Below are 72,089 nucleotides of genomic sequence, written 5' to 3' on the forward strand. Positions count from 1 at the left end.
GAGAAGGAGAAGCAGGCTCCCTTCTGAGCAAGGAACCCCACTTGGGGTTCAATCCCAGGACCCGGAGATCATAACCTGAGCTGAAGGCAGATGCTTAACCGACCGAGCCACCCAGGTGCCCCTTATTGTTTCTTTTAATGACATTGTATGGCTTATGGGTGTTTGTTTACACATTTTATCTCCCTATTGTGATTGATACCTATTTTTATATACTTTGTATCATAAAAAGAGTACTTACATAGTATGTTCAATGATTAATTTTTAAATAGTGCATCATTAGGTAAGGTTCCAACCATTTCATAATTAAGAAATTTACACTGACCACTCTGATCTTTTCTTGTTCTACTGAACCCCGGTGTTGATTGCCTACAGGCACACCTCAGAGATGTTTACACTGTACTATAGTTTATTAAGTGTGCAATACCATTATGTCTAAAAAAAATGTACATCCCTTAATTAAAATACGTCATTGGTAAAAAGTGCGAACCATCACCTGAGCTTTCAGTCTATCCTAATCTTTTTCTGGTGGAGGATCTTGCTGTGGCAATTTCTTAAAATAAGCCGACAGTGAAGTCCACATTGATGGACTCTTCCTTTCCTGAGTGATTTCTCTGTGGCATGTGAAGGTATTTGGTAGCATTTTACCACAATAGAACTTTTTTCATATTTGGAGTCAATCCTCTCAAACCCTGCCACTGCTTTATCAACTAAGTTCACAGAATGTTCTAAGTCCTTTGTTGTCATTTCAACAATTTCATAGCATTTCCACCAGGAGTAGTTTCCATCTCAAGAAACCACTTTCTTTGCTCATTCATAAGAATCAATTCCTCATCCTTCAAGTTTGATCCTGAGATTGCGTCGATTCAGTCACATCTTCAGGCTTCACATTCAATTCTAGTTCTCTTGCTGATCCTGTCACATGTGCAGTTGTGTCCTCCACTGAAGTCTTAAGCCCCTCACAGTCATCCATGACTCTTTCTGTTGATATTTTCATCTTTCCCCCTGAATCACAAATGTTCTTATCGACATCTAGAATGGTGCATTCTTTCCAGAGAGTTTTCAATTTACTTGCCCAGATCCATCAGAGTTGTACGGCAGCTATAGCCTTATGAAATGTATTTTTTAAATCATAAGAAAGTCTTGATCCATGGGTTGCAGAATGGATGTTGTGCTAACAGGCACGACAATAACATTAATCTCATTGTCCATCTCCATCAGAGTTCTTAGTTGACCAGGAGCATCATCAATGAGCAGTAACATTTTGAAAGGAGTATTTCTTTCTGAGCAGTGGTTCTCAACAATGAGCTTAAAACGTAAACCATGTTGTAAACAGATGTGCTGTCATACAGGCTTCCTTTTTCCATTTATAGAGCACAGGCAGAGTAGATTTAGCATAATTCTTAAAGGCCTTAGGATTTTTGGAATGATAAATGAGCAATGGCTTCAATTTAAAGTCACCCAGATGCATCAGCCTGGCCTCTGAAGCTTTGGAAGCCAGGCATTGACTTTTCCTCTCTAGTTATGAAAGTCCTAGATGACATCTTTTTCCAAAAAGATAGAAAGCTGTTTTATCTATATTGAAAATCTGCTGTTTGGTGGAATAAACTCAGTGTAATAAATTATCTTAGCCAGATCTTCTAGATCACTTGCTGCTGCTTCTACATCAGCACTGGCCGCTCCTCCTTGCACTGGTATGTTATGGAGATGACTTATTGCCTTCAAACTTAGGAACCAACCTCTACTAGCTTCAAACTTTTCATCTGTAGCTTCCTCACCTCTCTCAGCCTCCATAGAATTGAAGAGAGCTAGGGCCTTGCTCCGGATTAGGCTTTGGCTTAAGAAAATGTTGTCTTCTATTCAGACCACTGAAACTTTGTCCATATCAGTGATGTTTGTTTTGCTTTCTCATCACTTGTGCGCTTACTAGAGTAGCATTTTTAATTTCCTTCAAGAACTTTTCCTTGGCATTCACAACTTGGCTAATGATTTGATGCGAAAGACCTAGTTTTTGCCTGGCTTAGCTTTTGACATGCTTTCCTCACTAAACTTAATCATTTCTAGCTTTTGATTTAAAGCGAGAGATGTGTGACTTTTTCTTTCTTTTGAACAGTTAGAGGTAATTGTAGAGTTATTAATTGGCCTAATTTCAATATTATTGTGTCTCAGGGAATAGAGAGGCCTGAGGAGAGGAGAGAGACAGACGGACAGCAGATTGGTGGAGCAGTCACAACACATACCACCTTTATGAATTAAGCTTGCCATCTTATATGGATGTGGTGTGTGGTCGGTCCCCCAAAACAATTACAATAGCAATATTAAAAATTACTGATCACAGATTACCATAACAAATATAATAATGATGAAAAAAGTTTGAAATATTGCTGGAATTAATGTAACACCAAGACATGAAGTGAGAAAATGTTGTTGGAAGAATGGTGCCAATAGACTTGCTTAACACAGGGTTACCCAAACCTTCGGTTTGTAAAAAATAATATCTGCAAAGTACAATAAAGCAAAGTACAATAAGACATGAAAAGCCTATATATCCATCATCCTTTTTAACTACTTCCATTTTTTTAGCTTGAAAAATCTTGAAGAAGTGTCTGAATACTCTCTCTCTCTCTCTCTCTCTCTCTCTATATATATATATATATATATATATACATATATTTATTACCTGTTGAGTCTGGTGGATCCTTAAGACATTGACTGTTCTACTCTGGTCAAGGCCCCTTCCCAGCACCCTCAGTTTACCTCTCCAAAACCAATGATACCACCAAAAACAAACCAAACTAAGCCAAATCCATCCAAATCAAGTCATATTATATGCAAATGAAATTGAACTAAACTCAAACATAACAAGTCTCATAGCCCTGAATTCCTCTGCTTACATTGGTAAACTGTTTATGGACGTTATTCCTATTCTCATATCTCTGAATGTATGAACTTCTGAATACCAATGTGAGAATTTTCTTTGGGAATGCTTTTCTGTATTTTTACAAACAACCCTGGGTGTTTACCCAGAGCAACTCATGGGAGGCTACTTAGGGTGGTTACCTAGGAACCTGGTAAATATATCAGTAGAGATTTCTAGAGACTAACTCTAAACATCGATGTTAAACAGCCTCAGCAATTTAATGTTAGAGAAAATTCTGAAGGAGTTATTTCCTTAGCAAAACTTCTGAGACATTTTTAGAATACTAGACAAATGCCCCCAATCCCTGGTGGGTTTTTTTTTTTTAATTTTTTTATTTTTAAAAAGTAGAAATATAAAAGGTGGAATAGATGGATTAGGTAAAAGTTGAAACTGAACATTTAGGGCATCTCAACTAGCACCAAATCAATTATATCACTTTTTTTTTTTTATCCTTCACCTAAAAACCATCTGGGGCTGTCATATAGACTCAGCCTCTCAGCACTGTCGAGAAGGAATTGTCCAGATTGTCAAGAACACATGCCTTATACCACTTGTACAACACTTGTATAGAGAAGGCAACTTCTACAACAATGGGTAAAATTATATAGTGTTCAGGAAGCCCGTAAGCATGAATAGCTCTAGGATAATGTAAATGTTTATAAAGCACAGTCAGCAGTTAGAGATTTCACACCTTCTTCCACCAAACACCTAATTTATTTTTTTTCTTAAAATTTTTTTTTTTATATTACATTTACAATGTCAGAACATTTTCAGGGGCTAGAATATATTTTGCTCTTTTTTCAGATCTCAGTAATCTTACCTATGTTTCTAGCTGCTTATCTTTCAGCCATCACAGATCTTTAGAAATGAAAAATCATTGGAGATCTTTATTATGTAAGGGACATGAAGAGGTATGGAGGAAATCCACAATGATTTTAGATTATAGAAATTGTATTTTATTAGTAATTAGAGTCTTGTGGTTCTATTTAATGCATGTATTTTAAGTGCTCTCAGAGTTTCATTCATTTGACTAATCACTATAAATGGGCTAACTAAGCATGAAGACTATAGCTTCAGGCTTTATAAAATTTACCAGCTAATCTGATGTGATAGATGAATGAGCATCCATTCATCTTAATTTAAAGGAAAGTTCTCAGAAATGGAAAAGATTCTAGGGGAAAAATAGGACTTTAATTTCCAGGATATTTTTCCCCCTCTCTTATATGATTCAAATATGGACTCAAGTGTTTGTACTCACTCATAAGATCTGTAATCATGTAAGGATGTTCATTAATCTTTATGATGTTAATTCTGTGTCATCTTTTGTTCTCTAGTACATTGTACCTCTACCCAAATATTCTTCAAATTTCTCAGTCACTCTTGCTGACACTGCATTTTTGAGGTCTAATTATTTTCCTGAGTCGTTCTAGATCCTTTGAGGCAATGAGCAGAGTGATATCCTATATGTTAAGGCAATGCCTTCAAGGCGTTAATTATAAAGTGGCCTGTTCTAAAGATGCCTTGAGTTGTGTGTTCGGACAATTTTATTTTGTTCTCATCTTAACGCAACTTGACAAAACCAGAACACTTCATCTGAGAGGAAGACAGTTGCAAAGGTGGATCTTTGACCGAGCTCCTCACACATACTTGGTGGTATTGCTCGGGATAGTAGACGGTCATGTTAATATGTATTTACGAGTCATCAACACACTTTACAGGGGATAAGCCTTGGGAAGTTAGAGCAGATGACTTTCAAATGCCATTGAAATTTTGCCATGTGATGACATATGATTGTTACTATGCAGGTAAGCAAGCTTACAGGCCCACTGAACAGAGAACTAAAGCCATCACAAGCCCAAATCGAAAAAAGAACCAGCAATGATTTTGAGTTCCTTCACATTTAGAATTAGATGATTTATTTACCTCTTTTTATATATTATTTTAAATGCTATTTATTCACTCATGGAAAATGCCATAAACAGCTGGTCCATATTTTCTTTTGGGTGATTTCCTTTAGTAACTGTGGAGAAGAGTTGGTATGAAATTAGAGTCCTTCTTTGTTCTATGGAAAATCCTGTACTCGATGATTATGATGCCCCAAACTTGGATGGACAAACATGTAATCGTGGACTTTGGAGAGATGCTGCTGTGAAAGCCAGCTCGCTTCTTTTCTTCTTCTCATTGCAAAAGCTTGTTTGGAATTTGTTTGTTTGGAACATAGTCAGAGACTTCTGTTTTTCTTTTCTTTCTTTCTTTCTTTCTTTCTTTCTTTCTTTCTTTCTTTCTTTCTTTCTTCTGAAGCTAATTAATGTTGTGATCATCAAACCATTAAACTGAAGGCAAGTATGCTTAAAAATTGCTCCATTTAAAATGTTTGGTCATACGTAAGTGACATAAAAATATATAACATATATTAAAGAGCAAGAATAAGATATTTAGCGATGTTAACTTTCATTTTAAACTAGTGATAGGTGGAACACTTGGCACCCTTCAGAGGTCCTGCAGGCTTTTTAGACCATAGGGAGTTTGGGCTTCTCAGCCTGTCTAAGAAACATAGAGCGCAGTCCGCTGAAGATTGGAAAAAGAGCTTGAGGTCAGAGGTCGACACAGTGAGGGAGTTTGCTCTTTAAGAGGTTATCTGTGGATCTGCAAAGCCAAAGTATAATTGGGTTTTGTGGTGTGATTTTAGTGTGTAATTGTATATGATCTTAGATAGTTTCAAAGACAAGCTTGGAAGATTTTTCTAGCCTATTTGTGATAGCAATTTTAAGGATTGTGTGCAATCTTGGATGGACAATTCAGAATGATCAAAAATAGCATCAGAAGTGATACAGCAAGTACTTGATTTGTTCTAATTATAATCAGCACTTTGATTTTAATGTAACATTTTCTTTCTTTTTAGGACATTGCGTTGGCTATGAAAATAAAGATATTTAGTTTTCATGATGGGTAGCAGCATAGCCAATGTTATATCATCATCATAGTTCTCAGTGTTTCAGAGTTTGAACTTTACCAAGGATTACTGAATCATTACAAGGAAAGAAAAAAGTTAGAGTGCTGCGCTTGAATATCTAGGATTTTTTTGCCACTAAATTTGTCAAGTTTCTGATTCCTGAATATTCTAAACATGGGAAATAAACATTTCCTTATTGTTTTAGTTGTTTAGGGCTGCCTTGATTAAGCTGTCACTGCTGTCAGTTATGTTCTTATAAGCCTGGTTGGATCTATTTCATGTTAGGAAAAAGCTCAGATAAATCCGGGAAAGCTTAATGTTTATCCAATGTGAAAATAATTACTCAAAAGTGTTATTCTTAATCCAGATAATTAGAGTGAGGAAGGCAAGATCAGTGTCATTGTGAATTATGCCCCGGCAATTGACTCTTGGTCCTTGTAAGTTTCAGGTGAAGATGTGAATGGATAAAGGTTAGATTAAACATAATCCAAAGTAGCTGCAACCTTAATCTGTTATGATACAAGGATGATCACTTAAAAAGAGCTGGATTGTGGGATTGTTTCTGGTTGGATAAGATGCCGCTCGACTGGGACTAGTCTGAAAACATGCTTAGCACCATGTCACTGCAGCTGTGAGCACTTGTGCACGACTGCAGCCTGCCACAACTGACAGGCGCTCCTGGGCTCAAGCTGCACGTTGGCGAATCATCCTTCCACAGTATCTGGGCTTCACATTAACATGCCTTCCAATGGTCTGCGTGGAAAAAATATTTCCTGTGACCTTTGTGGCATCTCTTCTTGGTTGTAATAAGCATGGATTGGAAATCTGCTAAAACTCCGCTATAAAGTACGCAGCCATTTATTAACTTATACAATTAGAAGGCGTATTTGTAATTGACCTTATTTTTGCTCTGTTTCAACATAAAAAGTCTATTGTGAGTATGATTCTTTGAAGGTAATTCACAATGTTTGTAGAACTAGTTATCTATCAAGTATTTTGAAAATAAAGTTAGGCTTTTCTAAATATTTCTGGGAGGTTAATTTTTTTTTTTTTTGAAGTACTGGCAATGAGATCCAAAAGCCTTTAAAAGGCATGATGCAAAGTCCAGCCATTTTTTAATTGAAAGGAAAAGAAATAGAATTTGGAGTTTCATCTATTTTTCTCAATAAGTCTCAGAAATTTAATATACTTAATTTCTTGAGTGGCTAAGTTGGTTTGCTGTCATACAGAAAATGGAATAAAAATATTATTATGTGAAATCTTATTGCCTAAATTGAAATGCATTCTATTTTATGACAAATGAATTTTAAATAGTGTTTGAACATTTAATAATTTATGATAGTTGTTTATTCCTCTCCCCAATTAAATTGTGTCGTGCCAGTTATTGTTGCTTAATAGTTAAGAAAATAACTAATGAAATGTAAAAGATAATAATGTAAATTTTTGGGGTGCCTGGGTAGCTCAGTCAGTTAAGCGTCTGCCCTGGCTCAGGTCAAGATCTTGGGGTCCTAGGATTGAGCCTCACATCAGGCTCTCTGCTCAGCGGGGAGTCTGCTTCTCCCTCTCCCCCCGCTTATGCACACATGCTCTCTCTCTTTCTCTCTCTTAAATAAATAAACAAAATCTTAAAAAAAATGTGAATTTTAAAAATACATTTAGCTTGACCTGGTATAAAGTTCTAAATGATTAGATTGAATATTTTAGTAAGGTATTAAAGTATTATATTTTAATAAATATCACTCTGATATATCAATATATTCCAACGTTCATTAAAAGCCAAGCTTTCTTCATCTGATACATGTTGTCCTTTGATAAATATACAACATAATGTGCTATAAATGTACCAGACATGTTTTGTAGTTACATTAATGGTTTTCATATGTGCAAAATTTGTTTTTCAAAGGCAATAAATATTTCTTGGGCATTTACCACCACATCAAATTATTTAATAATTTCTGAAATTATTTCACAAATTATTAAATTTATGCAACTGATGTTTCACCAAGGGCCTCTTATGTGCCAAACACTGGTCAGGGATGGTGACTGTGCACCAAACAAAACAAAGTCTCTGCCCTCTTGAGGCTTACAGCTTTGGGAGCAAAGAGAGAAAGTAAGATAAAAAGTAAATACACAATATGGAAAAGAGTGGTAAATGCAATGATGAAAAAATGGATGGTTTGGGGTTAGAGAATGGGGCATGGTAGATCACTATTTACATGGAAATATTAGGAATGGCTTCATGGAGAAGGACTTGTGAAAAGACCTGAAGAGTATGAGAGACCAGGTCACGTGGTGCTCTTGGCTAAGAGTGCACTAGCTTCCAGATAATTACTCTTTTTTGGTAGATAGAACAATTTGCCAGGCAGATTTTCATCAGGCATTCAAACATAGTTACGATTTCAGAATTTACTGATAAGTTTTGCCAGAGTACCAGATTCTTCTCTATATTTTAAAAAAATTATTCAGATAGAGCAATCTTCAATAGCTTGTGTTTCTAAAACATTTGTAAACACATTTTGTGCTTGATTTTGGAAAAGCAGAGTGTCTTTATCTTCCAGATGATGATGAAAAACATATAGCTACCAGTCGTCAAGAAAATGCATCATATTCTTGTATAAAAGAATAACAGCAAGAAAGAAGAATGTCTCTTGGTGCTTATTCAATTGCGTGTGAGTGCTGCAGGCCACAGGAATTCTGTTGTCATTGTGTGTTCTACCTTCTATAGATATAAGTCTTATACCAAGCATTGCCTTTGAGTGAGATGACTTAACAGGTGTATTGACCAGGGGATGTTGACGTTTTGCTCACCTGACTTGTTGTCACTAGAACTCATATTTTTTCCTAATTTTCAAAACACTCTTTCATTGCATATATATCCCAAAGAGAATTTACACTTTAATTTTTGTGTTATTCGTTTATAGTTCAATGTAAACATATTTTCCAACCGCAGAAAAGAATCTGCTAAGGAAGAATAGAGAATAGCCATGAAGTTTTACCAAGTTCCTAGACAAAAGAGGAAGGTAAGGGATAAATTGAAAGAACACTTACAGAAAGGGGAGATCGATGTTACTAAAAACATATATCTCTTCACAGCTTTAAAACAAGAGCTTCTAGGACAAAATCCAGCCAATGGACTTCCTCAAAGGAAAAAGAAAATAAAGCATAGTTACAAAGTTAAAGTTGGATGAGAATGCAGAGGTCCAGAAGGGAACGTTTGCCCAGGTTCATTACAGCATCAGCAGAGCCAGAAGCACTCCAGTCTAGTGCATCATAGCAGTGAATGGCTTCTGACTGGTGCAGACAGTCCCAAACTTATGAACAGACAGTGTTTAAATGGTCATACGCTTCTATTTTTTTCATAAGAAAAAAAAGTTATAATGAATAATTAGGTTCATAATAGAGCTGAACCATCATAGTCCTGAGCCCCAAATTCTGAGGTCTCTGTGCCATAATCATTCTTGAGCCTGAGTTGCCATAATCCCAGAAAGGATTCCTGTTGAACCCTGCATGGTTTTCCCTGCCTGTAAGTCTTGACTCTTTAACCAAAGTCTTGAGGCTTTTTGAGAAAGGGAACTGCACAGAAATGATGGCTGCTGGAAAGATCCCGAAGCAGGGCCAGCTGGGGAGACCGGGTAACGGCCTCTGGTGTAGTTCTTTGGCGGTGGGAATGGGTGGTAGGTGGGAAGTCTGGGCTCTAGGATAGCCAGCAGCTGCTCTCGCAGATGTTGGGTAGTGAGAATGGGATCACGTGGGCGGAATGACAATACTATTATGGAATACTATTATGCCAATGGCAACTAATCGAATGAACTTAGGGCAGAAATGGCCTGACCCTTGTATTGTCACCATTGTCCCTTTCATTGTCCTTTGGGATAGAGTGGAAGAGTTATCAGTCCGTAGAAATAAATTAAAATGCAATATTGTGATTTTTAATAATTCATTTAGCAATAATTATTTGTTCTCATGAAAGAGTTAAATCCTCCCTCATTTGCAGAAGGAGAGAAGAGTGTCATTGAACCTCATAATTACAGGCAATGGACATTGAGATAAAACAACCACCAGGGTTGAACCTAAACATAGAAAAGTTTGGCTTTAGTAGAAGTCATGTGACTTAGCAGGACTTCTCACAAAGACAAAGGGAAGATACCACATCATCACCTCAATTGATTCAATATATAAACAAAAATTATTAATACATTAGAAATAGAAATCAGGGGCACCTGGGTGGCACAGCGGTTAGGCGTCTGCCTTCGGCTCAGGGCGTGATCCCGGCGTTGTGGGATTGAGCCCCACATGAGGCTCTTCCGCTATGAGCCTGCTTCTTCCTCTCCCACTCCCCCTGCTTGTGTTCTCTCCGTTGCTGGCTGTCTCTATCTCTGTCGAATAAATAAATAAAATCTTAAAAAAAAAAAAAAGAAATAGAAATCAAAGCAACTTAATGAATATAAAAATATCATTTTTTTGTCAGTTCTGAAGTGTATTTTACAATTGTTTATATCTCAGATATGATTAATTAACTCGTTTTACTCGAAGGTGATCTACTATGCTCAGTCCTTTAAACTAAGAAACAAAGGACGAAAGTAGTCATTATTGCTCTTAATCATTTAACTTCTTCTGAAGTTTCTTGACAAGAAAATAACACAAGAACAGATATAAAAGCTGTGACTATCAGGAAGAATAAAAATCCATCATTTTTAAGAGAGTATATGATTGTCTTTCTAGAAAATTCAAGAGGGTCAGCTGATCAACTACTAAAACTAGTAAGGACATTCATTAAGTGGCAGGATATAAAATAAATATGTAATATTAATAACCAATTACAGCTTTATTGCTTGCTTTCTAAGCAAAGAAATGATGCTTCTATTGAAATATAAAAAGATAGTTTTGACCATAGTTTTAAACATTATTTATGTTAAAACACCCAAAGCATAATAAAAGGACAAAAGGTAACTTGAAAAAAAACATTAGCAATATACATGACAGACTGAGAAATAGAATTCTTAAATACAAAGAACTCTTACAAATTGAAGGTAATGGCCTCCATTGGAAAATGGCAAAAATATAAAGAGATAAATCACAAAAACACAACCAACACTAATTTATAAAAAAAGAAAGCTCCCTCTCATTGATATTAAAATTAAAATAAGTATAAAGTACTATTTCTCTTCTGTGTTAGTTATCTATTCCTGTGCAATAGATTACCCCCAAAACTTAGTGGCTTGAACAACAAGTTTATTTTATTTTATTTTATTATTATTTTTTAAAGATTTTGTTTATTTATTTGTCAGAGAGGAGGCAGGCAGAGGGAGAAGCAGGCTCCCCATTGAGCAAGGAGCCTCATGTGGGACTCCATCCCAGGATCTTGGGATCATAACCCCAACCCAAGGCAGACGCTTAACTGGCTGAGCCACCCAGGTGTCCCAACAAACATTTGTTACCTTATGTTTTCTGTGAGTGAAGAAGCCAGGTGTGGCAGTTCCTTTAGCTCAGAATCTCCTACAAGGTTGCAATGGAGGTGTCAGTCGGAGGGACAGGAGTCATCTCAAGACTCAACTAGGAGAATATCTGATCTTAATACCACTCATGTGGCTGTTGGTAGACCTCTGGTTCTTACTGGCTGTTGGCCAGAGATATTAGTTCCTTTGCCTTACACATCTTTTCATGGGACCACTCACAACTGGCAGCTTTCAGCAGAACAAGGAATCTGAGAGAGGGAGAGGGAGGGAGCCCAGTCCTGGGAGGAGGAGGGAGTATGTGGGAGCCCAAGAGGAAGCTATCTTTTTTTTATAATCTAATTTTGGAAGTGATATCTCATTGATTCTTCAATATTCTTTTGAATAGAACTAAACCAGGAATCCAGCCCAGCTCAAAGGGAGGGAATCACACAGAGGTATGAATACCCGAGGGCAGGGATCACTGGGGGCTATTTTAGTCTGAGCATTCACACCTCCCATTAAACAGCAAAGATGAAAAATAAACACTTAAAAAAATCAACTGGTAGAAATCTGGTGGTGAAAGGGTGAGGAGTAATATAGTCTGGTAAGAATAATACATTGATATAAACTTTTGGGTGAATTTTATCAAAAAGAAATAAAGTCTACATACTATTGGACCCATAATTTGTAGAAATTTATCATAAAGACAAAAGAAGAGACACACACAAAGACTTGTATAAAGGAATGTACACCGGAACCTCATTTATAATAACAGAAAGTAGTAAACTAACTTTTACAAATAAAGGAAAGATGAAATGACTTATAGTGAAATCTGGAGGGTAGAATATTTTAGTCACTTGATTATGTTTCCAAAGTATATTTCACTTAGAAAAGGCATTAGCATTAAAAAGCCCTAAAATGTTTTTAAACAAAAAATGTAAATATGATTTTGATTATATTGAAATATTGATTTTAAATACACACACACCCATATATATATATAGAGAGAGAGAGAGAGAGAGAGAAAGATACAGAGATATAAATAAAATTATTACCATTATATATCTTTGGTAAGAAGATTAGAAGACTTAGGAGTGAAACTTTTAAAGACAGTTTTGTTTTATAAGAGTGTCTGTGTGTACAGAAAGGAACTTTCCCAACATTTTCTTTTGCTCCTTAATTTTCTCCTGCCAATGCAAAGTAGAGGGTTATGATTTAATGTAAAGACATGATTAGCTGTGTTGGCAACAGTATGTCCAGTCATTTTAATTGGTGGTATGCCACATGATGGACAGAACCAAAACTATGGTGTACCACAGAACTGGGAGCAGTTTCCATACCTCAAGGCCCAGTATTAGTCTTGGCTAAAATACTATGTGATGGTAACAAATGCTATACTTTAAAAGTAATTTCATGTTGGCGTACATTTAGCATCATTTGATGCTTTTTAGCTAAAGTTACTGTTTTAGTTATGCTTCTAATATAGAATCTAGTATAAATCTGCTTTTAAAACGTTAAATCTCACCACCATCCACAGTTAGTATTATTCAAACCACCATAATGTGTTTGAAATTAGAGTAGATAACCATTTGAAACAAAGAGATCAATCAGGAACATGCTTATTTTTTACTTTCATGGTTTTAGATGTCCACTTAGAGATTTCACCTGTAATTGAATCCAGCCCATTACATCATCCTGTGGAAATAATTTCTTTAACATCAGCCTTTCCTGCTAGACTGTGAGAAACATGAGGGCAGGGACATTATTTGTCCTACTCATCTATTTCCAATACGTCCTACTGGAAGCCTGGGGCTTAACAGGGACATAATATTTCTTTATCAATTGAATGAATGAATGAATGAATGAATGAACAAATGAATGAATAATAAAGCTCTGGGCACTTGCGTTTGTTTGTAGTAACATGTCTAGGACATTTTACCTTGTTTCTGTCTTATTTCTATCCCTTCCAAGACAGGAAATTTCAGAATCCATAATGATGGTCTTTTGTTTTGATAACATTCCTTTTCCCAAAGTCCCCACTCTTCCACCCCCCACCCCCGACCAAATACCAAGAAAGGAAGATAATTGTCTAAATAACAAACTAAAGAATAACAAATTCTGGGGCAGACTTGTTAGTTTTATTTAATCTAGTAACACAAAATAACTGGTATATCTTCCTTGTTCAGTAATTTTGTTAAATGGGTTGGTTTTTTGGTCATTATGTTTCTATGTACGGCAATCTCCCATGGAGTTCAATTTGAATGTGCGTGCGTGTGTGTGTGTGTGTGTGTGTGCGTGCGCGCGCACGCATTTGAATGTGGCAGTCAGAATAGTGACTCCCAAGGATGTCCATAACCTAATTCCTAGAATCTGTGAATATATTACTTCAGATGGCAAAGAAGATTTGCATACAGGATTAAAGATACAGACATTGAGATGGGGAGATTTTCCTGGATGTCTGGTGGGCCAATCTAATCACACAAATCCTTTAAAAGTGGAGAAACTTTCCTGGCTGTGGTTATAGAGAGATGTGACAGTGGAAGAAAGGGTCAAAGAGATGTGTCTTTGCTGTCTTTGGAGATGAAAGAAGGAAGCCTTGAGCCAATGAATGCAGGAGGCCTCTGAAAGTTGGAGATGGTCAAAGAAACCCGTTTTCCCCTAAAGCTTCTGAAAGGAACACAGCCCTGCCAACACCTTGATGCTAGCCCCGTGAGATCTGCGTTGAAATTCTGACCTACTGAACTGTAAGATAATAAATTCTGTTGTTTTAAGTCACTAAATTTGTAGAAATTTGTTACACTAGACAACAAACGCAGTGATATTTTGGGTGAATTCATGTGAATCTGTCTGCCTAGTGCTAAAACAGTTACTTTAGTAAAGATATTTATACAAAAATTGTATCTTTAGATCAGCTTACTGTTTGGCCAAGTAAATTTAAGTACATATGGATTTTTTAAATTGCCCTTTTGATTAAAAGAAAACATAGTCAGGTGGGCCATTTGGAATGTTAGTAGGTAGTGCTCTTTCCTGATACTTTTGGGGGGATTTTATGGTAATCATTACGTGTAGTTAAATTAGGAGTGTGTGTGGCTGCAGACATGTTTTCCTTCCCTATGGAGATGGAGAATGGCAGAAGGGATGTGGGGGTTGGAAGGTGACTTGGTGTTTGTGGTTAGGTTGGTGAAATATTTTGTGGGCTTGTTGATTTTATATATGACTCTTTCAGTCATAATCTCTTGGCAATGTGACAACAGTACCCTTTATCTAGAGTTTTCCAGTATTTGACTTATTAATATCGACATGAGAATAAAGAGATGAAAACAAGAGATTCAGCTAAACGGATTATACAAGATCATGGTTAAAATGGAGTTAGAGGTTAAACTTTAGTTACTTTCACTTTTAAGCTCTATTATGTAACTATGAGGTAAATAAAGTTAAACAGTAATTTTAATACAAATTATTTTTATGAAGTATTTCTATTTAAGAAGTTTTAGAAGATTTCGACTGTTTGAAGCAATGCAAATATCTTTATTTCTTCTTCCACTTGGCAGATGTACTAGCTTCCTATTACTGTTACAAGAGTAACAGTAATGTTACTGTTAACATTACTCTGTGGCTCAATGCAACTCTGTGGCTCAATGCACGAGCATTTATTGTCTTACAGTTCTGGAGGTCGGAAGTCCACAATGAGTCTTAGGTGCTAAAGTCAAGGTACTGGCGGGGCTGGAGTCTCCGGGTGAGGATCTGGTGCATTGCCTCTTCCAGCTCGTAGACACGGCTCAAACTCCTTCTCAGGCACAGCAGGCACATCACTCCAGTCTCTTGCTTGTCATCTCGTCTTTGGACTCTTCCTGCATCCCTTTTACAAGGACCTTTGTGATTACATCGGACCCATCCAGACCCAGCATGATCGCCTGTGTCAAAATCTTTAACTTAATCATATCCACAAAGTCCCTTTTCTGAATTGTAAATTGGTATTCAGAGGTTCCAGGGATTAGGCTATGTTGTGTGTGCGTGTCTGTAGGTGGATTATTCAATCTGCCACAATATAAACTAGAAATCACAAATGCTCTGATACCTCTCAATATTTTCCTTATCCTGGAAGACCAGATTCTCCCTTTACAAAGGAGATTCCTTGTAAAAGTCCCTGGTGGGCATTCCAACCAAGACACTACATGTAATTCATAGAACAATAGCATTGAAATGTTGTCAGAAGCTTGGAAATTATGTAGTCCATAATTTTTTGAATCAATGAGGAAATAGAGTAAAGCTTGTATATTATTTATCTGGAATTAAAATTCAGAGTCTTTATATCTTTAGGAAGACCAAAAGCATGGTGTTAAATGAAGCAAGAAATTGTTTTGATTTATTGGCTAGATAGTAAAAATCATTAATAACTTAGGTAAATAATTCATTGTCATTTGTTGATATATGTAATGGAGATCATTTTTTAAAATTCAAAATATAGACTATGGTTTCAAAATATTAAAAAAAAAGAGTTCTAATTCAAGGCTTTTATTTAACCTATAGTTACTTGAAAAATTATTCCAAATAATTTTTAAGCTAAAACATTTAAAACTTGTTTCTGTATTGGTAAATATAATTTAAATTATATTAGATATAATTTAATTGACCGAACAACAAAAGTAAGTATAGAAGTATTTAGGCATTATATAGGATTGTGGGCTAAGAGTTGAGTACCATTATGCAATGATGCACACAGATACACACCGAGAGACACCTCCCCACCCAGCACACACATATATAGAAACACATATGGATATATATGTGCAAATATATATATTTAACTTTATACTTCTGTTTTGATTATCTTGCAGCTTCACATTTAGCTTTACATAATAACTATGTAATGCTTTGTTATTTCATTGACAATAACGTATTTTCACAGGGTTAAGAAAACTTACCAAGTTAACATGTTATATGTTATTCAAATCATGGCCATAGAAAATGTTCACTTATTAATACACCTGAAACTTCTCTTCTCAGTAATAACAAATGATACTGCCATATTTTGTAATATTTCTAGACAGGACATAATATTTTTTCAATATATTCCTGGTACTAGAAACTACCTTCAGATTTCAAAATGCATAATTTCATGAAACTTCATTTGTTATCTATTGGAACCCACAGAATGAGTTCCAACAACTTAATAAACTTAATAGGTAATTAAATCTTTACTAATAATCAGATTTATAAAGAATGTATATTCCAATATAGTTCTTTAAGAAGAAATCATGGTCTTTTAGTTGTAATCCTTTAAAAGATTTTAAAAGATTTTAAGATATGTTATCTGATATTCTTTTCAGCTTACAAATGAAATGTTCTGATCTTCCTATTAAAAACCACCCACAAATACTACAAAAGTCTACATATCTTATGTGAAAAAAAATGTAATGCAATTTCTCTTAATAGTATTTAGAAGAAAATTGCAAACCTTAGCTTTGCATTTTTGAAAGATTTGTATTATTTTATAATTCATGTGTGCTTTTAAAACAGATTATATTAAAAACTAATTATCAAAATTAAAAAAAAAGTCTAACCAAGGTCTTTTAGTGTTCTACTGATTCCATGCATGTATTATGTTTGGAAAACAGTAGTATTTATGTTTGTATGTGCATGCTTGTGCTTGTATGTGTGTATGCACACACAAATGCCTATGTGTATACATACACAGCCATTCAGATACATATCTGTGATACTAAATTTTATGTGTCAAGTTGACTGAGCCATGAGTGCCCAGATTAAACTTGGTATCTGGGTGTGTCCTTGAGGATGTTTCTAGATGAGATTAGTATTGAATTGGTGGAGTGAGAAAAGCAAATTGCTCTCCCTAACGTGGGTGGGCATCATCCAATCCACTGAGGGTCTGAATAGAATACTAAGGCAGAGGAAGGGAAAATTCGCTTCTGTGCCTTACTGTTGAGCTAAGACATCAGTCTTTTCCTGACCTTTCAGGCTGAGACTCATAGCATTGACCCTCCTGTTCTCAGGACTACACCACCACCTTTCCTACTTACAGACAACACATCATGGGACTTCTCAGCCTCCATAATAGCATAAGCCTATTATTTATAATAAATCTCTTTATATACAGAAATAGAAATACAGATAGTCTGCTCCTCTGGAGCAACCTTTATGGAATTATAGAATTCCTTTATGGACTATGGTGAGATATAAATAATCTGAATCAGGATTTATATTCAGTATAAATACCATCTTATTTTTTTAGTGGGGTCTACCACCGTATTTTTGATGATCCATTGTAGTATGAAGAAAAAGAGAGCAATGTTTGCTATATGACTGAGAAAAGGGAAAGATCAGGTCACAACAGCAAGTGGAGCAAGAAGAGAATACAAAGGAAAAGATCGGTTGCCTTTCTGTACAACAGGGAGGGAGGAAATTAATGAGTTTGGCCTGGTCCTAAATTGGCTTCAGGATTTGAAATTGTCAGAGAAAGTTCTGTAAACAGAATTGTCTCAGTAAGCACTTGTGACCATGACTTGACGTTCTGTGACCTAGGTCACATGTGCTTAGGTTATTTCTTAAATGGTCATGGAAGAAAGAAAGTAATGGTTTGGTTAATTACCACTAAATTTCAATAGTCCCTGAAATACACTGGTAATCTAGTAAATTGGTATACTGGTTAGGAGTGCTTAGCCTTCCTATCCAGGAGCATTAATTTAGTACAGTAGTTGGGACTGCAAATAAATATCCAATGTCTTTTACTATTATCTTACAAAATGAAGTCAAAACTTTTTGTCCTTGGGGTCTTAGAAACATCTCTTTAAATATGGTGTCACTGGAGGTTTTTTTTTTTTTTAAGATTTTATTTTTATTTATTAGAGAGAGAGAGAGAGCACAAGCAGGGGGTGGGGAGGGGCAAAGGTAGAGGGAGAAGCAGACTTCCTGCTGAGCAGAGAGCCTGACACAGTACCTGGAGGTCATGCCCAGAGCCAAAGGCAGGCGCTAAACGACTGAGTCCCCCAGCCGCCCCTCACTGGAGCATTTTAAGTACAGGTCTATTTAAACTACCTATTTTGTTAACTAACCTCTTAATCTCTTTTCTGGATTAATCAGGGCTCTCCCTCCCCTTTGTAAAGAATAATGGTTGCATACATTCTACTCCTATGGAGTGAGCTCTACATCCCCAAATGTGTTTTTGTTCACCGAATATCTTTATGCTGATTGTTATTCTAATACCATTATTTAATTAAAGCATGAAATAAACCAAGAAATTTGAATAAATACATTTGCTTCTGTAAGAGTTAAGTTGAATTCTATGGGATAAATAGGAATAATTGAACACATGTGCTATCTATAATCTTTCCTACAATCCCATGACAGGAGAGGACTAAAAGTTACAATTCCATAATGAAAAAGAAAACATGAAAGGAGACAACAACAAATAAGAAATAACATAGTTGGACATGTGGTAACAAACTTACAAGGTCAGAGAAAGGTAACATTCAAGCTATCGTAAAAGGAAACCAGTAAGAAAGCAATTTGTAGCAGAGAATTGTACAAAAGTTCAAAATTGTGGATAGCAAAGAATTCTGAGAGCAAGGGTGAGGAGGTGGAGTTAAAAACAGAAGGACTGGCTGAACGTCTGTGCAAGGAAGGTTACAACCGTGGATCCTTTTCTTCATCGGTCACGTATCCTTACTGAGCAGGCAGAAGACCGGCGGTTTGCAATACAGAGATATCAAACGAGACCTGTTCTTACTGAGGAATGACAGACACTGCTGTGGGCCAGCTGAAGGGAATATGTAAGTGTACCCACGTGATGATGATACCCCAGCCCCGTCCCACTGCTCTTACAGCATGTTTATACCCTCCAGAAAAGAGACAGAAAATATTTTCTATAGAAACTGACAGCCTTAAAGGAAATGACATACACGTGAAGACTTTCAGGACGCTGCTGGGTAATGTCCGAATGTTCACTTGGTTCTCCTACAATGATGTGCACTATTTCACAAGCCCTTTTCATATTCACAAGGCTGTCGTGTGTGTGTGTGTGTGTGTGTGTGTGTGTGTGTTTTATTCTTAAGGTACTGTTAGGCAAAAATTAGTCACATATAATGGATTAATGCTATTTTCTACACCATTTCTTATAAATGTAACTCACTCCTGGTCTTTTCTTTTTTTTTTTTTTTTTTTTCTGTAAGATTTCCTCAAATCTATTTCTTTACCAGTAGTTCCTTTTACTTTTGAAATTCAATAATTCGTGTGGTTCCCTGGAAGTTATTTTTTGTATAGTGTTCTATTCTGGTTTTACGAATTTTATATCTTCTCACATCTCTCTGAATTGACTGATTACAAGGAGGCATTGAATTTTATTGTCTCTATACCAGTAAAACAAAAATAAACAAACAAATAAACGGAAAACAGAAATCATGTCCATGGAAGCACAAAGACATGCACAGGCACACATACGCACCCCGAACAAGTTAAAAGTTGTGGACAGGCAATATGAATATGAATCACATTTAAAAATTACTGCGGAATTCGATAGCAAACCTACTCAAAGGTATTGGGGGGGCAGGATTAAAAGACCCAATTAGGTTTTACCTTCGGGTTGCTTTGTAAGTGCGTTTCAGTGTACGAGACTTCAAAGAATCAAAACCAGAAATTGTAATATATGCATCATGGGCATGATTGATGTTGGAAAAACTGAATAAAACTCTAATCAGGGGACTTAAAAAATGAAGTAGGGACTGAACATGTAACATCAAGCCTTATGTTAAAAGAACAAGTTTAACGTTTGTACATTTCTTTTTTATTTTGTAATTATTTTCCTCTGTCACAGCATTTTTGTGTTTGACTGACCAGCACCCGGCCTCCAGGGAGCTGGATAGAAAGGTGTCTGCAGTAATCATGAAGGGTTAGGAGGCTCTTCAGAGAGAAGCAAAAGAGCAGCCCTCCCTAATAAGTTTTGGAGAGCCATTTTCCTGTCTTCCATCCCACTTTTAACTGTAGATTAGAAAACCCCTATTTCCAACTGTAAGCGCCTTCGTATTTTAGTCTGAGGGATAGGAGGAAGCTGCCTTTCCTTCTGCTGGACGAAGGGTCTGCCTCCGAACAAATCAGTGTGGCAGGGCATCTAGCAGTGTTCTAGCCCGGCCGCACCTGACAACAGGGAGGCCGAATCCTTCCCAATGCCACTCCGTTCTACGTGCAAAGGATGAGGACAGCGAACCCCCAGCCACTTGGTTCCCTACAGCAGCCTCTCCCGCTTCTTGACAGAGATTTCTTCCAGGGCACATTTGTTCCCCTGTCTAAATCCTAAATTCTTCAAAAGCAAGGACCATATGCTATACAGTCTTCTTCTTCTTTTCTTTCTTTTTCTTTTTTTATTTCTCTCTTTTGGCAAAAACAGTGCTACAAACTTACTAGCTCCTTAATAGATTTGGGCAGAAGAGGTTGCTAATAACTTTGCCTAGAAATTGGAAATAGGATTTTGTTCTTTTAATTACTCAGAACTGGCTTTCTCTTTCTAAAGTTTTGCTCTTGTTAGACTTGCTAAAATCTTCTGTCCTTCAAATTAAGGTTTTGTGTCATTCGGAGATATTTCAAGAACTGAAATGACGTTTGAATAAAGGACAAAAAAGTAAAGCACAGGGCTGTCGCTGCACAAGGCTGTCACTATTTGTCGAGGTGCAGAGAATAGTTGACTTCTCTTTAAGTTGTGATGTGATGTTCTGTTCTTTACAGCCACGTGTAGTGCATGGCTTTATAGCAGAATGTTTCCACTTCTTCTCTCCCACCCTTTTACGATGTTACTGTAATTCATTTAACTTAAACACCTGCTATAATCACCAAACACATTGTTGTTGTTTTTCTGAAAATTGTTCTCTTTTAAATCTATTAGTAACAAAATTAAAATATTTTATTTTACCTTCATTTATTCCTTCCCTAATGCCTTTTCTTCTTTAGGTAGACTGTTTATGATCTTGATCTATCTTACTGTTTTTATACGTGAGGAACTTCTCCTTTTTTTTTTTTTTTTAAGATTTTATTCATTTTATTTGTCAGAGAGAGAGAGCACAAGCAGGGGGAGCAGCAGGCAGCAGGAGAAGCAGATTCCCCGCTGAGCAAGGAGCCCGATGTGGGGCTCCATGTGGGGCTTGATCCCAGGACTCTGGGATCATGGCCTGAGCCAAAGCTAATGCTTAACCAACTGAGCCACCCAGGCACCCCTAAACCCAAGGAACTTCTCTACCATTTCTTGCAGGGCTGGTCTAGTGGCAGTTAATTCCTTAAATTTTTGTCTGTGTGAGAAATTCTTTATTTTTCCTCACTTGTGAATTATTTCACTGGATATAGAATTATAGCAGGGTGATTTTTATCTTTCAATTTTCTAAACATTTTAATTCATTCTCCTCTTACTTGCATGGTTTCTAATGAGAAGTCCTCTGTAAATCTTATCCTTGTTCCTTCCTATGTAAGGTGATTACCCCCTCCCCATAGCTTCTTTCAAGATACATTTTTTTTGTCTTTAGTTTTCCGCAGTTTTTCTGCACTTTTGATATAATACGCCTATATGTAGATTTTTAAATTTTTTTTGGTTTGGTATTTTTGGGCTTTCTAGATCTATGATTTGGTGTCTGCTATTCATTTTGGAAAATTCTTAGCTCTTATTATTTTAAATATTTTTTTCTGCTCTAGTCTCTCTTTATTCTCTTTCTGATATTTTAATTACATATATGCTGTATCTTTGGAATTGTCCCAACTGGATGTTCCATTCTGGTTTTTATTCTCCCAGTTTTCTTTTTCTTTTCTTTTCTTTTTTTTTCTCCTCATTTTCAGTTTGGGAAGTTAACTATTGGCCTATCTGGAAGCTCACCTCAGTTTTGTCCAGCCTCCCGATAAAGGCATCACAGGCGTTCTTCATTTCTGTTTAGTGCTTTTGATTTCTATCATTCTTTTGCATGCAGTAAGACTGAGAGACGACTACAAACAATTCGATGCCAACACATCGTCCAATGTAGAAGAAATGAATACATTCCTAGAAATACAATCTTCCAAGACTGAATCAGGAGGAAATAGAAAATCTGAAATTCCTATGGCACACAATTTATTTTCATATGGACAACCCAGTGGCATTTAGAATATTTACAATGCTCTGCAACCACCAGCTGTCTCTGGTTTCAAACTTTCTTATCACCCCAGAAAAACACCCCATGTCAATTAAGCAATCACTCCCTATTTCCCCTTGCCCTCATTCCCTGATAGCCACTAATCTGCTTTCCTTCTGTATGGATTTGCCTATTCTGGATATCTCATATCAAAGGAACAATAGAATATGTGAACTTTGTACATGGTTTCTTTCACTTATCGTATTATTTTTGAGATTCATCCAAGTTGTCACCTGTATCAGTTCTTCATTCCTTTTTATGACCAAATGATATTACATTTTATGTGTCTATCACAATTTGTCTATCCATTCATCTGTTGATGGGTTTTTGGGGTTTTACCACCTTTTAGCTATTACAAATAGTAATACTATAAACATTCACGTACCAGTTTCTGTGTGGTATGTGTTTTCATTTCTTTTTTTTTTTTTTTTGAAGATTTTATTTATTTATTGGAGAGGGGGAGAGAGAGAGAGAGCACGCGCAAGCAAGCACGAGGAGAGGCAGATGGAGTAGACACCCTGCTGAGCAGGGAGCCCAACACAGGACTCGATCCCAGGACCCTGAGATCATGACCCAAGCCAAAGGCAGATGCTCAACCGACTGAGCCATCCAGGTGCCCGGTGTTTTCATTTCTTTTGGGTTTATATCTAGTAGTGAAATTGCTGGGTCATATAGTAATTCTGTGTTTGACATTTGGAGGAACTGCTCGACTGTTTCTACAGTGTCTGCATCATTTCATATTCTTACCAGCAGTGTGTAAAGGGTTCCTGTTTCACCACATTCTTGCCGACATTTGTTATTTTCCTTATTTTTTTTTTGGTTTGTCTTTGATTAAAGCCATCCTAATGGATGTGAATCTCGTTGTGTTTTTCACTGTGTCTCGTTGTGGTTTCAGTTTGCATTTCCGTAGTGACCAATGACGTTGAGCATCACGTCGTGTGCTTGTTAGTCATTCGTATGTCTCCTTTGGAAAAATGTCTGAGTCTTTTGCCCATTTTTAAATTAGGTTGTTGCTTTTTTTTTCATTGTTGAGTTTATATATTCTGGATATTAAATTCCTAACAGACGTATGATTTGAAAATATTTTTCCCATTCTGTAGGTTGTCTTTAGACATTGTTGATAAAGTCCTTTGATGAACAAAAGTTTTTAATTTTAAGGATGTTCAATGTATCTATTTTTTTTCTTTTATTGCTTGAACTTTTGGTGTCAAATCTATGAAGCCATGCCAAATCCTGAGTCACAAAGATTCTTTCTTATGGTTTCCATGTTCTACTTACTTTACCCATGTGTCCTTGCATGTTGTCTAGTTTTTTAAATTAGAGTTCTTAACATATTAGTTATAGTTATTTAAAATTCCCTGTCGGTTAAATCCATATTAATTTTATACCTGAGTCTGGCTCTGACGTTTTTTTGATCTCTTCTTCTAATTGCTTTTTGGCATGGTTTGTAGCTTTCAGTTGAAAGCCAGATTTGTCTTATTTAGTAATAAGAACTAAGGTCATAAGACATTAGTGTAAGGATTTATATTGACCTGACCAGGAGTTTGGCTGTGTTTAATGGTTGCTATGTCTAATATTTATGTGCCAGAAGTTTCAAATCCCTCTAGTGTCCTTGTTGGTGTCTCCCCCATTGTCTTTGAGTTTCCCTGAGAACTCCTCCTTAGTTAGAGTCTGAGCCTTGCACCTTTTTCAGTTATAATTCACTGATATTACACCTGATTCCTGTTGGTTGTGATAAAGTGTGGTGGAAGGGAAGCATTCTATAATCTTATGGTTTCATTTCAGTTTTTTAGTGGGCCTATGTCTCTAAGTTATAACATTCACAAGTATTTCTTTATTTCCCAGTCCCCACCCCTAGATGAGATAGGAAGACTAAAGGGAGCTGGAGTAAGGAGAAATGCCCTTCCCCAGTTGGGATGAGACTCTGGTCAAGTCTTTAACCCTAGAGAGTAGGCTTCTCTTATAGAGAACAGATATATTGATAGGATCATATGATTTTTCTTCTTTAGCTTCTTGATGTGATAGATTATATCAATTTTTGAGTGATGAACTAGCCTTGCATACTGGCATAAATGTCACTGGCATAGATCATAAAATTGATTATAGTATATAGGTCTTTGTATACATCATTGGGGTAGATTTGCTAATGTTTTGTTGAAGATTTTTGCATCTATGTTCATGAGTTACATTGGTCTCTAGTTTTCTTTGCTCATAATATCTTTTTCTGGGTTTGGTATTTGGGTAATGCTCACTGCATAGAATGAGTCAGAAAGTATTCCCTCTGCTTCTATCTTCTGAAAGAGATTGTAGAGAATTGGTATAAATTCTTCCTTAAGTGTTCAGTAGAATCCACCAGTGAACTCAGCTGGCTCTTGTGCTTTCTATTTTGAAACGTTCTTCAGTTGTTATTCAGTTGGTTATTTTCCTTCCCTCAGGTCAGTTAGGCTCTGATAATACTCCAGCAGGTTAGGATCTAGTTAACTAGTTTTACTTAAGGGCACCTCTTGTTAAGAACAGAGTGTTCGGTCATGTTTCAAGATGGTTCTTTATCCTCTTCCCTTGCCAAAAGCTCGAGGGGATTTTTCTCCTATATTTACTCCGGGAACTGATTGAGCTCCACTAGGTAAATCTCACAATTGTGAGAGCCCCTCCAAAACTGGGTGTCCCTCTACTTTTTAACTCTCATAGTTGTCTATAGTAAGCTTTCAACAATTTCTCAATTACAGTTCAGGCTTTCCCATCCTGACATTGGTTCCTATGCCAGGTTCCACTCTCCAGTCTCTGCTTCAGTAAGCCAAGACTCCTTGTATTCACTGGTCTGTTTCTGCAATTTAAGAGGCCACATTTTTCTCTGTGTCTGCAGATCTAAAAAGATGTTCATTTTTTAGTCTGTTCAATATTTTTACTTGTTAGAATGGAGTGGCAACTTCAGGTTCCTTACACATGGATGTGGAAATTATAAGACTCAGCTGCCTTTTTTTTTAATCTTACTTTTTAATATAATAAAATGTCATACAAGTTAGAATGTTTGGGGATTGTAATGCACTTAATCTTATCAAGTTCATAGATTGGACTTTTAGATATTTAGAGCAGAATTCTTATAGCAACAATAGTAACCCCAAGGTACAAGAGAATATGTTAGATATTTTGAGATAAAATAAGTCAATACAGCCAAATCATCACTTAAGAAAGAGAAAAAATATAATTATGGGCATATTGAAAATGGAAAGTTTATCACCCATCCAATGATTCTAAAAAAATGTTTGAAGTATATTCTTCCGGGGGAAAAAAAGATTTCCGAAAGAAGTACTAAGATGCAAAATGAAATAGCAAGGAAAGAAAGTGGTAAACCTTGGGCAACTTTGAAATACATCGACTGCATAACATAATGATAATGAGTAATATGGAGGAGGATAATGAGAGGCTGCATTCAAACAATGTAAAATGGTATGTAAGAATATAGAGTGTAATTGGTTTTCTAATGTTCTAAGATCCTTGTATTATAAGTATGCATAATAAAAATTGAGGGTAACCACGAGAGAATAAAACAGTATATAATTCCTAAATGAATTGGAGAATGGAATTTGAAAATTAATCCAAAGAAATGTTTTTTAAAAAGCATACAGAAACAGGATATTTAAAAAGCACGCACTAAAATAGTAGAAATAATTCCATAAATACAAATTGACTAAATTAATTAATTAATTGTCAGAGATTAAATTAAAAATCAGGTAGTAGAAGAATACTTATGAGAATTTCATAGATAGACAAAGAAGGTACTGCTCCTTAGGGATCATATGTAGCTCTAGAAAAAAAATAAAGAAATTTCTGAGCGATAAATGTTTAGTTTAGGACAGTGATTATATTAGGGGTACACTGAGTGGTTAAAACATGGTAAACATTAGTTAAATCATCAAGCTTTTCCTATATCTAGCATTTGCTAACATTTTTGGTGAAAACCCAGATTGGATTTTAAACTCCTTTTTGGTGAAAACACAGATTGATTTCAACAGAGATGTTACTGCACTCAGTAATAGCGCATGTGGTAATTTTGACTCTCAGAAAACCATCTACGTGTTGTAGTATTTCAATTATATGTGTTTTAGTTTTTTGGCCACCTGCTGCTTTGATGCTTGATGTAGTATCTTCAAATTATGGCATTGAAAGATGACAGGAGCAAAGAAACCAGTTTTTATAAGCAGTATCTTAGAAGTTGAACCCCATCTTAGATCCTGAAAGATGAGGAATGGCCTCAGCTGTGGGAAAACTGGAATGTAGAAAAACAGTTAAGCCAGTATCTGGTTACAGGAATTTTCTATCTTACTACTGCTCATTTTTAAAGGGTGCCATTTTAGGGGGTGTGAAGAGCAGAAGGAATTCCCTTATTCTCTCAGCTTCCAATACTACAATCTGTACCATTTGTATTAAATGACTCTGTTTACCCAATGGAGCAATAGAGTTTGTTAGATTAGCCTTTGTGAGATAAACGATTAGTTAGAATTCTCCAGTTTAACTAACATGAAATTCCCACTATCCTGCCAATCCTTAGACTTCGTTGGAGTGTTGACAGAATGTTCACTACAATCACTGCAGAGTGACACACAACACCCAATCAATGGTTCTCTTCTTCTCTCTTTTCTTTCTTCTGTAATATATTCTTTCATTTTTTTTTGGTCATTGCCGAATAAATGCCTTTTCTTTTTACTTTTTCCAGTTATATTAAAAAAGGTGATGGAATTATTTACAGAAGACTTTTTCATTGTGGTTTCAGCCATGACATTTGATTTACTTCATTACTCATGCTGCAGACACAAGGAGATATGATTGCAAATACTAAGTATTCACTGCTGCAATACCATAATAAGATACATTTTTAAAATTATGTTTTTCTATGAAAAATGAGTAGATACAGTAAAATTAGAATTACAGTAAAATTCGCTTACAGTAAAATTAGAATTTATGGAAAATAAAATACAGACCTAATCTCACCATCCAAATATAACCACTGATAATTCCAATGGTATTTCCTTCCGAAATTCTTTAATTTGCAAATAGATCTAAAGACAAATAGATAAATGCCTATATACAGAAATATTTACACATTTTATTTCTACCTATCCATGTGTCTAATTCTGCACATATTCCACACCTGCTTTGTAATTATCATTTTTAAAAAAATTTATTTATTTGACAGAAAGAACACAAGCAAGGGGAGTGGCAGGCAGAGGGAGAGGAAGAAGCAGGCTCCCTGCTGAGCAGGGACCCTGACTCAGGGCTCGATCCCAGAACCCTGGGATCATGATCTGAGCAGAGGGCAGATGTTTAACTGACTGAGCCATCCAGGCACCCCTGTAATCGTCATTTTCTACTGAATATTTTGGACATTTTGATAAAATCTTTGGCCAATTTATTGCTTAAATCATGTAGACTGGTTCTGCTGTTGGGTCTAAAAAATGTAGGCATAAGCTGCTTCGAGAGTGCACATAGAGTAGAATTTAAAATTTTTATGTAAGATTAAAAACAAAAAATATTTACACCTATCCTTAATTTTATTTTTGGTCTTAGGAATTGGAATATAAAATTATAAGTCAATGCAGAATATTTACTAATTCTCTTGAAATTTGAAGATAAGCTTGTTTTTCTTTAAAGAAACTTATTATAATTGCTTTGAAATTTTAAGTTGTATATAAATCTGAAAGGGAGAAATTTATGTTTCAATTTTGGAATAAGATGCCTTTATCTTAATAATCTGATCCACAGGAAAGTATCTTCTAGTGTTGGTGGTGACATAACTTGGCTTTTGAGCTAGTCTTTATTTGTGATTTTTAGAGATCTTTTTGTCTATTAGATTTGGTATTTTTAGGAACATTTACAATATTTCAGAAAAACCGATTTAGTTAGTCATGTGTACCTCATGTTAACATTTTTGATGTTTTTATTGTTTAAGACAGGATTGTTGTAACCCTTTTATGACATGTAAACGTTCATGTATATAATAATGCTACAATAATTTAAGTTAGAAATACTGCACATTTTTTAGGACTCTGACTCTTTAACATTACATGTAGAAAATAAATGAAATGATATTATAAGCCTATTTCCCTGAATAGGTGAGGCTACAATGGATTGTCAAATTGAATCTAACCTCATTTTAAGGGTTATAGTTAATACTCAAGTCAAAGCTTAGTGGGATTTGAAGAATTTCATATTCAAGTTTCCAACATTTCCTTTTACAAAATAAGGATCTTGGTAAGTCAACTGTGGAACAAAGAAATCCAGCAAGACAGACGTATAGTATGAACTCTTTGGGAGATGACTGAAAAATAATTTTGACCTTTTTGACCCTTAATTTCTTGAAAAATTTGGAATAACAAAATTTTCTCTTTTCTAACTTAATAGCTTTGAAGGTTATAAGTTAAAAATATGCTATTTTCAAGTATATTGGGTAATATTCTTGCACGGTATTTTCATGCGTGTAAAGTTAGGAATAGATAAATTACAACTTTTGACGAAGACAAAAAGTAAAGATGTTAGCTCAACAGGTCACTTAAAAATGAGCTGTTCAGACAGTTGTTTGAGTCGTATGGCTTTGTGAAAAATCTTTCTTCAAATTTGGAAGGGAGAAGGTACACAAAAAATAAGTACTTTTTGGTGAATCACACTCAATAATAGAATTCTGAAGCACAATAACACGATACCATACTAAATAAAAAACACTACCCTAAAGATATTTTGTAGAGTTTATATATTTAAGTATATCAATTTAACCGTTTGGGCCACTAAATGACCCTGATGTGATGATATTTCAAATATTCATTATGTTATATGCCATTGGAAAGATACTACTAAAATGAATAAAGTGTAGGGTTTTCTTGCTCATATTCAGCAGTAACTTAAATTTTGCCTCATGAGCCCGGTAGAGGATGCACAGGAAACAGTTTCCACCCTGGAACAGTGTCCGTAAAAGAACAACATCATGAAGCAGAATTGATGTGCAAGTAACTGGTACAGCGATGTCGGGGAGGCAGTAAAGGGACATAATTACTGTTCCTATACTGCGTGGAACAGAAAACCCCACTCTGGGTGAGTGTCCCTTTATCTGCCAGGTAAGCTACTCTCAAAGAGGGAAAGAAGTTCCTCTGACAAGCTTTGTTCTTTCTCAAACTGCAAATAAAATTACTCTGAAGTTCAAATATATATATATATATATATATATATATATATATATATATATATATATATATATATATATATATATATAATTTGCCTCCTGTCTTCCACTGAATGAGATTGTGTCCTAGTGGAGAACAGATGTAATTTAGAAGCAAACACTCCTGAGTTCAAACCACTGTTCTCCTAATTAATACAATCTATGATCTTGGGCAAAAAATTTGCCTCATCTTCAGTTTTCTCAACAATTATTTCATGCTTCTTTCCCCTGTAAAGATTAAATTAGATAATTTATGAAAATACAATAGATAATCCTAACAGATATTTACTCAATAGGTAAGCTCCCATAGGTATTTCATATCAAGACTGGTATTACATTACTCCTGAGTTTCTGCTCATGTAGCTGAGGCAAAGGAAGAATTATTTGTTCTTGTGGTTTTTTGGATCAGATCAGACACATGTTTTCCCAGAGTTTGGAAGGATTTTCCTTCAGTGGTCTAGAATTCAGTGTCCTATCTATGTTCAATATTTCTAAGTAGATTGCATTGTTCTGGTACCACTGTCTTACTGACTCATAGAGCTAAGGGTTTACTCATGAGGATTCTAAACAGAGCAAGCCGTGCGTTTTATCAGCAAGCTATTCCCTTGATATGTGTTCCTATGTAATGCATGGTTTATGCTTAAAGTATCCCTAGTAGAAATGTTTGCCTAATAGTAAAAATAAGGGTCCATGTTTATGCTGTTTTGAGTTAGATAATTTGATCTGCAATCCACTCATATAAGTATAATTAGTATACTGAGTATTATTACCCCCATTTACTAGATAATTCAACAAAGTCATGGGTTAACTAAAATGTTTACACAAACTGTAATTGGGGGAACCAGGATTCAAATGTAAATTTTCCACTCCAAATACTGTGTTGTTTCCATTACGCTTCACTTACTCATTATGCTATCACTTCTTGAGTGATCAAACAACTATTTATTAAGAACGAGCTATGCAATCAGTAATATACTATGCTTGGAAACACAGAGGTGAACAAAGCAGATCAATTCCCACAGTCATAGAAGTTAGAGTCTTGTAACTCAAGGTAATAGAGGTATATTAGTTGCCTGAGAAACAAAGGTTGTTTTACCAGGCCTCAAATCCATAGCAATTCTTCAGGAAAAACAGAATTGCTAGAACCTCCAGCTTCATGTTTACATCGATTTATGTCGAAATAGCCATATCTAATGTATTCTTGAGGCATGCTATGTTTTCCTTTCTACGATGACATTGAGAGGTCCCCTTCCCCACTGTTATAGTGGTGGTATGATCCATATTTTGTTCAAGACCTTCCGTAGTAAGAGATTTGAATCTTGTCTTTCTATCTATCATGTCTGTCTGTGGGCAACACATACTTTCCAACCATTTCCAAGACAGTATGCTTTGATCAAGAGCTTATGAATGTGATTTCCCCTTCCAGTGTGGTCACATAAGTGCCTGATGGGTCCAAATGTCCTTGCAAATAACAACCTAGACACTCTGAACAAAATACAAAAAACAAAAATATAACCAGGAGACCCCAGAGAGTGAATGAAAATAGGCAGCTTCTGTTAAAGGCCTGGAAAGAACAAAAAGGCTGAGTAAAAGAGAATTCACCTTTTATGCCAGGGTTTGAGCTAGGACTGCAGTCTTCTGTCTCAAACTTGGACTTGTGATGGCTCTTCTGGTTCTCAAGCTTTCAGACTTGGACAGGAGCTATACTATTTGCTTTCCTGGGTCTCCAGCTTGCCAACCACAGATCTTAGGATTTCTTAGCCTCCATAACATTGTGAGCCAAGTCTTCATATTAAATGTTTATGTGTGTGTGTGTGTGTGTGTGTGTGTGTGTGTGTGTGTATTTATATATGGATAACTATCTACAACTGTATCTGTATAACTATATCTTGGGGCGCCTAGATGGCACAGTCGTTAAGCGTCTGCCTTCGGCTCAGGGTGTGATCCCGGCGTTCTGGGATTGAGCCCCGCATCAGGCTCCTCCGCTGGGAGCCTGCTTCTTCTTCTCCCACTCCCCCTGCTTGTGTTCCTTCTCTCACTGGCTGTCTCTCTCTCTGTCAAATAAATAAATAAAATCTTAAAAAAAAACTATATCTTTACCTAATCTCTTTTTGTCTCTCTCTCTCCTATTGGTTCCGGTGAAGCCACACTAATGGAAGTTTGATCTTGTGTCAAGAGAAGTGCATGCACCTGAATTGATACAGTTGATAAGGTGTCACTTCAGAAATTTGTTTTCATAATATAATTAGTTTCATCTTATTGGAGACTTTTTAATATTCAACTAAATATCACAAATGACTATTCTCTCATGCTTGCAAACCCAGTTTGTTTATATACCATCAAGATTGCATGGAGCCTAACTGTCCAATTTCGTCCTAATTTTCTTTGCAAAGGGGATATGTGGTAAATAAATTTTTGGCAAATAGGGACATGTTTTATTAGTATGAAGGAGAGGTGGCAATATTCCTTATGTTTACATCCTTGTGATAAAATAAGATAAAAAAATAAGATAAAATATTTTACCTAAGATAAAAACTATTTCCTCAAATTGTTAACTTTCATTATATTAATAATTTACTGTGAATTCTTAAAATTCATAATATGAGTTTTCTGAAGTCATCTCAGCATTTTAAGGCTCCATGACAGTCAGCAATTTACGTTCAGAACAATTTACCTAGGTAGTCCTTCATTTCTTATTTAGGCGGCTAAATGTGTCTTTTTTTCTTTGCCTGTACAAAAGTTGGCTTTTTCATATGTAAAAGGAAAAAAAAAAGATGGCATTCGGTAACAAAAACATCTTAGCATGTGTTCAAGCATCTTCACTAAAATATCACTTCTATGACAAAAATTTAACTCACTCTTAAGATGATAAAATCAGAGAACATGTGAACTTGCTCAACAGCTACCATCTCTTGTCTGTGAAGTAACAACGTGAAACATTTTGTATTTCAGTTTGTTAGAGAAATGAAGATTAAATTCTAGAACTGAGGGAGTACATCAAAAGTATATTTTCTTTTTCTTAAAAAGATTTATTTATTTATTTGACAGAGAGAGAGACAGCCAGTGAGAGAGGGAACACAAGCAGGGGGAGTGGGAGAGGAAGAAGCAGACTCCCAGCAGAGGAGCCAATGCAGGGCTCGATCCCAGGACTCTGGGATCACGCCCTGAGCCGAACGCAGGCACTTAATGACTGAAAAACCCAGGTGCTCCTCAAAAGTATATTTTCTTAGTATTCTTTTTTTTAAAGATTTTATTTATTTATTTGAGAGAGAGAGAAAGAGCACAAGCGTGAGCAGGGGGAGGGGCAGAGGCAGAAGCAGACTCCCCGCTGAGCAGGGAGCTGGATGCAGGCATAGATCCCAGAATCCTGGAATCATGACCCAAGCGGAAGGCAGACGCTTAACTCACTCAGCCACTCAGGTGCCCCAATTTTCTTAGTATTCTTAAAACTTAGTGCTAGAAATCTTTGTATCTAAAAAATTAAAAAATGAATGTTTATGTATTCTCATGTATGTAAGAAAAAACCTGCACCTAATCTCTAAAAAATAACAGTATTTATTACTCACAGTACTTAGTTTTAAAAAAGATTTTCTTATGTTATCTGAGTTGATACCCACAACAATTCAATTAGGTAGATAACACAGATGCAATTATGAAGACATTGATCCTCAGAGAAATGATAAATAATAATAAATGACTTATTATAAAATTGAGTCTAGAATCAGAACCTAAAGATATTATTGTTCCTGAATTTGGTTTGTCCTTACCCAAAAACATTTTTGGAGAGGGGGGAAGAGCTTATGAAAATTTAAAAAAATTATTTGCACACTGAGACTAATAATAAAACTTGAATTGATTTTGTAATACTCTTCATTAACTAATTCAATGACTAATACTCCCAATGAAATTAGATAGGTGTGATCTTTGTCATCAAACTTTCAAAAGAGCGAATTCATTAGTAATTAAACCATGACATGAAATTAATTTTAAATACCTATGTCTTGCCTAGAAGAACTACCTCACCAATAGTAATTTTTGTTGTTGTTGTTTTAAGTTTTGAAAATGTAACAGTAGGAATTTAAATAAAATGCTTTTGTGTGTCATAAATCCTTTCAGTGATAGAGTAAACTTGGCTTCTTATCCAGTTTTGCAACGGACAATTTTCTTTGTGGTGATCAAGTGACTCGTTAGAACGTCATTTCCATCCAATAGGAGATTTTTCTTTCTGTCTCCCAAATATTGTTTGGGTCTAGTTTATGGATTAGTCTTTGCAGCCTCCATTTGCAGAACGGTTTAGTCAATGATCTAGCCTGAAAACATGTCCTGAAATTTTACAAAATAGTATTTTAAGTTTCACTTTAATATTCACAATATTTAGACCACTGATCTGTAAGCAAGAGAGAGTGTTATTTGATAGTTTGTACCATAGTTCCAACAGAGCTGTAGCTGACAAGACCTTCAGGGAATCACTTAAACTCTCTGCCTCTATCTTTTTTATAAAATGACAATAACTACCTCATTAGCTTATTTTAAGGATTAAATGTTCTCTTCTAAGGAAAGCACTTGGACCAAAACCTGCTCACAGTAAGTGCGAAGTATTACTGTAAGTTGCTGTTGTTGAGACATTCATAGCCTGACATTTAGTTTCTCGCCTCTTCCTCTGACCCTCCTGACCCACTATCCACAAAACAGCAACACCTTAGTTAACTGAGAGAGCAGTGAAAGACCATACAAATAAACCAAAACTTTCAGTAAATAGTGCATTAACTTCTTTTTCTCCCCCACTGGAATTACAGTGGAATATACCTTTTCTATAAAGATTTAAGCACCTAAAAATAACTTAGGAGGTATCCAGCAAATTTATCTAACTTAAACTTTTCCTCCCAACGCTTCACATTTGTATAAAGTAATTTATTTATAACTATTTTTGAAAGTATTACAAATATTTATCCTAATTAATATATAAGATGAGCAATATAAGATACAGAAATATTTCTGAAAAGCAATGGAAAACTGGAAAGGGTTTGAATGGTCACTTTCAGAGAGAAATTGCTAAAACCATAAATGCAAGTTTCTTTCTGTATCTCCTAGGGGACAGAATAAACCTAGGTGGAGGTTCAGTGTTATTTTCTTAGTTGAAATCTATAATTTCTATACAGATTAAAATGTAGAATACCAACACTTTTGGAAATGAAAGACGTATTAGTTGAAAGACTTGACACTTTTAAAAAATTTTTTATTTAAATTCAATTAATTAACATATAACGTATTCTTAGTTTCAGAGGTAGACGTCAGTGATTCATCAGTCCTGTATAATATCCAGTGCTCTTTACATCAGGCGGCCTCCTTACTGTCCATCACCCAGTTACCCAATTCCCCTACCCCTCTCCCCTCCCAACCCTCAGTTTGTTTCCTATAGTTAGAATCTCTTATGATTGGTCTCCTTCTCTGATTTCATCTTATTTTTTCCTCTCCTCCCCTATGATCATCTGTTTTGTTTCTTAAATTCCACATATGAGTGAGATCATATGATAATTGTCTTTCTTTGATTGCCTTATTTCACTTAGCATAATACCCTCTACCTCCATCCATGTCGTTGTAAATGGCAAGATTTCATTTTTTGTGATGGCTGTATAATATTCCATTGTGTGTGTGTGTATATATGTGTGTGTGTGTGTGTGTGTGTGTGTGTGTGTGTGTATCATATCTTCTTTATCCATTCATCAGTTGATGGACATCTGGGCTCTTTCCATAGTTTGGATACTGTGGACATTGCTGCTATAAACATTGGAGTGCAGGGGCCCCTTTGGATCATTATATTTGTATCTTTGGGGTAAATAGTTAGTAGTGCAATTGCTGGGTTATAGGGTAGCTATTTTCAACTTTTTGAGGAACCTCCATACTGTTTTCCAGAGTGGCTGTACCAGCTTGCATTCCCACCAACAGTGTAAGTAGGTTTCCCTTTCTCTGCTTCCTTGTTACTCTCTGTAGTTTCCTGACTTGTTAATTTTAGCCATTCTGACTATCTCATTGTGGTTTTGATTTGTATTTCCCTGATGCTGAATGATGTTGAGAATTTTTTCATGTGTCTTTTGGGCATTTGTATGTCTTCTTTGGAGAAACATCTGTTCATGTCCTCTAGACTTGACACTTTAATTCTACAAATGCTTTTAAGACTTTTCAGACAGTATTGGTTTTCCATAGTGTGGTTATAGTGACTGTGTTCACTGTGGTATTGAATCCTAATAGATATGAGGGCCAGCCACCCTAAGCTGTATTTTCTTTGCTCCTCATTTTCCACATCACCCTAAGAGTTAGTGTTATTTTGCATATAGGCTAATCTAATTTACAGGATGACATAAGTTCTAGTCTATTTTAGGCAATTGCTTAGTTTGAATAAGCCTGTCATCATTTTCAAGTCACAATTTCTTTATTGGTGAAATGGGGTAACTGTGACTTGTCACTCTCAGGATTATGGTAAGAATGAAATTATGTGGTATGTGTGATATACTTGGGAAGCAGTGCTGTTATTTCAACTGTCTTGTTAACTATAGAATTATTTAAATGAAGAATTTATAGAGATAGTACTCATTCTTTTTCCATTTGACCACATTGTAACTGCCTCATTATAAAAATAATAAAGGTATTTCTAGAGAAATAAAATTTAGTATTTAAGTAATGATAACTACTCTATAGGACATTCTCCAACACAATGAATATACATTCAGACCTTCCTCACACCCAACCAGGTTTCCTAAAAGGGTTTAAGGGTCAGGGAGCAACTCTGCTATGCCAGTTTCTGCTGCCATCTCCTGCTGCTCTACCACAGGTGTTCTGTGCTCCAATTATCCCCAAACAAGCTGCTCTCCTTCTTACTTCCTATCTTTAACATATTGTTTGCTTTGCCTAAAACATTCCATTTTCCCTCTGCTCCTAGTGAACTTCTATTCATCCTTCAAAACTCAGTCCATAGTTACTTCATCCATCAAGTTATTTCTGACTTTCCCAGGTAGTTAAGCACTTCTTTTCCATATATATCATAAGTCTATCATAGCTGGTAGTTGTTGAGAGGTTAAGAGAGTGAAGGCTCTGGTTAAAACCCTAGGGCTCTACCACTTACTAGATATACGAACATGAACAAGTAAATACTCATCTGTCAACTGGGGCTAATAATGCACTTTGTTAACTGGGCTATTTAATGGATTAAATAAGTAAAACTCTTAGAACAATGTCACAGTGTCTGGCACTTATTATTCACTCAGTTAATGTTGGATTTTATAATTATTCATTTTTTTAAATGTCTGAACATTGTGTCTAAGACAAAGTAGGTTTCTAATAACAATTTGAATGAATAAATAAGTAATTATAATGTCTGCCCATATGAAAAAATCCACAGGTAACCCTTAATATATCATTGTCATACTTGTGAAAAATGGTAAACTATATATTAAGATGTAAAATTATTAAATGCATGAAAAACAATATTTTTGTGAGAATCAGAGAGACACATTAAATAAGAAGAAAACAATTCCACCTAAACTCATACATTTTTTATTTGGGCAATAAACAAGACAACAAAGTGGAATGGAAAATGACATTTATTTAGGCTTCTAAAGGATTTGGCAATTCACAACAAAACCATAAAAAACCAACAAACAAAAATAACTAAGTTATGACTTGCGTTGTTTTTAAGTCAATATTTGGTCATGGAAACAGATATTTTCCTTCAATTATATTTATAATTATAATGTACTTCTCCATCCTAAATCTTGAGTGTTTTTCTAGCATATTCCAAAACATTTGTGAAGTTTATATGGGAAAATATGCAGGTGACAAAAATATTTGAAAACAGATGAGTGGGTGACTTATACTGCTAGATCTTATCACAATTTAAAATAGAGTAGCCAAAACATATAAAATCCCTAACATTGATAAATTGGTATTTCCAAGCACTAAGGTAACATGGATTATTAAATGAATGATCCTAGATGATTTAGCTAACTACATAGTTAGAAAATTAAAGATGGCTCCTACTATATTCTAAAATAAATTGGAGGCAAATAAAGACTAAAATGTAAAGGAAGAAATAAAAGAACTAGAAGAAAAATAGAGATGAGTTTGTATCTGATCATAGAGTGAAGAAGGTTTTTCTTGGTATAAAAGTGAAAGGAAAAAACCCCAATTCCTAAAATTAATCGTTTGAAACATGAAAATTAAAAACAACTTTAATGATAATATACCCAGTAGTCAAGGCCACTGACTTTGAGATAGGCACAACCAGATTTAAAAAACAGCTTTGCCATTTATTAGGTATGATCTTGGGCAAGGTATTTAATTTCCTTAACTCTCAATTTTCTGATCTGTAAAATAATCACAATAATAATAATAGTAATAACAACAATAACATTAACTTACACGGTAACTACCACATAATGGTTTTTGTAAGGAATAAATAAAATAATATTTATGAAGCACTTAGCCTAAACAATGAAAGCAAATGGAAAAAAAAGGGAGATAGTTAGATGGCATACAAAGATTTAACAGCATTAATATTAAAAGATTTCTTACACATTTACATGAAAAAGATGAATCAAGAAAAGACCATGAACATGTAATTCACACAATAAACAATAGATAACAGAACCAGAGCTAGAGATTGAGGTTACCTCTGATTGTTAGGAATAGGAGTGATTTTTTTTTGTTTTGTTTTACAATTTAAAAGAAATAGTTTTTTGTTGTTGTTTTGTTTTAGATTCAAAAAAAAAAAGGAGCTAGGAAATTATTTATTTAATTTACAGAAAGAGAAATGTCTCAAATGAGTATGTTGACAAGTTTCCCAGGGTCTGCTCTTTCTTTACTATCTAAATTAAAGGTTTGATCCCCTGTCTTGCATGCCTTCAGGAAATCAAATACTTGACAGTATGTCTGAAGATTCCTAGAATGTTCGTACATGTCCTGGTTTTTGTTTATTGTCTTTTATCCTGAGACACTTTCCTGAAATATCTCTCAGCACCTTGTAAGTGCTTGTCCTTGTCCTGCTTCAATCACCCTGAGAAGACAAAGCGATACAAAGGGGAGAAGGGAAGAAGATTGAAATAATTAATTGCTGAGTCTTTGATGAAGATATGAGCACACTATTCTCATTAGTGTATTAAAAACAGTCCCCCACATGAAGTACACATATATGATGATAAAAAAATTTCATTTCTTAGAATGTGCTATATTAAGGTATTTGTCATCAATGTGATTTACCTTTCTGAATCTGAGTTTAGGGACATATTTTAAAGGAAGACATGATGAGATTAGTCTGCAATAATCCAGACTACTATTTCAGATAGATTGTTGTCCCTTATTTGTCTGTGCTTCTGCCTTTTTCCTCTTCTTCTTTTTCTTCTTCTTCTTCTTCTTCTTTTTTTTTTTATTGCTGTCATCCCATGACCTTTAGCTGGGAGACATATATAAAGATTGCATGCTAATCTTTCAACTGATTCCTTTCACTGTTATTGGTAAGTTTTATACATACGGTTCTTATTGTCCTTGTAGAAGGGAGAGGTAAAATCAATTTCCTCTTTAACATATTGATAAACAACTCCAGATATAAGAGGTAGGGAGGAGAAACTAGATTTACCTCTGTGTGACCTACATAGGAATGCTGGAAAAAATTAATTCCAGAATATTATGTCAACATTCCTTGAAGTTGTGGATATGATTTACATAGTAGGTCTTCTCCAGCCACCCAGCTACTTTCATCTTGATACTGTAAATTGCTTTCATTTTCCCCCTCCGATCTGTGTGCTTGAGGGATTGTTGTGATAAATTATGGAGGAACAGAACTGAAAATGGTGTGTAGATTGTCTAAGAAATTGAGTGCAGTCAGCCTTAAAAGTGGTGGATGATGTGCGAAAGCAGCTAGCTCACCCTGGCCATGTCCCATATGTCGTCAATGAACAGCTGCTTTTAACTTTGCCTTTTGCCCAGAGCATGAGAGCTGCTGGATTTATTGAATTAATAACCACTCCATTATGTGTGTTTTGTTTTCCTGTGACCGTGAAATCTGGCTATAAAGTTAGGAAAGTGTAAGACAGGTCTCCTTAACAAACAAGGCGGTATCTATATTTTTTTTTTTGGTCATTATTTAATACTTAATCTTTTGGGTAGAAAATAATAGGGAAATCCTTTCAAATCTGGAATAGAATGTTCCTAGCAATATTGGGTTAAAAAGGCATTTTATGGGTTACATAGATAGATAGAAACTGGCTTTCACTATGATTTGTAGTCCGAAGCACAGCTACTGACTGCAATGTGTTCGTGATTGAATAGGGTTTTTTTTTTTTAACCTGTATTTTCTTTTTTTTTTTTTTTGAAGACAGAACATTATATGTATTTTCTCCTAGATGAACATCTGAATAGTTTCTGCAGGAAATGAGGGCAAAATAGAACACTATCTTCCTTTTACAACCTAGGTCATTTCCTGAGAAGTTTTGAATTCAGCACGAAAGGCAGGATTTTAGCAGGGGAGGAATGCAGCACATGTGGAAAAGGTTGTCCTGGCGACCTTTGCTTCTTTTGACCAAGAAGGTGCGAGATAAGTCTTCTATCAAAAAGTTTCAGTCAGGGCCATTTTGATTAATGGTGGGTTTTTTTTTTTTTTCCTTTCTTCCTTTCTTCTCCTTCTCCTTTTTGCGTGTGTATGTGTGCTTTTTTTTTTTTTTTTTTTTTTAGATCAGGCCAACTCACTATTGTTCATGTTCTCTCCCTTCCAGAACAATTTTATAAAAAAATACAGAAGGTAAATGCACACTCTTTGTCAGCTGTGCTTCAGCTCCTGGTTACTTCCCTGTTCTCACTAGCAAGTATCAGAAATAGTTGCCTTTTGAAGACCTACAAAATCATAGCCTTGAAATTTTTTTCTTAAAAGGAAAAGTAATAAAGATAGCCAAGTTTATTGCTAGAAACAGCCTAAAAGATTACCTGTTTTAAGCCTTCATTTTAATATGGGGAAACTGAGGCTCAGAAAAGAATTTTTGATTTGCTTAAACCTATACAAATGATTATAACACATTTGCACTGATTCCTAATTCAGGGTTTTTCTAACACAAGACTAAGGAGAAGGGCCTGTATTTTTTTTAAGAAATTGAATCTTCTCTTTGTTTATAATACAATTATCTCAAACTACTAAACAATAAAGTAAGACTTCTCTGCGTACTCTTTTAAAATCATATATTTTTTTAAAAGCTGGGACACAAAACTCTGGTGTATTAAAAGTGAGTGGTTATAACAATGCTTTGCAAAAACTATGACCCTGAAATGCCTTCTGAATCAGTTGAGTAAAGTTAAATTTTGTTTAGCATACTATCTTTTACTTTATTATCTTTCTAACCTGGGTAATGTGAAATAATTACTTAGGTCTACTGAGAGCCAGGCACTGCACTGAGTGCTGCCAGCCTTCTAAACAACCCTCAGTAACAGGTATTACAGTGCCCATGTTACAAACTAGAAAAATGAGAATTATATTTTAGCAATTCAAAGTCCTAAAAGTAAGTGATTGCACTGGGATTCATAATCTGGTCTATTTTGATTCAAAGTTCAAGCTGTTTCCATTTTATCAGATTACTTGCATTTATGTAAAACAAGTATTAAATAAATTAATACTCACATTCAAAATAAACAGTAAAACAGTGAATCTGTTGCATTTGCCTTTAAGATATTACTCGAAGAAAAACTGAGTCTCCTTCCATGGTACCCACCCTTCACCAAACCGGCTCACAGACACTCAGATAGACAGACTCACTCAGTCACCCAAGTTAGTATGTAAAATCAACTGCTGAGTGCCTGAAAATTGCCTATATTATTGGTAAAAATTCAGGAATGGGTAGTGCTTTTATTTCATAATTTTATTGTAATTTCTGGGGCAACTTAAATGGATGAAAATATTGCTGAAATAGATTTTTAAATCTACTAATGTATATGATAAATCATAAAAAGTAGATTTAATGTCACAAGTATTTCCTGGCTTCCAGAATCAAAATACTTATTGGTGATTACCCATGCAAAAATATGAGAAAACACAGATTTGGGAATTTGTTCTGTTAATATGAAGATTGTTCGTTAAATTAGAATGGCATTTTGGGTCATTGTTTCTAAGTTTAACATGAAAATGAAATAAATTATTTACAGTGGGGCAGGGGCTTATATGGGGAAACCTAGAAGTTATTTGTGGATAGACTGATTATATGTTTGCCTATGGCAGTGCTAGTTAAATTTGTTCAGGAACTCACAGATCTCCTCTCACTCTCAGTGGTCCTGGTTTGGCTGCTATTATGTGGTCACCCGAGGAAGAAAGCACCATGGCCCCACATGCCTTGAGGAAAGGTGAACAGAATAAGTTCTAAGATGTTTTCACTCTTTCAGAGGAAATTTTGAAAAGCATACTTTGTTTTCCATGTATATTAATATTTGCAATTATTAATAATCTTGAAGTCCTTCATATAATACTTCCTTATATTCCAAAGAACCTGCTGTTTATTCAAATAATTTTACTCTTATTGCTTACAAGTGGCCTGGTAAAAACAGCAATAATGGAAACATTGCCATCAATGAAACTAAATGTGGTCTTGTCTCCAACTCTTATCTAAGAGAACAAAAAGAAAGGATCTAACTCATTGGCCCATGTATCAGAGAGTTATTTTCTCACCAACCTCTTGTAAGACAAATCCTTCTCCTGACCCCTTGCAGCAAAAACCAATACTTCCCCAAACAAAACCCCTGCCTCTAAACCATTATGCCCGTTTTACATTAAAAATATCTTGGACTATGCTGCATTTTAAAAATTCAGTTGATTCGTTTTAGAAAAAATATACATATTTTTTACTCTGTGGTTAAGATGAAGCCTTAAGTTTCGATTCATCTTCATCTAAACTTATCCCTATATAGATGAGAACTGCTGACCGCGAGTGACCTTGCTGTTGGGGGTGACACTATAATCTCATGCGCATTTTGATATCCGACATCTAAGGACAGTTTCTGAGGAGCCATTCCTTGTAGATGCAACCCTGGGATTTTTTTACTGAGACTGTGGTGGTGGTTAGTAAGGAAATCTTGGATTGATAGGGTAACAAATGAAAAGAGAGCAGCTCCCTGCTTCCTAGTGCAGAGCCTAATACTTGCTATTCCTGGGGATAGGAGGTGATGTGTTTGTTAGAACAGAGAGCAAAGACCAGTGTACCAAAAACTCACGGACCAGCCGATCTGCCTATTAGAGAAATGTAAGAAAAAGTTTACTTTCTGTGCAAGCCCTCTGACCTTTGACCTTTGCTAAGCTACCCATAAACACCTACATGGGTGTCACTGCCTTTAGAAACCCCTATCCTACCTCTCAGTAAGCTTTAAGTTATTTTATTTATTTAATTAACTTTGTAAGTGAATCAATTAAATGGGCTCACTTAGGCAATTGGGCTTGTCCGTAACTCTGGGATTTTATTTTGATTTTAGGTATGGCGTCAGATTAAATGGGATCCTCGCTGAAGCTCTCGAGCTGCTTCTGTGGACGTCCACAAAACTGGACGAAGACCTGCTTTACAAGCAACATATGGACGAGAGGAGGAGGCAGTGTTCCCCCGAAGAAGCTCCATTCTGGAAGAGCAAATATTCAGCTTTCAGCTGGTAGAGTTTGGGTTGTGCTCTAAATAAACGGGGCGCTGTCACAGTGTAGACACAATGGGAAGGTTCTCTGTTCCTAAATCAACAGACTTGCTGCCGTGTTCTGCAGCGAATTTCCTGGGTGGTCTTTAAGAATTGCCCCGGGAGGCAGGCACTGTCCTAGTCTAATCCGGATGTTACAGAGGTATGTAAAATGGCATGTCTTGCAAGTTTAGTTTATGTGTTGTCTAGTCCTTCACGAGGAAAGAGACATTCCTTTAAGTGTTTTTGGAACCTCTGTGGAATGAATGGGCTAGAAAAGCTTCACTAACGTTGGTTTTCTTACTAAAAGCGCTGAAATGAGACCTGGCACTTCCGTTGAAATATGAAAATAGTACACAGCGATTGACGACCTTTTAGAATTAAAGTTCAGGTTTTAAATTTGGATGTTGAATCTGTGCCTGACTTTTGTTCTACCATGAAGTTTTGTTTGTTTTTGCATCCCACAATCATGCTTGTCAGTTGAAAATTAATTTTAATGTTTGATTTTTTTTAATGAGGGAGACGATAAAGGAGCATTTGGTGCACAATATGGTATCGCCCATCACCGCCGGCCATCCGTGCAGCAATGCACTAGATACATAAAATCATGAGATTAATATTAACCTTTCCTGTTGCTGGGAAGAAATACTATGAGGAGATACCTCTGAGACAGAGAGTTTTGGAGCCAAACGAGATCCCCTCCCAGTCGGAACCCCCAGTAAGGGGACGGACAGCACCTAGAAATACATACACTGATGCGCCACTCCAGCACCTGTCTTGCTAATGACCCCGAAGGAAACTGCTGCTGTTAGCCCAGTAAATCAACGTGGCATCTCCCTTAAGAGGTAACTGGAAGGGAAGCTGTCCAAACCATGCATTCCATTCCTTACTGGGCCACCTGGAATTTAAAGCGAAAACACTGGCTCTTACTTCAAATGCATAAAGAGCCTACCTCCCCGGCATGACCTTTCGCTCATTTTAGAGAATTAAATAGAGCTTACCAAAGGGTAACCTTCTCTCTTTTTCATGCACCTGCACACATCCCAAACCAAGAGTGCCGAAACTAAATGATCCTTGAGAGCTGGGAAACAGTGATGACCTTTTGTGAGTAAGTCTTCCTGGAAAACATCTGGGAGGAAAGGTCTCGATAATATTAGAATCAGTGTCAAAAGAGCTGATAATTTGAGAAAACATTTAAAGATTCAGGATTTATTTCAAATGGAATCTCAAACTCCCGGGAAAGGCAGAACTTGCTGAAATTAAATGAACAACGAAATGTATTCTTGCCTTGAGCCATATGGCTGGGGTGGAAAAACCCATGCAAAGTAATTATGTGAGGGTTACAAAGAGGAATATTCTAATCATCTCTCCCCATCCAGTTATTTTCGGTAAGAAATCCTGTCAGAGTGTGCCGCTTCCAATTATTCAAATAAGAAATCCAGTGTAAATGGTTTTACTCCTCTCTAGTCAAATGAACGTGGTGTGGATGTCCCGTGGATACAGACACTCAGTTATCTTTCTTGTTGACACGCATAAGAAAATGCCGGCTGGGCACACATGATTTATTCTTTATATCTGGAGCTGTGCTGTAATCATTCACCCCTTTTCAAGTCTAGTTTGGCAACTTTATCTCGCTTGCAGTTTGCATTTTTTGAAAGTGAAAATATATTCTGCAGCTTTCGATGTGTTGATTGGTAGGAAGGTAAAGACAGCCGCACACAGTCTCTGGAGATGGGCTCAGGGGCTAAATGAAGACCTCTAGTGCTTTCTTGTTAGCCAAGATAGATCTGCATCCCGACGAACCCAACTAGTCAATAGCAGAGGCTCTCAACGCATGTTCTCAGAAGCCACAAATCAGTTTTCCCTGGGACTTAGTTATCGGCATATTGTGCCGTAGGCCATGCCCTGCTGCTGCTTGCCCGACTGTAATTTTTCCCCCAGTGAAGTTTTTAAAGTCACAGGCTGAGACTGTAACCGTGCTCTCCTGGCAACAAGGCTGTCACAAGCCTGCCAGATATCAATTGCCCATCAAATAAATTGCTGCTTTAATGTACTCGGCCTCTCACTATTAAGGAGGTTCAATGCTAGCAGGATTTCCCACTGTTATGTTTTCCTCCTCCAGAATTTATTTCCAAATGTCTCCTTACCTAGGACCAGCATTTATATGATACTGATGGATGTGCAGGAATTGGCCCACCACGTTTTTAAGTCCCCATTATTTTTGCCTGAAGTATTGCAATAGCCCCTTACTGGTCTCAGCATAACCAGTCCCTTGTCTACCGAACCCACCCATACCTTGCTTCCAGAGGCATCTTCCTAAAACACAAATCTAGTCACATTTCTCCTCTTTTTAGAATTTCTCATTGGCTTGCCACAATCTCAGTGGGGCCCCTGGAAGATCCCCTTGTGTCAGAGCTCAAGAGACCCTAAGAAAATACTGTGTCATTAGGGAGAATTGCTTCCCTTGGATACCAGACTGTCCCCTGAAAGTAGTCCAGCATCTCTCCTTTGTAAAACTGTAGTTCAAATTTAGGGCCCAAAGCTATGTTTGAAGTACCTGTGTTATTGGCTTACGGTGCTGCTTTTAAAAGGATTAGAGGGTTATTTTTGTGAGGCGGAGCCCCAACCCCGGCCATCCCTGATGTGCTCTGGACAGATCAACTCCTGAACACAAATTGTCCCTCTCAGCGAATACGCTGCTCTCCCCTGATAGCTGGGCCGCCTCCTCTCAAAGATTCCCATTACACACAGTGCCCTCTACGAAGAGGCTGCTGTTACTACACATCCTGGACTCGGCTGGGGTGAATTCTCATCCCTCCTGCTCTGACGTTCTCGGGTTCTCAGGTTCTCAGGGCAACACGTTTCTACTCCTCTGCCGGTAGGAGCCATTATCCACCACCCTAAACTATAGCGTGAAAGCAGGACACCAGATTTTGAGAGCAATATCAATGCACGTGGGGATCTCGTCTGGAACTGCCCACTCCCCTCCCCCACTCCCTCCTCCTCCCCAGGACACACCGGCAGTAGGCCATAGCGAGCTACTCATAGCTCCCCAAGTGCCCACCTCTTGGAGCCTAGGACTTTGCCTACTATATGCGGTGGTTGCCTTTGTCCGGATTCTTCTTCATCCGCCTGCCGAACTCTTACTCATTCCCTAAGTCTCAACTCAAACATCACCTCTTCTCTGACATTTACAAAGTTTAAAGGAAAAAATATTCTTTTCTTTCCTTTTTTTTTTTTTTTTTTTTTTTTAATGAGAGAGGCTTGAGCCTGTTTGGGAAAGAAGGCAGCAGAGTGGGAGAGATTGATCGGCTGGGATAATTGATGGAGCCCAGTTCAGAAGGAGATGATAAAGGTAAGATCAAAAGAGCAGGAGGAAAGCATTGTGTGTCTGCTCTCACACACCCCCATGGGTTATAACCATTTGTTTGCTTACAGCTCTCCTGATCAACGGGGTGGCGGCCCAGGCCACCATCCTCTCTTGCTCGGATCACTGTAATCACCCCTGAAGTGGCCTCCTTACTTGTCCTCTCGGTCCACTCTAGAATAAGCTCCACACAACGGCCAATGAATCTTAAAATGCAGTCAGATCCTGCTACTCTGCTCAAAATCTCTCCATGCCATTCCATGTAGACACCAGTGGGCCACAAGTCTCCGCATGATGGACTCTGTTCCATCCTCTTTAAGGACCCTATCGCCCTCTCATACAACGTTCACATTACTTATTTATGTTGTTCATTCAAACCCCCCACTCTAACTTACATGTGAGCTCCATAAAGAAAGTTTATGTTTACTTTTCTGCTGTGTTACTGGTAACTAGAACACCTAGTAAGTCTTCAATAAATACGTATTGCATGAATGAGTGAATTTTCCCATGGATATCCATGCATAAGAACAGTGTAGAAGTTGAAAAACTCATAGGATTTGTGTCCTCCATGATTTTGGCAAAAAATCTTGGCTATAGCTACCGAAAGTCCCTCTCAATACAATTTCTTGAGGACTAACTAAACTTAGTACCTTCGAAGTGCTCCATAAGGACACTACAGCGTGTGAGAGAATAAGACATCAAGGTTTTTATCCTCGCATGTCTCACATATCTGTTTTCCTGAATAGTCTTATACAACGTCACAAAAAAAAAAAATTAAAAAAAGTTATTCACTAAGAGAAAATAAGCAAAGTAAATGAAATTTGTAATTTCTGTTTGGATAACCAAAATAAATGGAGACAACTTCGTATCTCTTTGCATGTTTATGTTTCAATTACCACTATATCTACAAACTCCCATTATAATTTTTATTCAGAAAGTTGTCCCCAGTTGGTGTTCAAATTGTTTTTTCTTTGTAAGCTATGTTTTACAGAAACATGTCATCCTAGCTGAAGGAATCATTTCTATTTTAAACTCTAGAAAAGTGTGTTTCTTAACTGAGCCCATAACCAGTATTAGATTTTTATCTCTCACGACACAAATGTGCCAACAGAACATTTTCGTGCCAAAAGACGGTTATACCTTCTATGCTGCGAAGAGCAGAGTGATGGCTGTTTGGGCTTTGAACAACATCTCAGTGAAGTCACGTCACACATTTCTCAACGCCATTACGCAAACAGAGGAAGAATGAAAGCCAGAGCCCGTAAAAGTAATTCTTGGATGGCTTGAGGAGTGTATAAAATGTGCTCTATAATTTTCAGCCTCCTGCAGTGCAAGTGATTAGCTAAAGAAACACTTTGAACCTGTTAGTTGTACATCTTTTAAACCATTTTAAATTATGGAAAAGATAGTCCTCAAGAAATTAATTAAAGTTTTGGACAATAATGCAATCAGGGATATCTGTGTTTGCAGTCTTTTCTCTCTGCTTGCCTACATCTTTCTCTGTCAAGTACATCAAACAGCTAATTAGCCCCATTTTAAGAGCTTCACTGCTCACATCACTTAAAAGGATCTCCAGGCTGCCTTCTTAGAGACTTCACACTTTCTTTGCATTGGTTTCCCGAATACCTCCTAGACTTTGAAAGAATCTATTCTCTACATATCAGAAAAACTTTAAAAGTAGATGGGCTTTCTTTCCCACAAATGAGCTTTCTTTGTTTTCTCACTCATGATCAGCATTTTATAAATAATCTTGTAAAGGTTGATAAACCTATTTCACCTGGTATTTGCTTATTTTAAATACCCTTGGGTTTGCGGAAGACATCTGAAAAACATTAGAATGACTGCTTTTTATTAAGACATGTGGTAGCAGAAAAAAAAATTATGAGACTAAAGTGTTGCTTTCATTTAGCATAAAGCGTTACCATGACAAAAGTTCGGTGTTTCGAATACCCATTTTAGAAATAACTACGGGTCACATGATCTACAGATATCACATGTTAGCACATGTTAAAAGTTATAACCATAACTAGAGACAGAATTTCTGACTCACAGCTTCCATTAATCTGAACTATCACATGTCATCTCAAGTTGACTATAAAAATAACTCAAGACGCCAGCGTGCTTCAATTAACAGCTGAAATATTGTGATATTTTAACACAGGTGATATAAAGACTCAGAGCCACAAATAGATACATGGCTATGAGTTATAGCTATTTCCTTGCAGGTTTATTGTTGTGGGCAGATGTAGAGAATGCGTTCTGTCTGCAAAAGCCAATCAAGCAGGGCAGGGTATGGGTGGGTGAAGAGGTGGGTAGAAGTGGATTCCACTTATATGGTTTCTTGATCATTTAAATATGTGTATGAATACGACCTGGGGTGGGAGAGGTGACAGGCAGGCCAAGAATACCCGAGAATATTTGAGATAGGGACCGTGCAGTATCTTGAGTAGAGCAAGGTGCCCAGAGGGGCCAAATAGATAGTTTTGAAATAACAGCAGTAATATTAGACACCCATCGTGGCCTTGGTATGGTTGAAGCATGATATTAAATGTAAATACATGAAGTCATTGTATCTTCCCAACAACCTTTTGAGGTCGGTTCTATTCTTAAATATTATCACCGACTTACCGACGGAGTACCTGGGCTTTAGTGAGTTTAAGTAACTTGCTCAAGGTCATGCATGCACTAAATGGTGGATTTTGGATTTGACCCCAGGCACATGGGCTCCAGAATGCTGCAGTCCCACAATCTTGAGAACAGAAAGAAAGGCAGATGGAGAGAGGGTGATGGAGATGGAAATGGGAGGTGAAGGAGGAAGGGAGAGAAGAAAGGAGGACCAAATAGGAAGACCAAATAAAGGCTAGAAAAGAAGCTATTTGTTTAGTGACACCTAATATTACAACTTTAATGGAAGGTCAGAATGTTTAAGGAGTAAAGGAAGGAATGGTGGGAAAAAGATTTCCCTGAGGAGTGTGATATTTGACCTATGCTTTTGAAGTGAATCAAGCTGGATTTAAGACTTTTTTGCCTTAAAATTTCATTAAAACTGAACCCCTAACTAGTATTAATGCTTACTAAAGTATATTTTCATACCAAGCAGAAAATGATTTCAACAAAAATAAATATTATGGTTTCAAAGGAGAGGGAATGAAAGCCAGGTTGATACGTGAACTATCCAAATAAAGTGAAGAAAAATAAAAACACATGAACACTTAAATTTTTGCTCATATTTTACTAGTGGCATGCTCAGAAGGCCCTATATTTCAAAAGTATGCTATCAAGACTTCAAGGCTGGCGTCATGCAGGTATGCTTAACAATAAGCAAGACGTAGTCTTTAATGCTTATCAATAACATGAAACCAAACATATTTGTAGTGGCAACTGCTGAAGCTGGGCCCATTTTTCTTTGTGTTCTCTTTGGCAGACACATTTGTGAGAAATGAGTTTCCACTTTATCAGGCTTCAGTGCCCTGAATCAGTGGTGTCTGGGCCTTAGAAGGGCTGAAAAACCATAGCCATGGAAATGATTGAGGAGCAATGCTGGCTAGAAGTTACATAAATTGTCATCCAATATGTACATCTCCCTACACAGTTGCAGAAATTGTCCCCCAGAAGCTAGGATCATTCATACGTTCAACCAGCCCACACTCACTGAGCGCCTACCATGTGCCAGGCACTGTTCTAGACATTGAGTTGGAATGTTTGCTTAAGGTCACATAGCTAACACACGATGGGCAGGAAAAGCAAGCTCTTTCGTCACTCCATCTCGTGCACTGCTAAATCATTCAGTTACCCACTTTCAAGGTTGTTTTCTCAACTTGGTTTTGAAAAGGTGTTTGATTATCTGGCTTGTCATGATTGTCCAATTTCTAGATGGTTGCTTCTTGCTATTTATTTTCTGTGTAGGACCAGCCTAGAGGCATTTTGTTATTGGAAGAGCAGTTCAGGGCTAAAAATTTGGATTTTGCCCTCCGTGTCTTATCATCCTGTTTAGTACTAAATATAGCTTAAGATTCGTATCAATACAACTCCTGCAGATATAGGTCCTAATTGCAGCAACCAGACACAGTCACTGATAGCAGATGGTTTTTGCTGCCTCTGTATGCATTTAATATTACATGCTTAGTTTTTCAAGGAGTTTTCTCTCTCTGAAAGAAGTTACCCAATCATATATGATGTGATCTTTGTTATAACATTCCAATTTTAAGATAAGTTGATTCAAAGCTTCCCCTCAACGTGATATGCTTCTATATTTTACTGGTTATTGGAGGGATCAGTATTGAATCCAGGTATGTCTGACTTCAGTGCTTTCCTCCCCCACCTTAATTGCTGAGATATATTATTATTTTTTGCATTATTATTGGACCACCTAACTCTTCTCCTTGTCTACTTGACCAGTAACAAAAATGTCTATCCTGTTCCTCAGGGTTAGCCTGTGTATATTTTGGACCCCAGATCTTTCATTTCTTCCTGGCCTGGGGCTGTATCTTCTATTACCAATGCAAAACAACTACTGCCAATGCATTTTAAGTATTAGTAGCTTTTTAGATAGCTGTATTATTATATGGTTGACTAATATTTGTTAGCTAATAGAGTAGATTAACTAAATATTTCATAATTGTTCCTGAAACATGTGGCATGCATCAACGTGTCCGTATCTATATCTATCTATATTTTTTGCCCAACTTTTTGGTGTCTAATATCTTCTTGCTATTTTTAAGGGAATTAATCATACTGATGAGGATCTTTTTGAAACATGTTTATCTAGTTTATGTTATTGTCTACTAGTAAAAATATTGAGTGGCACTTTGTCAGCAGCACATTGAGACAAATCATATTTAATTTCTGTGTACAGATATCAACTCACTTGCTAGTAGGTTTTTAGTAGTTATTCAGCCAGTTATTTTTCCTCCGAGCCAGGCATATTTTTTCCTCCTTTACAAAGGAGATTTACGAGATGTGGGTACTAATTCCCTCTAGTGAGGGAAATTTTGCAGGCTCCATTTTAGCTTGGAAAAGAAGCAGCGCAGAGTTGACCATATTGTGATCCATGCTGATCCTTTGGTTTAGTTAACTGGTTACTGACTGATTCCTGTGACCAAGCCTCCACCTTAAATCTTCGTTTCACTTGGTTCCTATTTTGTTCTTCTATATTTGAGTCTGTGCCTTGAACCTGCTTTAACCTTGAACTCAGATGATTGTATAGTTCCTCTGGAATAGTCCCTTGTCCTTGCAGCTCCTCTCTGAGGCTAGGATTATGTTCCTGAATTCCCAACCAGGAAAAGTGGCCACATGTATTCCCATAGCTCTTGAATTTGAGCCACCTGCTTGCCTTCTTTGGCTTTATTAGTGGAAATTTCACAAAACATCATCATTGTGGTTTTATTTACCTAGTTTTATAGTTATGGTTTCAACCTCCAAAGATCAGGGGCAGTCTATGTACTATATTTTTTTGTGATAAATAGTGGTTGCTTAGGGGTGCCTGGGTGGCACAGCGGTTAAGCGTCTGCCTTCGGCTCAGGGCGTGATCCCGGCGTTATGGGATCGAGCCCCACATCAGGCTCCTCCGCTATGAGCCTGCTTCTTCCTCTCCCACTCCCCCTGCTTGTGTTCCCTCTCTCGCTGGCTGTCTCTCTGTCAAATAAATAAATAAAATCTTTAAAAAAAGAAAAGATAGAGATTTTATAATTCCAAGGACAAATTCATCATATACTGCAAATATTACAGCAGAGGGGATTGACATCATGATAAGTTTGCCTCAAATCTATTCTTTTAGTTAATGATACCTTTCATGATGGAAATTTGAAACCCTAAAGTAACATACTAAGTTATTCACTTGGTTTGTAACTGAAATTCTTTATTCTAAATTTGGAATGAGGGTTATTATTTTATTTCCAACATTGATGAGGCTCCCTGAATAGCTGAAATAATTCTGAAAGAAGCACATACCCAGAATAATAATAGTAATGTGATCAGATGTCAAACAGTCTTTCTTTGGTACTACTAAATCCTTAAAGTAAAAATTTACGTAATCATTTCATTTCCAGTGTAGCTGAAACACATTTATATTCAAGTTATTATGAGTTGTAGACTGCTCTGGAGATTTGCGTGAGGAGGTTCTTGGTGACAAGAATATGTAAGAAGACATTTTCATCTGCCAGTCCAATCATGCCACATCAGAAATGTGAAAGAATTTACAACCTACAAGCGTAACTATTGAGTTTATTAGCCAAATACTTAAAACAAATGCACCTCTAGTTGGATATCAATAATTATCATAAGCTTGGAATATTTGTATACTGATAGCTGCCAGAATATAAGATAAAATCAATTCTAATTGTATAATCAATACATCATACATCAATGCTTTCATTCTGGATAAAACATATTTGGTGAAAAATAATAAGCTGCTTTTGGTAAAATAATTAGACTTCCATTTGAAAGTATTAATTTTTCCTTAGTATTTCTTCCACTTTGAAGTATATTTTTAAAAATAATATGCCCCAGTTATCTGTCTATTTCAGATTATAGAGTGGCTCTTTTTCTTTCTTTTTAAAAATAAGGACAAAGTTTTCCATTGTACGGATGCACAATGATTTATTTAACCAGCTTCTTTTATATCTATCTATCTATCTATCTATCTATCTATCTATCTATCTATTTTAAGATTTTATTTATTTATTGGACAGAGAGAGACACAGTGAGAGAAGGAACACCAGCAGGGGGAGTGGGAAAGGGAGAAGCAGGCTTTCCACTGAGCAGGGAGTCTGACGCCGGGCTTGATGCAGGGCTCGATGCGGGGCTTGATGCAGGGCTCGATGCGGGGCTCGATCCCAGCACCCTGAGATCATGCCCTGAGCTGAAGGCAGACGCTTAATGACTGAGCCACCCAGGCGCCCCTAACCAGGTTCCTATATTAACTGTACTTAAGGTGTTTCTAATCATTACTCATTAGAAGTAATGCTTTAGTGAATAACTTATACGTATATTGTTTTCTCATGTGCAAGTGTATCTGTCCATACATTTACATAAGTGAGATAGCTGAATCAAAGGGTAAATGTGATTGCTAGCTTGGTGAATATTTCCCAGTTGACCTCTATGAGATTGACTTGGTTTGTTTTCTTCCATTTCACATTCCTTCTAGGAATGTATAAGCTATGTTTGAGACTCTCACCAAAAATGTACTTTTAATCTGAATTTATGTTACTATTAATGAGGATGAACCCCCATTCATATATTTCAGAGCATTTGTATTTCTTTTTTTTTTTTTAAGGTTTTATTTTTAAGTAATCTCTACACCCAAAGCCAGGCTCAAACTTACAACCCTGAGATCAAGCGTTAAATGCTCCACCGACTGAGCCAAATCCCCTTTTATGTCTTGTCACACTTACTGTCAGATTTTGAATTTACCCTTCTGAAATTTCAAATTAGTGATTCTATGGCTAATTCTCTAGTTCTCTATTTGGGCTTTCACTTCTAAAAAACTGGATTTCATGTTGATTTTTTGTTATAGATTTTATTTATTTATTTATTTATTTTTTGAGAGAGAGAGAGGGAGAGAGGGAAAGAGAAAGAGAGGTTGAGTGGGGGGAGGGGCGGAGCGAGTGAGTGAAGAAGCCTCGCCACTGAGCAGGGAGCCTGACCTGGGGCTCAATCCCAGGACCCTGGGATCATGACCTGAGCCAAAGGCAGCCGCTCAATCAACTGAATCACCCAGGCACACGTACTTAATGCTTTTCAAATGAAGGTCATGTCTACTAAGTTGGTTTTACAAACTACTAATGGTTTATGACCTCAGTTTGAAAAATGCTGCCCTAAAGCATATCCTAAAGAATGTTAGTAGTTATAACATTTTTTTTGAAAAGTTCAATTCTAAACTCAATTTGAAAACTTTGTGGCTTTAATCAAATTAAACAGGTTTCTCTAGTAAAAGACTTCTCAGGGTTTAGTATCCTAGTTAAGAATTTCCAAGAAGAGAGTTGATACGAAACACAGCATTTTCTAATTCTGAGACTGTGAAACAGACAGAACACCTTTGACCCTTCCTTTCTTCCTGCCTTCCTTCTTTCCTGTCTTCCTATTTTGTTTCTTCTTTCCTACCTTTCTCTATTTCCAGGGAGTAGTTTGCAGGAAATAGACTGCATATATTTTTGTATCCCCCCCGCCCCCTCCCAAAAAATCCCAGGTTACTCTTGACAATAACATCTTACTGTTTGTATTTCTTATTTGCCCAAAATCACATATTTCCATGTGTGAACTTTGAATTTGTCAAACAAAATTACTCTAACTTTCTGGAAACATCAACTCTTTCATTATTTTTTCTCATCAAACACTTATTTTCTATTCCCAATGGTAGGATCATCATAAATTGCACATTCTGCATGTGTTCCCATTATAAAGTCACATCTACAACGTAAATAAAGATTCACTGTTATAACCTGTGAGTCTATTTAGATGCCAGATATATTTACTGAGTCCATTTGATAGTATTCTATAGACCAGAGAAAGTTACATTGTTTTAAATCAATAAGTAATTACTATTTAGTTGAACAGAAACAGAAAATAAAGAAAGATCAGAACTAACATTTATTGAGTACCTACTATATACCAAAGTTCTTTTCCTTACAAATGTTACATCAGTTAATTCGGCTACATTAAAAAAAAATAATCCTACTGTAAAGCCTGGTGATTGAAAATAGCCATGGTTTATTACATCCCACAGTTCTACAGTTGGTTGGGCTTAGCTGGACAATTCTGTTGGCTTTGCAGACAGTCATTCATGTGACGGCAGCCATTTGGCCGTGGGTAGAGCATCAAAGATGGCCCCTAGCATATCTGAGCCCTTGATGTTGCCCCTTGTCTGGGTCCCTTTCTGCATGTGGTCTCATGATTGAAGACCTCTGAGGCCAAGGCTTGAGAATTCTCAATTCTGCCACATTCCGTGGTTCAAAGCAAGTCACAGACGGGCCCAGATAGAAGGCCCTTACCTCTTAATGAGAGTAGCTGGAAAACATTGTGTCTGTGTTTTCCCATACACCACAGTAATTTCAAATAAATCTTTATAAGAATGCTATAAGATGGGTAAAAAGATGAAGAACTTTTTAAAAGCAGAAACCTCAAAGGGATTTGGAGTAAAAATAATCTATTCCTGAGGAAAAAGAAGTGGTGGCTTAAAAAATACGTAATACGGAGTAAACAGCTGACCATATTCTATGCAAGGCTTTGCTCTTCAACTTTAAAAGAAAAATTGTTTAAGGAGAACAAGTTATGATTCATTTCTTTTGTGGGAGTAAGTGCAATTTAGTAGAAAAAGCAGAAGGTACAGAATTATAGAGTCTGGGTTTGTACACGGCTCCTCCAACGACCAGTTATGTGGTCTAAGGCTAGCAGAACATAAAGTTTCTTCAGAAGGATGTAGGTAAAAATTAAGAAATTATTTTGGAATAGCATTAGCATTCAACAAATAACCATTGTCCCTGTCTCTTGCTCTATCACTTTGGACTTTGTTAATATCTATTTAAACAAAACACCCAGACTTCACATTTCTTTCTCCCTAACCTTTTCTACTGGCTTAAAGTATAAATTAAATAAAGAGGGATATAGGATACATTTTATATTTTTTCCTTTGGTTTAAAATGTGATGGTAGAGAGAATGGAAAGAGAAAAATATTTTTTTACTTTTATTTTCAAAATGAGCAGCAAAGCACCATTTAAAAAGCAACACCTTAGGGGCGCCTGGGTGGCACAGCGGTTAAGCATCTGCCTTCGGCTCAGGGCGTGATCCCGGCGTTATGGGATCGAGCCCCACATCAGGCTCCTCCGCTATGAGCCTGCTTCTTCCTCTCCCACTCCCCCCTGCTTGTGTTCCCTCTCTCTCTGGCTGTCTCTATCTCTGTCAAATAAATAAATAAAATCTTAAAAAAAATAAATAAATAAAAAGCAACACCTTAAAAATCATTTTTCAGTGTATGTATATATGTGTTAGCAGATGGTGATCATACTATCAAATTATAAATGTTTTGGATAGAGATATTAAAGTTTTAAACTTCAAAACATAATTTAGTTTGGCAGGTAACAATGAGCACTTCAGTACCTCTAGAGGAAGGCTAGGCCATATATCAAACTTCGGTCACTTTATCACACCAAAGGGACTCCAATTGGGAGATACGGAGAGAAGGATATGGGGGCTTAAAGTCAATTTGGTATTTTTTAACCAAAAAATAAAATGAAATATAAGACACCCAACTGTGGTAAGGGGAGGAGAAAGGCTTCAGGTAGACCTCAAGGTGCCTGTAAGGCAGAAAAGTTAAGTCTCTTCCCCAGACTACTTTCCAAGGAGTTGATTCAGGATTTGTGTAAAGGAATCTTGTTAAGTATGATGGGCTTGTCTTCCTAAATGTTTCCGTCTATCTTCTTTTGTTTGTTTGTTTACCTCTATCCTCTGCTGGACATTGGCTCTGTAGGAAAAAAATGATTGTTTTTCCAGTGGGGGAAGGTGTATACTACAAATGAAAATAAGACCACAGGTTTGTGTTGGGGATTCTAATAAATATTTCAGTCAATGTCAGGGAAAGAATCATCTTCCTGAATGATAGCAAAGAGGATTGGTGACAGTGGGGAGGGCAGAGGCAGTGACCGGTCATTCTTGCAGGGTCCTCTTGGTAGCGTCACTTCGGTGACTGCCGAATGCTGGGCCTGAAAGGGTGCCAGGTCACTAGGAGGCAGAGAGGAAGTAACAATGCCCAGGAGCCTGTCAGGAGCTACAGGAAGGCTCGTGAGACCGCCAGGAAGTCTTATGGAGGCCAGGCCTAGAAGAAAAAACTGCTCTGGACACCTTAATTTGTGACTGCTCCTATCCCCCCTGCCTCAAAATCAAGGTGGATGAGATAGGCCAGGATTACACTTAACTTTGTTATGTCTCAGAACATCTCTCATAAAATATTTGTAACTGTCCCAAACTCAGAGGAGTGCTAGCATATTAAACATTACTAGGGGTTCAAAAGTGACCTCATTCCAGGTAAGGCAATGAAGGTGATCTGAGCTTTAAAGATGTGGCTAAGAGCTATAGGATCTGTTCCATAGCTGCTTCCCGGCAAGACCCACAAACACAAAATGTTATAACCTTGCTTTCAGTTTTTACTCTTGGCCGTTACAGACCTATGGCTTGCATTATATTTAGATAAATAATACTGATGCCCTTTTGTTAAATTTTTTTTTAATTTCTGCTTTTTCAGACCTCTTTTGGAATAGATCTATACACAGCGTGCCCAGTAATATTGAGAGTCCTACCTTCCATGATTCTGTGCCATCGCATGATGAAACGCTCTATTTATATTAAAATGAAGGTATTCCTAGGGGAGACATAGAGCAGAATGGAACAACAAACAGCTTTAGAGACTGAATATGTGAAGTGGCAGTGATTGCGAAATGGTAGCTTTTGGTACGGGGAGGCCAAGAGGACGGTAGGAAGACACAGTGCGAGCCACTGTGACTCGAACTTGGCAGCTCTCATAGCTTTAAGTACTCACAGTATGGAAGCTGATCAAATGTTTTTTTGTCTTGCACATCTTGACTTGGTATGTCGTTGTAATACAGTGTTGGCTGAAGGTCATGGAATATTTTTTTCCTTCTGTTAACCAAATGAAGTATTTTATCAGATAATCATATTTCTTCTTGTAATTGAACTAATGGCAATATTGTGGTTGCAATGATCTGTTTACTCCAGATAGTGAGAGAGTAAGCCATGAAAATCACATTAACTTAAGATGAAATGACACCCAGACAAGGAAAGAAAGAAGAGAGGGAAAATATGAATTAAAGGGCTAACGTTCTCTCTTAAAAAACGGGTTTTCATGGTGATGGACTAGACATGTCTAGAGGAAGTGAGCAAAGGATTTCCTTGGAATTGCTGAAACTATGCAACCCTGTGTGCACAGATTGAGAGCAGTCAATGAATGGTGTTAAGAAGGACCTGGATTTTCCCTCTTGTTTTGTCATTCTTTGGGTATATATAATCTTGTGAAAGTGATTTTACCTCTTTTGAATGTAAGTTTATTATCTGTTAAATTCCATATTTGATTAAGTGATCTTTAAGTTTCCTTCCAGAACTAAAACTTGTTATTCTTGATAGAATTCAAATTGAGCAAAAATTCAAAATATTATTTATTAGAAGAACTCAATCATTGTCCAGGTACTTTATTAAGATTACCTGGAAGCTAAAGCATCATTGTATAAGCTAAGACAAGTGTCCAGGCTAGTATTTCATGGCCTCAGTTGTCTATGTATTAAATAGACTTTCTGAAAATTTTAGAACAGACTATGGGTTCTCCATCAGTTAATCTTTGAGTGCAGAAGAATTTGTCTTTAATTCAGGTATAGTTCCTTCCCTGGCCTCCCCTCTGCCCTCCCCCCCCTTTTGAAAAGATTTTATTTCTTCATTTGAGAAAGAGAGAGACAGAGACAGCACAAGCAGTGGGAAAGGCAGAGGGAAAAGTAGACTCCCTGCTGAGCTGGGAGCCCAATATGGGGCTGGATCCCAGGACATGGAGATCACTACCTGAACCTAAGGCAGACACTTAACCATCTGAACCAACCAGGTGCTCCCCCTCACCTTTTTTTTTTCCATAAGAGATGGAAAATCCTCTCTATCAGATCAACTGTTGGTTAAAATGAATAGGTCCATATTTAATGGTGAGCACAGATTATCTGAATTCTGAGTGCTTGCCAAAAAGTTAACTTCAAACCCAATATCTATCAAAAGATCTGCAGACAGAAATAATATATAAAAGAATTGCTTAAAAGATGAAATCTGCCCATCATCCCAGACACTTTAAAATCTCCCCTTGGATTTGGTCAGATCAAAAGATGGCTGCCTACCTGGAAGGTATTGTATTGACCTTATAGAACTGCCTTTGCTAAGAGTTTGTTTTAGAGCGATGCCAGCAGCACTATGAAACTTGTCTTTGTGTCACTCTAAAAGCACAATTGAGGATGTAAGCCAGTATATTACATGCTACTGGTTTTATGAGGACCATGGGGAAAAATTTCTGTCGGATATTAGTAACAGCAATAATTTTGCTTCTCCTAACAACTGTTCTGATTTTATCTTATATACCTTGTAAACCATGTAACTGATCAGGATTCTGTTTTCCCACTGACCGAGAGAGCTTAGGGCCAGATTTGCAGCCCACCAGTAGCAAGTCTTTATGGTACGAGGTTTTTTAAGGGTCTCCTTCCTGGCTCCATTTTATAATCCTACTAATATTTTTCTTCCATTTCTATCTTCTACTTTTAATTCAAGTTATCCCTTTGTTTTGTTTTTCCTTTTAATCTGAAAAAAAATTTCTACAACTAGATGAGATATGTGTATTTCTATCTATCTATCTATCTATCTATCTATCTATCTATCTATCATCTATCATCTATCTATCATCATCTATCTATCTATCTATCTATCTATCTATCTATCTATCTATCTATCTATCATCTATCATCATCTTTGCTTATATATTGTTTTTTACTCTCTTCCTTATTTCAAAAAGACCTAAAAGAGTTTAACAAAATATATGCAATCATATTTAAATATGATCAAGTAAATCAGAAAAAAAGGGTGAAAATTGTGGTGTACTTACTTATGCAACAATTGGATCAGAATGCAACTTTAATTGGATTCTCTATAGAGTCAGGGTGAGTAACTCTCCCATGCAGGACTACTGTCAATTACACATGGATGAACTCATTATCTGCTTTCTCATTATAATCCTTGAGCAGCTTCTAGGTATCATCAGAAATGGGGAAATCACCTCCTACTGTTTTCTTCTGGTCTTACTAGTATATCCATATCTCTACCCCCTTCCTAAGCAACATATGGTAATAGGAATCTCCCAGCCCTCTTTTGAAACATTTCCAACTTTTTTAATAAGGTGTCGTTTATTAGGAATTTCTACTTCTGGAAATGTTTATCCTACTTTCAGAGTGATTTCTTCTTCTTAAAGTAGAAGTGATATTATCAAAGTGACATTTTTGGAGGCCACATAGAACAGTGATTCCTTCCACTTCCTTGCTGTGTGGCTTTAGAAAATTGTTTACCTTCTCTGTGCCCAAGTTCCTCATCTGTAAAATAAAGATATAGCTCCTATTTACAAGTTTGATGTGAGGATTAAATGAGTTAATAGATACAAACTACTTTGATATAATCATCATTAGTAAAAGCTCCTCAAAAGTCAGGTACAGGGGGCGCCTGGATGGCACAGCGGTTAAGCGTCTGCCTTCGGCTCAGGGCGTGATCCTGGCGTTATGGGATCGAGCCCCACATCAGGCTCTTCTGCTATGAGCCTGCTTCTTCCTCTTCTACTCCCCTTGCTTGTGTTCCCTCTCTCGCTGGCTGTCTCTATCTCTGTCAAATAAATAAATAAAATCTTAAAAAAAAAAAAAGTCAGGTACAACCTTAGAGATGTTTTATCAATCAATTTTGCAATAAAGCCACATTATAGGAAGGAATTAACTTTTGTGATTAATTCTAGGGATGTCTGACATTATAAGAATAAAAGCATGGTCAGACACTGTATGTGAAAACTTCATTTATGAATGTATTTATTCCATAACAATCCTTTTCCAGAAAAGGGCAGGTCTTAACAAATGAAAGGGGAAAAAAGTAAAAGGAGACACCTGTTCGATCCTGAAAAACTTGTGTTAGAATCTCAGCCTCACCATTGTTATTCACATAATTCGTCAATTATTTAACATTTCAGTTTCCTCAGATGTAAAATAAAGGTACTGCCCACTTTTCGAGGTATGGATGCAAAAGCTAGTTGTCAGTTGTTTAAGACAGTCTCAAGACAATGGCCCAAGAGAGAGGGAAGACCGGGCCGCAAGTTCTCTTCAGGTCTGGGCTCTGGGACACCAGCAAACTGAAGACAAAGAATACTCCTTGAGAGGCTCTGCTTCTGTTTTCTGGAGTGGAACTTGGCTCCGTTCTCTGAGAGGTCTAACGTTTTAGATAAGAAGCATATGTGTTAGCAGCTGAGTGGCTCTTTGATTGCTTCCTCCTCATAGAAAGTTGGGGACCTAGAGGTTTCTTGTTATTTTTTCCTTTATCCCATATAATCAAAACTCAGAGTATTTTTTGGTACCATTATATTAAAATTTTGTGGATTTTCCATGGATCTGATGGGGCTCCACCAAAAGTTCTAAATGTTACATCCATAATTCTTTTTGAGAGAGGCCTGACTCTACTTTGAACTCTGTGTGAGGCTGCCCTGTGATAATGTCCTTAAGATGCTTATCACTGAAAAGGTCTACCAGGTACCATCTGAGATTTTACAGAAGTTATAAAAAGACAAACAGCCACGCCCCGTGGAGTCTGGCCATAGGCCCCAAACCTATGCATGATCTTGCAAGCCTGACTGCAGGTAATTACAAAGACTGTACTGGCAGCCCCCACAGGATAAAGCTGCCTCCCAACACTGGACTTGGGACACATCAAGCACACTGCAGCCTCTGAAAGGAGTTCAGTCATGGAAGGACCCAGGACCCTGGTGGCTCACACTCTTCCCTATGTCTCTATCTTAGCCTACATGCCTCTATTTGGAGGAGGCCACTTTATCAGGGGCTTCAGCTCATCCCTTCCGCAGGTGTCTCTGCTGAGACCTTCTTTTTAGGTGGAGAGAAGTTTCTTGAAAACAATGTTCTCCATTGTAATTTAGTACTCAGTACTTTTCCACTTCCACCCTCAGTTTCATAAATAGCAAGGTTTACCTGGGCTCCCTGGACACCTCCCTGATCCACCCGACCCTCAGCCAGCACCACTCCATGGGAAAGACTGGGAATACTGGAAAACTGGAATACTGAGGTTGCTGGTTCTTTTATTTTATTTTTTTAGAGATATTTTAAAAATTTATTTATTTGATGGAGAGAGCACAGGTAGGCAGAGTGGCAGGCAGAGGGAAAGGGAGAAGCAGACTCCTCACTGAGCAGGGAGCCCAATGTGGGGCTCAATACCAGGACCCTGGGATCATGACCTGAGCCGAAGGCAGATGCTTAACTGACTGAGCACCCAGGCGCCCCATAGACTACCGAGGTTGCTGGTACTTTATTCTGTTTAGTTAGCGTCTTGTTTACCAGCCATAGTAAGTGACAGAAGTCTCGACTGTTCTTTAGTTTTGGCTTGTTGTCTTAACTGATATTCAGGCAGCTCAGCTTGCAACACACCCTTGGTCTGATATTTGACCCCAAGCATTATTTTACTTTGAGAATTTTTACCAGCTGGAGAGGCAGGGTCCGAAAGATTTATTTTCAAGCACCACAGGTCCCGGGCCTTCTATATTTTCCCTAAATTCTTTTTGCACACTGAACAATTTTTCCTTTAGCTCACCTCTCTCTTCCTGCATCTTACCCAACTCAAGCTAAGACAAGCCAGTTGCCACTTTCAAGATTATGCGTAAAGATGTCCTGGCTCGTGAAATGAATGAACCAGAAACTTACAATATTGATTGTCTTCCAAATTACTACAGGTGACAATTTTTCAATTGTTCTGTACTATATGACACAAGTCACTCTTTCTCTAGTATCCAATAGTCCCTTACCCATTTTCCCACCTCCACACATTTTTTTTTCCGTCTTTCCAACTCCTACTGCTGCTCACGAGCCAGTGCCACATGTTTAAGGATCTATTAGGGTAACACCCCACCTTCTTTCTCTTTGTTTTTGTTTTTTGGGGTTTTTTTGGTCTTTTTTAAAAGTTTTTATTTAAATTCCAGTTAGTTAACATACAGTACACCCCACTTTCAGTAAACATTTCTATATCGGTTTACTATTGTTGTGTAATAAATTGTACCAAAATTTACTAGCTTAAATAATAGAGATGTATTATTTCTCATGAATCTGTGGGTTACTGGGTCGTTTCTCTCTAGTTTCTCTCGCAATTACCCATGTGATTACATTTAGTTGCAGGCTGCTTGTGCAGAAAGGTTCAAGATGGCTTCACTCAGGTTTGGCAGTTGGTTCTATCACATAAGATGCCTCCATTCTTCTCCATATGGCTGTTCATCCTCTAGTAAGCTGGAATGACTTGTTTCCATGGCAGTTTCAGGTCAATTTCCAAGAAAAAGAAGGTAAATGTTTCAAGGCCTCTTGAGGTTTAAGCTCTGGAACTCAGACAATGTTATTTCTGCGGCAGTCTGTTGAGAAGTGTTGAGAAGCCCAACCCAGATTCAAGCATCAGGAAAATGAACTCTACCTCTTGTCAGGAGAAGCTGCAAAGGGCTCGTGGTCATATTTATTGTGCCATAATAGTATCACTCACTGAAATGAGAGGATTGTGTCCTGACCAGCGTGTGTCTTTAAAAACTTGCTCCCCCCCCCTGGGGATAGTTATTCCACAAAACATTTCTGCAAGCTGTTTCTCTGGGCACAGCTCTCAAAATCTTGCTTCTACCACTACATGTTGAACCTCAGCTCTCATGTTTCCCTGGGGCTCCTTTTATGTTGCCCTTCTCTAGGCAGTCTCTTCTCGTGATGGCCTGCCTGCTCTGTGTCATTGAGTGTTATGGGCTAAACGGGTTCCTTCTAAAAAGATATATGGAAGTGTTAATACTCAGTACCTCGGAATGTGACCTAATTTGAAAGAGGGTCTTTATAGAGGCAATTAGGTTGACATTAAGGTGAGCCCTAATCTAAATATGGCAGTGTCCTTAAAATGAGAAATTTGGATATAGATACACACAGAGGGAACATGATGTGAAAATAGACAGGAAGAGCAGCATGTGAAACTCAAGGATTGGAGGAATGCATCTACAGGCTACAGAAAGCCAAAGATGGCCAGAAAACCACCAGAGACTAGAAAGAGGGAAAGAAGAATGTCCTTACTGTTTTCAGAGGGGAACATGACCCTGCCAACACCTTGTTATCAGACTTCTCGTCTCCAGAACAGTAAGAGTACATTTCTGTTTTTTAAGCCACCCAGTTTGTAGCACTTTGCTATGGCAGTCCTAGCAAACTATCACAGACAATTTCTTCATGGAATTCTGAATCTTCAACTGCATGCAGTGCTGTCCGCACACCAATTAGTTCCCAAGTCAGTTCAGTTTCCTGAATGGCCACTCTACCTATTACCACCTATGTCTCTGGTTTGTCATAGTTGAGTAACTGCCTGATGCTTCAAGACTATGACCAGGTAACTCACATTTTATATTTTTAGTTCTTAGTGTCTAAATCTCAGAAGAAGACAAAGCTTTAATTGTAACAGTATAACTTTCATATTATTAGAAATGGTAGTCATTTTCAGCAGGGACCTGAAGAAAGACCTATTAGGAAATATCTATATTTTAGTACACAATGATAAGAGCAATTCCACATAAAGGGGTGACATAGAATTTTGTTTTAAAATGTGGAATATAAGAAACAGCACAGAGGATCATAGGGGAAGGGAGGGAAAACTGAATGAGAAGTCATCAGAGAGGGAGAAAAACCATGAGAGACTCTTAACTATGGGAAACAAACTGAGGGTTGCTTGAGGGGAGATGAGGGGGTGGATGAGGTAAGTGGGCAATGGGCATTAAAGAGGGTACGTGATGTGATGAGCACTGGGTGTTATATGCAACTGATAAATTATTGAACACTATACATGAAACAAATGATGTACTGCATGTTGGGTAATTGAATTTATATATTTAAAAGAAGTACTAAAAAGAACAACCAAAATCTAGCAAAATCAGAGAACAAATTTGACATGACTAGAAACTAATATAAAAAAAGACTAAATAACAAGGAAAATCTCATTTGGTTTCCAAAAGCTTTCCTTGCATATTACTTAATTTTGGTAGGGATTTCCCCCTCAGTTCATGCTATCAAAGAGAAACAGCCTATTGGTATCAATTCATAGAATATTTTGTGCCTCTACAAACATTAGAATGAATAAACTAAGAGGATTCACTGAGGTGAGAGTACCCGGGTAAAATTAATCGCTTCTGTCATAGTATAAATAGAAAAGGACTCCATTATAAGCAGTGAGACTTCCGAATGAGGAAGAAGTCATTTTATTAGAGCCGAGAACATATGATGGAAAAGTTAGCATGGCTTATCCTGGCCTAGATTAAGCCCAAAGCAAACCTTCCAACTGTTGTTGAATTACAAGTTAAAAAATCTTTAGAAAGTTTTCTTTAAGTACATATCTTACAAAATTTGAGTTTTTATGAAAAAGTTACAAGCTGAGAAACTACTTTCCCATAATCTTATGAAGCACAAATATTAAATTTAACATTTAAAGAACCATGATAATATTTTAATGGAGATATGTTGAAAAGAGACTTGTTTTGTTTATATTTTTAGGCATCTGGCACTAATGTACATGTAGTTAATGTTTGTACGTATTAATATTAGTGTGTTATTTATGAGTATTCCTTCCAAAATGCTTTGATAGTATCGTACTAGGTCTACAACTCTATTTGTATACAAATTTAGCAAATAAATTGTGGGCATGTTATTTGTTTATTATTACATATGTTCATATCTACAAATCCACTTTAAATCTTGTTTCTTAGGGAGCCTTATATTCCCATTGCTTCGTATTTGATATTAACTCAAAAATAATTTGAATAATTTACTTTTTTTCAGATAAATGACTACGTTCTTCCTTTCTCACTTTCCATCACCTACGCCTCCCACACCACATACACACATACACAGACACACAGACACACAGACACACACACCCTTTATTTTATTTTACATAGAAATATAATCGACCATTACATTACATGCTGGGCTTCCCAGAGCTTTGTCATCAGATTATGACCTTATTACCTCACACTTAATTAACTAATTAATTACCTTGCTCATTTGGAGGGTAAAAAGTCAGACAGAGATTGTGAAACATTTATTATTCTTGTGGTTATCTAAAGTACCTTCAAATGAGGACATTAGATTACTTGTCGCTCTGTGCTCATCATCTTCCATTTAATCTGCAATACTTGAAATCACCGTACTCAACCGAGCATCTTTAAATTGGCACATAACTAAATGAAACGCGTAACTATTAGTTTGGAACAAAAGAATTTCAATAACAAACAATAGTCCCCTTTGCCTTGTCATAGAGTAATCCCATTCCCTGTAACTCACGTCCCCCCAGTGACCTTGAATTGGGGTGGAAAGAGGAGTGAGAGGAGCCCTTTGAAACTGCCACCCCAAGAGGATGGGAAGAGCTGAGCTGTTCTTTCAGTCTCTCCCTCCCTTTCTCCAGACGTTTAGTAAAATCTCCTAGCGGCTCAGAACAAGTAGTCTTCATTACTTACACTGTCCTTCTAGATCTGAAAAGAATTTCCTACAACTTGCTTTCAGGAATTTTGAAATGATATTGAATGAGTATTCCGTAATTTGAAAGTGATTGAAAAAAATGAAAGTGAGATATCGGAGGGAGAAGGAGAGAGGAAGCGGTAGATAGCTAGCTGATGGGTAGGCAGATGTTTTAGCTGTAAGGCTACAGGTAGTAGAGCATCATAAAAATAAGACTTGTCTTAGAAAGTTAATACGGCAAATGCCATTATGACAAAAAGTGTCCAGGAAAAGCTTCCTGTTCCATCAAGTTTTACCCTCAGCCATTCTGTTTTTGTTTTGGGTTTATTTTTCCCCTCTACAGAGAAGTGAACACAATTCTCCTGGTAGCCCTGGACCCTGTATGGTTAAACCCTGGACCCAAGCAAATGTCAATTGCTAGCTCCTTTCCCACTAACTCACTTGTGACCTCTGGGAGCTCTCTTAACCTCATCTGTAAAATGGGGCTAATAACATTGACCTGATTTATTGGCTGCTGGAGGGTTGGCAGTGAATGTTTGAAAAGCACTTTAAAAATACCAATGAAAAAATGAAAAAAAATAGGAAAGGTCATTCAGGTGACAGCAGAAATGTGCACAGTATTTGAGGCGAAGCAGGTTAAACAAATACGCAGCCAGAGACCAGACTCTGGAGTAAGGGGTGTTTCCCCATGGTGGGCAATTCAGGCTCTTTCTCTTCAGGGGCAACAGCTTGTTTAGGAAGCATTAGGTAAGATGACACCATCAGGAAGAGGGTGTTTGAGTCCCAGGGAATGGTAATTTCATTAGTGATGCCTCCAAGCAAAAAATTAACACCGTAAACATTTTTGAAAATGCAAATGCAAAGACAACTAAAGTGAAAAGGAAAAAAGCTCAGAGACAAAAACAGTTTTTCCCACCTAAGTGCAAAAATACTCAAGGGTTAAGAGCCGCTGGGAAGTCCAAAGGTTGAATATCAGTACGGGATCATCAAGAAGGAGACAATGCAAGGAAAAATACAGCTGGTACAAGAGCTCTTCCTCAAGTAAGGGACGTCTAATTAAGGTTCACGTTTTTATCCAGGGCAGAGATTAGCAGGTAAACAGAAATACTTCCATAAGCATCTCCTTGTCAAAATAACTATAGTTTCAACCACCTATTATGTGTCAGACATATGCTAAATACTTTAACAATTTCCGTTAACCCTCTCAATAATGCTAGAGGGTTGGTGGTATTATCTCAGTTTATCCGGGAGAGAGCTAAGGTTTAAATATCTTAACTTCCTCCGGATCACAAATCTAAGAAGAGACACAACAGGGATTTATACCAGTCTATCTGATTCTAAGTCCACCTTCTGCAATTATAAATATGGATGTATATCCCAGCTGATCATCCAGAAACAAGGCAGGCATTCAGACAGAATCAAGGCCCATACCAGCCTTAATTGTGTAGGACTAGGTATCTCGGTAACGCGTTTGTAAGACTTTTGCTTGTAACGGACAGTATATGTATATCATTTGCCTATAAAGTTACTTACCAAAGTGTGATATACATACACGAAAAGGCGTAACTCATAAATGCACAGCACCCTGAATTTTCACAAGCTGCATGCCCATGTAGCCAACACCCAGATCAAGAAACAAAACATTACCAGCATCCAGAAACCTCCTTATTCCCACCTCCCCCCCCCCCCCCCCCCGCAGGCGCTATACCCCCAAAGGCAATCCCTGTCATCCCTTTGAACGCTATAGGATGGTTTGACTACTCTTGAATTTAATATAAATGAGGTCATAATGTATGTATTCTTTCATATCAGATTTCTTACCCTCACTTTTCACAAGTTTCAGCCAATTCATTGTACGTAATTGTTGTTACTCATTCTCATTGCTGATAGTATCTCTTACTGTAACTATAGGACAGCATATTTATCCATTCTGCTATTGATGGACATTTGGATAGTTTCCAGATTGGGTCTATTATGAATAGTGTTACTATGAATATCTTAACTCGTGTATTTTGGTAAACACATATATGCATCCCCATTGGGTATATTTCTAAAGCAGAATTTGTGTACCATAAGGTGAGCATATGTTTAAAACTAATTGTATAGTTTTACAACGTGTTTGTACCAATTTATACTCCCACCTGCAATGCATGAGAGCTCCATTTCCTCCACATTCCACCAACATTTGGTATTCTCCTCCTTTTTTTCATATTGGTTTTGATTGCACGTTTTTACTGTTATTACTCTCTGTATCTGGGGAGGATATTTTTAAAAGATCTTTGTAGTAAAGATGACTTAATTATCTTATGTAGCAGAATCCCAATGTAACAAAACATTTTGCCCATAATTTTAGTAAGTATGAACTCCATGACTAATCATAGTGGGCCTAAAAGTCCCCATTGGAAGTGATAGAGAATTTTCTTTTCCGGATTTCCTTTTCTTAAAAAAAAAAAAAATAATAATATGCACGCCAATGATCTCTCTTTAAGAGCCACTTCACCTCTGACCTGAGTCTTAATGAATTTATAAACTCTCTATTTATTCTTTTCTCATAACACAGAAGGCAAGATACCACACAGAAATAATTCTGTTTATGGCAGCATTATCAGGAGAGAGGAAAATGGATAACCCATAGACTGCCTCTGAAAGTAACGCATTTCCTAATTGTCCAAAGGGTTTTTACTCTTTCTCAGTTCTGTGTCTCATGTAGTTTGGTGTGTCTGAAGAAATAATGTGAAATTTGATCTTGTAACAGATTCCTGATGAAGTAAAAGAGAGAACGTGTGACATGTGGGTAGTCTCCGTTCAGAGGATAAACATGAGTGGGCCACAGAGAGGAGTGATGTGTAAGGAGCCTTCAGATGTGAGTCAGAGACTCAAGCTCCGTTCTTGGCTCCACCATGACTTTATAACTTTACCCGGTACCTTCCCCTCTCAGGATCTGACCTTCCTTGGCTGTAGTTATATAGTGTCTAAGGCATGTTTCTGAAGGTAAGCAAATGCTAATCCAGATTCCTGTACTCCACCCCACGGTAGTGAATTCGATTTTCTGGAATGGGGCTCTACAATTAGCTGTTTAAAAGAATTACACCAATGATTCTGCCCATTGAAGTTTGAGAAGCACTGCTCTATGATGATAGCTTCCAGGGCAGCATTTTTCAAACTTGCCTTAGTATAAAAATGGCCAGGACTGTTCATGAAGGATACAGATGCCCAAGCTTCTACTGTGACACTAGACATAGTAGGTCTGGAATGAGTCCTATATGTCCGAACAAGCTCCCTCAAAAAGACAAATGATCAACTAGATTTGGGGAGCACTCTTCTCTTTCTATAGGCTTGTAGTTTCTCAACTGCTTTCTCCAAAGTCCCTGGAGTTCTTTTAAGAACCTTATGGCTGGAAAAGCGTAGGATGAGGTAAAGGGGTGAAGGAAAAGTTTATGGACGCTGGGTTAATAGTAAAACCCTTTCAAATGTTTAAAGCCCTCTGATTTTATCCAGAGTTTATCCATTTCCTTGTAATTTATGCATTATATTGTATTATATATATTAGGTGTCCACTCTAATTTTTATTTAAAAAAGAGTTCTCCAGCTAAATTGTTTGAAAACCACTGCCTATTTTAAAGATTTCTATTTTTAAAAATTTAACAGTTGTGTCGACTTTCTCTTGATATATCTATCTCCACAGAATATATGCGTGTGTATTAAAAAATGTATTCATACGCAGAAAAGTACACATATCATAAGTGCACAAATTAGTGAATTTTTACTATCCAGAACACATTCGAACCAAGAAACTGAACTTGACCAACATCTCAAAAGCCCCAGTCATATCCTTCCCAGCCACTGTCCTTACTCAAAAACTGATCACTATCCTGACTTCAAATACCATAGATCAGTTTTATTTGTTTTTGAGCTTAACATAGCAGAATCATTCAACATAAACTCTCTTGTACCTGGCTTTTTTTTGCTAGGCACCACATTTGAAATTGACCTATATTATTCTGCTGCGTAAAGTACCTTCTCATTGCTTCATAGTATTCTACTGTGTGATTATACCACAGGTAATTTATCTATGCTGTCAACGATGGTCGTTTGGATAAGTTCTAGATTCTAGACAGTGCAAACAGTGCTGCTATAAACATTCTTTAACAGACCTTGTGGTGAACTTACGCTTGCATTTCTGTTGGTATATTCGTAGAAAGGGAATTATAGCATCCCAGAGTGTAGCGGATATGGTCAGTTTTTAAAGATGCTGCCTAATGGTTTTCCCTCGTGGGTATACCAGTTTTTATTTCTGCAGCAGTGTACAGAATTACAGTCACTCCACACCCTTACCACCACTTGATAATCTCTGTGTTTTAGCTTTTGTCAGTAGGTGGCTGGGTGGAGGGTTATATAGTTTTATCTCATTATTGTTTAACTTCATATCTTTGTTAACTTTTTCTCACGTTTATTGACCATTTGGATATATCTTTTGTGACGTGTTTATTTAGATCTTTGGCCCATTTTAATTTTTTTAAAAAATGTATTCCTTCTCTAACACTCTCCCTTACGTGGATTCAAGTTTCTGGCCTATGTTATATTCCTTTTCTCTGAAGGAGAAATTCTTTTAACATTTCTTGCAAGGCAGGTCTTCTGGTGACAAGTTTCCTAAATTTCTGCTTGTTTAAGAAAGTCTTTATTTCTCCTCTACTTTCGAAAGAAAATTTCACTGAATACATAATTCCAGGTTGGTGGGACTTTTTTTCAATCAGCATTTTAAATATTTTGTGCACTTTCTTGGTGCTGGCATGTTTCTAAAAAGATGTCCAATGTAATTCTTATCCTTTTTCCTTTATGGGTAATATCCTCCCCCACGCTTACCCCAGCTTCTTCCAGGATTTTCTGTTTGTCTTAGATTTTCTGCAGTTTAAATGATACACCGAGGCATAGATATTTTGGTATTTGTCCTGCTTGGTATTCTCTAAGATAACTGGATCTTTCATTAAGTTTGGAAAATTCTCAGTCAGTATTACTTCAAATATTTCTTCTCTTTCTTTCTTCTTTTTCCCATTAGGTATATGTTACATGTTAAATCTT

Source organism: Ursus americanus, chromosome 13, assembly GCF_024610735.1.
Source record: "Ursus americanus isolate L20-20 chromosome 13, mUrsAme1.1.p, whole genome shotgun sequence".
Taxonomy (NCBI): Eukaryota; Metazoa; Chordata; class Mammalia; order Carnivora; family Ursidae; genus Ursus; species Ursus americanus.